This window comes from Centroberyx affinis, unplaced genomic scaffold (assembly GCF_046629955.1).
Source record: "Centroberyx affinis isolate AG114_WGS23_722 - 3 ecotype Tasmania unplaced genomic scaffold, CSIRO-AGI_Caff_v1 ptg001735l_1, whole genome shotgun sequence".
In the NCBI taxonomy this organism is placed as follows: Eukaryota; Metazoa; Chordata; class Actinopteri; order Beryciformes; family Berycidae; genus Centroberyx; species Centroberyx affinis.
Genome location: NW_027280140.1, coordinates 227953 through 286094, shown reverse-complemented (window position 1 = coordinate 286094; position 58142 = coordinate 227953). Strand labels below are relative to the sequence as shown.

The window sequence follows — 58142 nt, the reverse complement described above, 5'->3', positions numbered from 1 at the left end:
TACACATTTCACATTTCTGTAGAGCTCAATTGTCCCTCAGTGTACTGTATTAATTCTGAAAAAAAAAAAAAAAAGATGAAAAGTATTTTGTACAATAAAAGACATTACAATAGAACCTGAAAGTGTTGTTGTTTTTTCCTTTGGAGATGCTATATGCTCTTGTACTCTTATTTTACAGTACAGTATTTACAGTATTGGTGAATGATTAACTCATATGTTTGCAAATGAGCTACCTCTATCTAGCCTAAGAGAAGAATTCAAACATACAAAGTTAAGACTTGAGTTTATGCTAATGGAGTCCAGAAGCAGTTCAGCACGATAGACACATGGAGATACATGGAGATACAGTGAGCCTTGGTCTTGGCAAAAGCAAACTTGTGTGGGGCAAAGCAATACCATTACAAAGAAGGACATTAGTAGAGGAGCAACTGTAAATGCCACCAGTATTCTCCTTTAACTCAGAAGAAGTAACATCTCTGTTGCTATCACTGTCCCTAAGTCAACTTCCTTATTCATGTTACTTAGGCTACTCATTTTGTATGGGTATGAGTATAGGTCTTGTAGGACAGAACGGTTCTTAACACAGCTAACTGTTAAAAGATATCTTTGAGCAAGAGACACATACCAGTTACAATGTACTGAAAATGAGTTTAGCTGCAATCTGTGGCAGAAAATGCATGACAGGTTGGCATAACTGTAGGGCGCTACTGTGAAAGTATTAAGAATGAATAACTGTAATACTAACAGCCATATAGAGTGAAATGCTGGTGCATGTAAAACTGAACTTAGTCAATGAATTAATAAGAAAAGACTGTATTAACTGCTACATGAACCAACATGTTGATATAAAATGTTCTGAGTATTCTCAGAGGTATAAATGCCAGATAGACCTGAGAAATAGTGAAACCCTCATCACAGAATCACCCAACGTGTTGACGACAGGCTTCTGTAAAGCCTGTTACACCTTTCAAAGAAACTTCCTCTGCTTGCTTATCACACGTCTCTGACAACTGCACACAGTGCAGGCCTGCCTCACATGTTGATGTCACTCTCCCTACCCCACAGTCAACTCCACACAGCATGCAGGAGGTGAAAGGAACAGGGAAGGAGCGTAGCTTGAGGAAGGCTCTGTTTAATGTTATTGTCTCTGTCCCGCTATCCTACGTGAAGAAAATACTGGGCCCCCTGACTCTTCCCTCAGTAAAAAGGAGGTTTTAGGCTCTCAGAGATTACTTGTTCTTCCTCAGACTGGATAATGATAATTATCAAGTGGGTCAAGATCAGAAATACCTTACAATGGTTGTCCATGCTGCACTCAACATTGTCATTAGTATGGAGCAAACTACAACAAGGTTTTCTCACAGCTGCAAAAAGTTAGTAGAACAGGAATGGAGAGTGGCCACAATATGTAGCTGCCCCCACCCCACCCACGGTGGACACAGACCAAAAAAAAAGTACAGTCTGTACATGGGATATGGCTTTGATTATGGAAAAAAAAAAAGCAAACCGGAAGTATTTACACCAAATACTATGCTGTTATTTGTATCAAGCCAGCAGAGAATAGCAGAAAAAATATTTCCTGTTTAGCAATGTTGCCTTCAAAATTAAAGCGCAACATTTTTCACTTGTGGGGGATTAGCAAGGTCTACAGAATGACAAAAAGAACAAATGCCCAGGGTATCATGAGTCTCAACACAGTCGTAAAATAGCGACAGAGATCATATGGTATTTTAGTGAATATTATTTGTTGATGGTTATTATTATCTGGTTATATAGGGTCTTATAAGTAACGCATATTTGACAACACAAAACTCATAACATAGAATTTAGAAAAATGACTACTATTGTTAAAAAATGTCCATTTACACCTGCTGCTGGTACAACTATTTCTACTTGTTATATAATGAGGGCTCAAGTAGCTGGTGTGAAAGCCAGCATAGTACATAATAGAATTGCCAAAACTGCACAAACAATGATTCAAACACAAAGATGTCTACTGACACTTCCTTTGAACAAACGTTTGTACCACAGAAATGTAGGATTAAGATATCTGATTTCCTGCAAAATTGTCTGCTATGTGTTTTGTGTTATGTGTTTTGTGTTGTATTCATTGTTTAGGCATATGTGTGCTTGTAGTTATACAAATAGGCTACCTTTTCATAGCCATGAAAAATAATAATAAAAAAAAAGAATAACAGCGGTCTTTATTTAAAACTGTTCCCTCCGTAGATATATTCTTTATTTTCATTTTGGTACTTTGTAGTTCTCTAAAATCCCAGGTAGGCTATCCCCTTTCATCGCGAATGCTTTTATTTTGAAATACACTGATCGGAAGTTGTATTTTTTTTATGCTAGCTTGTCACTAGTGTATCTGTTTTCAGTCTCCCCTGCGTGGACGAGCACGGCTAGCTAAGAGGTGAGTCGAGATATGTCAACTTCATCTTCCACATTGATTGCCGACAGAATAAAATAATGTACAGTCTTAGTTAACAGACCGATCTCGTTCATTAACTTACATGCGATTATCTATTAAAACCTCCATGCTACGTTATGTACCAAACGCCTTGATTAGCTTAACGTAAATTAAAAACCTGATTTGTGCAAATGTTTGGTGACCCCGTTGTTGTTCAAACCCCCTAGGTATCCGTTTTGGCCTGTAGTTGCTGGGGGTAGTTAATGCCTAATTAACTGAGCAGTTAATGTTACTAAATGTCAACTGCTGCTATCTCATTCGCATCAACCGCTATGCTCTGGTGTTATGAACATTGTGGTTTCCCTGGTCACCCTGGTTCTCAGTATATGTAGGCTACGTTGACTTAACGCCAGGGGGCACTTGATTTACTGTGCTTGTCGCGAGGAAATTAAAGTACTTTGAGAGAGCCTACATAAATGCATAACACAATGAAGGTATTTCCAAACCATTAAACTATACTGGCAAAGTAATAGTTTATAATGCAAAGACTAGGACTCGCTCTCGATTTTTACGGGTTTTCTCTCTGATCAGCAGTAATAGATTTTTCAAACGGTTTCTCTGCGTCGCTTTCACCTCTAATTTCATTAACATAAGTAACGTTTAATTGACATAACAGGGTATTTGAATGGGGCAACATGCCCACTTACATTTGGAAATGAAATCAATTGCAACTACCTTTTTAGTGTCAAAAAGGGACCTTTTGAACAACCTGGTTTCCTTGGTATAAGTCAGTGCACAAGCCTGGATGACGTGTGGCCCTGGCCGCGCCTTACACGGGAGCGCGCACATGAGGGGAAACAAGAGTGCCTAGGGAAACATATTCGTTCAGTACACCAGAGAGAAACCGTTTGTATCTGCCCGTCTGCATCACTGGCTCGTCCTCTACTGTGACACACCAGCACTGTTATCAACTGCATTTATTGTTGTGGGAGGACTCGCGCGACAATGTATTTGAATAAACTGGCAATGCACTGCGCTTCCACTAATTTAATTTTAACTTTTATAGCAGTTTACAGTAACTCCCAACATCCGCATTCGTCAGCTAACCGCTACCTTTTCAATAAGAGCTCATCCGGACACAACCAGGTCGCTTCTCATCTGGGACAGTTAAAGCTTTTACTCTAAAAACGGACACTATGAAGGGATAAACGAGCTTCACGTGGGGTGAAAGGTAGTAGAATTAATCCAACGCGAATAGAAATCATGTCTTGCTCAGTAGCTAACGTTAGCTTGTTAGTCCCCAAAACTATCACACACAGGATGATGGAGATGGTGGGGGTGACAACCAAATTAAGGCAAAGCTATGCAAATAAACAAGTTTTACAGCTAGAAACAACAGCCAGGACTGGCATTGAATAGGACTAAGTAGATATACTATGTAATAGTTTATAATACTATTATTAGTTTTTAAATGTATATTTCTTACTTTGTAGAAACTGTGTCTTCAATTCATCATTAATGGAGCAGCTTCAAGTTTTGTGTCTTGATGATAGAAACGAGTCTTGGTTCCCTGGTTTATACATTTGGAAGTGTTGCTTTTTGCACAAATATTAACTTACACTGCCCAATGTGGTAACAACAATCTGTGTGTGTGTGTGACAGATGTGTGGGTTTAGTTTAGTGGTGGATATTTGAGAAATTAACGATGCAGTAGAAAAGTTAAACAAAGCAGCGTGGCAATATGATACATAAACCTAAGGCACATACAAAGGCAGGTATATACTGTTACAGTGTAACATATCCAGGAACCCTTTGTATAATGTGTAACAGAATAAATAGCTTCGAACTGTGTCAAAACACAAAACTTGAAAAGACATTTGTCTTGTTTCCTTTTCTAAGATGATAGGCCTCTTCAGGTCTTTTTTTCCTGTTGTCTGAAAAGCACTGGATCTATTTCTTTGACACTAGAAACTGCCCTGTCAGGGTGTAGTGTTGCATGAATGCCCTTGTGAGTCGTGGTAGAAGCAGAGTGGTTGTGATGCAAGTACGTAAACTGCCAATGGTAACACCTTTTCTCTCTAAATCCAATTACAGTTGTCAGAGGAACTGGTTTTCGATGGTTCAGCGATGGATTTTCAGCAATAAAGTCTCCCTCACTCCGCAGTGATAATATAGATTTGAAGCTCAACAGTATGCCTCGTCACCATGGGATGACTGCTCAGTGGACCTGTGGCCGTCGGTGTTTTTACTGCAGTGTCCTGCACAGAAGAAATATCATAAACCATAACTAACAGATTCTTTTATTGCCATTTTTGACATCAACACAATCACACAGTCATGGGTTTCTGTCCTTCTGTGTGCAAGTTTTTACGGCGGGGGAAGTATTTTGTGCTGCTCCTTCTCTCTCTCTCAGTGCTGGCATGGATTGCTACTTATACAGGGGAAACAGAGAAATCTGTTCAGGTTTCCTCCACCACCGCACAAACTCTTAGCAAAGGAGAGAATCTGAGGGCTGAACTGAACTCTTGGAGACCAGCAGCAGATCTCTTAAATACTCTGCCACCAAAAGTCGAGTGCCCTCAGGAGTCACCATTGCTCCGTAAGTATACACCACAGTGCAGGTCAGGGAGTTCACAAACTTACCTGTATTTATGTATTTTTTTTATTGTAATTGAGTTTTATGTTTGGGCTAATTAAAAGGAAGATGGAATTATCTTCTCAGCAATAATTTAAATCTAGCTACTTGTGATGCCACCTGGCTGAATCAGAATGCTTTGTTCGTACATCATAAGATAAAATAAGATAGCACTTTATTGTGATCCCCTTGGGGAAATTCAGGTGCCACAGCAGCAATTTGCAGACAATGCCAAGGAAGTCAAGTATGTGTCAAGTACAAGGTAATTAAAGAAAATGGTAATGTATATAAAAATACAACAATAGAGACAGATCATCTGAATATAATGGCTTATACTGTAGGTAGAGCGTCAATACTTTTTTTTATTAATGTGTGCTATCAACTAATCTGCTTTATATTAATATTAAATGTAGTTTTATTATTCATATTACATTTATTTTGTGCTATTACATTTCTTTTTTGATCATTCATACTTTACAGCATAGATCAAAGAATAATAGATTAGACATATTTCATTATGTAAAACCTAAAGCTTTGAATATGCTCTACAGTAAAATAATGTTTTAGTGAACATTCACTACTATCTGAGAAACAGCAGAGAGGATTGCCCCATTCATTAATCTATGATTTCACCTCGCACATTGTTGTACAGCTCCATTATTTATTGATTAATTTGAAAAATTAATCTGGGAGCACCCATGATTATTTTATGGGCATAGGGTCATGTTTTGTAACTGATGGCACCTGTATCACCAAGCTCATTTGGAAGTAAAATTTAGACAACCTTCGTCCCAGTCCAGAAAAGCAGTCTCCCTTATGTTGTGGCTCCAGGTTAAAATTATATCACTAATTAGAGTCATGGTTTGCTGGTTTATAGCTTTAGGAGAGTGTTTATATTCATAAATACTTAATCAAATGTCCTAGACCATAACGGCAACATATTCACATATTCTTAAAATGCATTGTATGTTCATTTGAAGGATCAGTAGTCATTATTTTGTCTTGAAACTCCCCCTGAACACTTTTGCTATACAAAATGCGTGTGCATGCATCACTTTGATATTCTCAATATTCTTGTTACCAGCTTTAAAAAGGTACATTCAGCAATTTATCTGACCATCTTTATTTTGGGTATGTTTGTTTTTGGGCTGAGGAGTTTGACTTTTTTCTTATCTTAACCTAAAATCAGTCTCTTTTTTTTCCCAGTGTTTACAAGCATTACAATCAAACATTTGCAGTCTTGAAATACTTGTAAAACTCATGTTTAGTTGTCACATGCTGTCAGTCTTGTATAATTAGGTCAGTGATAGAGCAGATAAGGCAGCCTTGTTTGAAGTGACACAGTTAAAATATTTTGTTTGTAGTTAGTTATTCACCAAAGCCACATTTAGGCTACATGTGAGATTGTACTCATGGATTGCGTTTCATACCATGTTGCTGAATCACTCGAATAATTACAAGAGACACAGTATTCATGTACGACTCAAATGTGTGGATGACTTTGCTGACTCTGTTTCTACAGAGGGGGCCCTGAAGCTGTCATTCGAGCCCTCGCTGACACTGAAGGATGTGGAGAGCGATAACAGAGCAGTAACTGAAGGCCTCTACCAGCCCACAGACTGCATAGCAAGGCAGAGCGTAGCGATCCTCATCCCCCACCGCAACCGTGAGAAACACCTCCTCTACCTCCTGCATCACCTGCACCCCTTTCTGCAGAGGCAGCAGCTACACTACGCCATTTATGTCATCCAGCAGGTATTGTTCCATCTGTTGTACAGTATTATGCCACACAATGCTTGAAATTAGATGATGTTTGGGGTTCATGCCAGTAGGGCTGAAATCCAGATGTTTTTCTGTTGGTTTATTAAGAATTACTGTTGTTGTTGTTATAATCATTTATTGTGATTATTTACTGTTACTACTGTTATTAGTTGTAGTAGTAGAAGTAGTTCAAGCTCAAAAGGTTTGAAACCCTTGTGCTTTTGTGCTGTTTTTTTTTTTTTTTCTTTCCTTTCAACATGTTTGTTGTGTGCTACACGCTAGAGACATGACACTTAGTAACATGTAGAGTTCACGAGAGTCATTTCGGGGCCACAAGTGATGGTTTCCAGTCCTGTGTCACAAATAAGCTGATATTTGTTAAGCTAGAACAAAAAATAGGATTAAAAATACAGTAGTCTTCTGAATGTATAAGCATACACTGATTAAACAAGAAGAAAATCTGTTTTTCACTTTCTTCACTTTTGAATTATAGCTCATAGGCATCTGGCCTATTACAAGTAGGATCTGCTGCTGGTAAATAATGACAATAATCTTGGCAATGATTTGGCCTTGGAAAAAGGTGAAAAGGTTCAAAAGCATCATAAACACCTAGATATGATGTTTCCTTTTCATGGCCAGGGTGACGTAGTGAGTGGGGAGGCCGTCCTTCAACCGGAGGACCCACGCTCATCCGCCCTGCGGAAGTGTACATAACTGAATCCCTGCCAGCTCCAAGGCAAAGTTTCACAGACAATTTTTTGGCCGGCGCCAAAGTGTAATTGGAGAGCGGCCAAAGCCACTAAAACAGAAAAATTATAATTTGGAGCTGAAAATGTGATTTAGAACAGTTTTCTATGAGATATTCCCACATTCCATTTTTGGTTGCTATGCGGTACTCCACCCAGCAGCTGGCGCTCCTGTGCGCTGTTGTACCGACTGTCGCTATGCAGAAGCAGTCAAGTGAAAGCAACAAGCAGTGTTCAGCGAGATGTGGGAAACTATTGCTTCAAAATCATGAAGAGTCATTTCACAAATAATGGTCAGGACTGAATTATTAGCCCATAATTCATATGCAGTGTTCCAACACAAAATGTGAACAACCAAATATTTATCCAAATGTGGTATTTTTCCATGTTCTTCATTTTGTTAAATGTTTAAAGATATACAGAGCTACCTCAATTTTATATTACCTAATCATGGAAAACAGTTGTGGCAGTCGGTGGCCCCAAATGACAAGGGTCCAAGTTTGTGGTTTAGGGTTGATTGATCGCGTTCACTGGCCCACAAGTGGCACCAAAGCCTTTTTCTGAGCCAGGAAAAACTCTACAGCAGTAGCTGACGCTGTACTCTGACTTTCTACCTATTATAGCAAAGTCTTTTATTCAATATAAAGCACAGTGACACATCAGTTACAACAGGAGAAATATTTAGTACCTGTTTGAAGAAATCGCTGCAGCAAATTATTGTTGCCATCAAGTTGTCTCAAGGTGCCACCAATGTTGGTGGTATCAGTGTAAAAAGCTGTCTAGAGCGGTGTTATGCAGGCGTTTCCACTTAGCTTAGAATAGTAATTGACTAATAATGGAAAATAGAAGATTGTGATTTTATTGTTGTTTGTTTTTAAAGGCTGGTGATGCAACGTTTAACCGTGCCAAGTTACTGAATGTTGGGTATTTGGAGGCACTAAAGGACTACAAATGGGAGTGCTTCATTTTCCACGATGTCGACCTGGTTCCTGAGAACGATTTCAATTTATACGTCTGTGATAAGCAGCCCAAACACTTGGTGGTTGGTCGGAATGCCACAGGATACAAGTAAGTGTGTGACTAAGAGTAAATCTAATCCCTTTGAGTCTTGAGTCAGCAGTGTAGCTGTATGTTACCCTAGTGAAACAACAACACTGCATAAACATATGGCAGGACGGCCCGTTATTACTACCATTAATCTTCATATTTTTCCTCTCTTAGGCTGCGTTACAAAGGCTACTTCGGAGGAGTCACAGCCATGACCAAAGACCAGTTTCATAAAGTTAATGGATTTTCAAACACTTACTGGGGTTGGGGTGGAGAGGACGATGACCTTCGCATCAGGTGAGGCCCAAACAATTGGAAGTATAATTCCATGTATCCATTAGACTTGGTCAGATAGTATTTGCTAATAATTCCTACCTGTGCACCCAGATGTGGTGAACATTCATGCATTCACTGATAAATGTGGTTCTTCTGCTGTCTCTGTATCAGGGTCGAGCTACAGAAAATGAAGATCTTGAGGCCGCCTCCTGATATCGCTCGCTACACCATGGTGTTTCATAAACGTGACAGTGGCAATGAAGTAAACAAAGACAGGTCAGTAAAAGTAGACACAGGGATAATGTGTTTTAGATGCATGCATGCTTGCTTCTACATAGGTAAATTAAATGTATGTATACAGATTCTTGCTGCAAATTTCATTCATTCAATGGGCAAATTTTGATATTTTTACAGGATGCGGTTGTTAGGACGTACACCCCAAGTATGGAGGAAGGATGGCCTCAACAACTGTTTGTATAAGACTTTGTCAGTAGAGAGGCTGTCTCTTTATGTGAATGTTACTGTAGACATTGGCAAGCCACAGGTCAACTGAGATTTCAAACAGGGAGCCCCGCTGTGACCAAAAAATATATCTATATTTTATATATTTAGGCCCTTGAGTGCAGGAAAGCTACTGCATGTGCACAAGACAACATAATGAGCACACAAGATGCGCATTGTTTTGGTTATTTCACATGAATCTCAGCTACCAACTAGAGTCATTGAATAAACTGGTTGGTGTTTCACGCACATCTCCACTTGCATATCAAGCCAGCTTTGTTTACTTTTACCAGGCTTTCCCCATATATTGATTATGTTTGGGCATCCCGCCCATGTAAATTAACAGGCAAAGTATTTATTTATTTATTTTCTAGGAAAGATTGGGTATGCCCAAACAAGGAAGCCAATAAATATTCTTGGTATCTAGAATGAATTCCTAAAACATAGAAACATCCAACTAAGAGTAAATCATCCACATGTTATTAATTGCCTGCTTGTTATATTACATTATCAAACATACATATATTTTGTATATTGTGTACATGCACTTGCAACCCGTGGACAGTGTGTATTTTGTGTGCTTCATTAGTAGATGCAATGGCATTTCATAAGCGAAAGAGAATATGTTTGGGTCTGGTTCTAGGCTGCTTGGACTGTCGAAGCAGTGAGGGATGAGTTTAGTTCGGCAGTTTAGCAGAGATGTTTTGTTGACACTGGAGCGCTAGTCACTAACTGGCCACTATGTGTTAGTTAATTGATGTGAAAAGGACAAAGGATCAGTTCATAAAAGTAATTAGTGCAACAGTAGATGCAGAGCAGTTAAATTCCTGTGTCACCAACATTACAGTCTATATCTCCATGAAGCCAAATATGGCATTTTAATGCTATCTTGGAATATATCAAACAGCCGCTGACACCAATACAATCTGTAGACATTGTTCTTGTTTGCAGAGTATAAGAAAACATTGCCTTAAGGCCGTGAAGAGATTTACAGTGTAGCATGCATCCTTTGTTTGCCGTGACACTTTAATGCTTGACTGTGAAGAAAACTCAAGGACTTTGATAAGCAATAAAAAAAGATATGGAGTCTGGTCAGGTGAAATTCAAATAAAATATATTATTTTGAATATGACAGTTATATAATTGGTTGGGTCATAGAAGGCAAAAAGTGTGTTCTCATTTCTGCAGTTGGGGGTTTGGTGGACACTGCAAGCCTCAGGACTCCCCCTAGAACCGGCCTAGATTATGTCACTGCAAAAAAAAAAGCTTTCCTTGATGAAGGCCACTGCTGGGCTCCTCGCTCAAAAGATGCTGAATGCAAGGAGAGTTTAATTTCAAACTGTTTGAGGCTTGAACCTTAATTTAAAGAAGGGCTTTGACTGCCTGGGGGCAAATAGGTTTACCTAGAGTTTGAGAACATCTTCAAAATGGTCAAGGATGAACAAATTTGCCTTGAAAAGCTATTTTGTGAGGCAGATACTCTGATAAGAAGGTATTTCTTACAGCGCATGTCTTTTTATAATGCCTTAGACACTTGTTTTTCAAATAAGAATAGGTGGTGGATTATGGGATTATTTTATTTTTAAATACTTAAACATTTCTTAACAAATGATAATTATAATAATTTGAGACCAATCATAATGTAACTTTGCTTTACTACAAATGTATGTGAAGAAATTTTTATTTATAGAAAAATCTGCATACTTTTTTTTTTCCTAAATCATTGCATGCTGCTTGGGGAGAGATTGATGTGTAGTGATTTATACACTCATATCATCAAACTTATAAAATGAATGAATTTATTTGAGGTATTTTTTTTTTTTGAAGTGGCATGGCTGCTGGTTATGTTACAACTATGTTCTGTCTTTGTTTATATGACCAGCAAGTCAGATATTACACAGTATACTGACAAACCACTTGGTGGTTACAATTTACTGGAGCTCCTGTTCACGACATATTCATCACTGCTGAGCTAGAGCTTCATATTAGTTACATACGTTGATGAGTACTGATTCATTCCAAACCCCAAGTTTTCCTTTTTTCTTTCTTTTTTGTAAATTATCGTAGGGTTGATGTGAGGGTGAATACTATTCATAAATGTGCCATACAGCCTTTATGAAGCTCTTGAAGGGTAAAGTGTATATATCCGTAACCCTTGTTATGGATAGGGCCTACAGTGCATTTTAAATATCAGAATCCAAGTACTTTATGTTGTTGGTGACTTGAGGGTCTCTTCATTTCAATGTGACATTTCCACCCTTGACTGAATGTATTTTTTGTTTGCCTACTGTGGGGTGAGATTTTTTTTATATGTGAAAATATTAGAACTGCACAAGGTAAACTACAACTCACTAATAAGATTTTGTATGATCATAGCAACAAACATTTCAATTATGATTTATTTTCCATTTGAATTTCAACTTTACCTGTGCCATATTAACTCTTTGAGAATGCCATCTTGTGGGATTCTTTTTGAATGTTTGTACAATGGTCAATATTTTGATTGTGTTGATAGGGGAGACACAAATAATGACAGAAGAGGGGATTATTATGCATTTCACTACTAATAAGATAATTTTCTCTTCAACACATGCATAATAAACATTTCTTTTCTTATGAGTTGTGTTTTTATCTCCATTTTTGGCACTATAACTTTGGTCGATTATCTGAGATATGCACTTGAACATAGTAGCAATGTTGCCTTTGCTTGTGTTTATATTATTTATAGCCTACCACCACAATTACTATTAATACATGCAATTAACCCACACAACTACTCAACTACTTGACTTTAGTATTACATATCCACGCATTTTTATGAAACCTATTTAGAATAATCAGTATAGTGCAATTCACTGTAACGAATGTCATTATCATTACATGTTCTTTACCAACCAACATTAGGCATGATGTTATCCAAGACTGTAAATATCCCAGTTGGCAAGCATGAAACTAAGCTAGTTTTCACTTGTTAGCATTATTATTTGTGTTCAGTCTTACCACTCAAGCTAAAAAAAAAAACATGTATGCACATGCTATGAAGCAATCCTCTCCAATCCAACATGTAGCTAGAACATAACCTACATCAACTGTGGTGTAAAATAATCCAAACTTAGACTGTTTTCCTACTGAAGGCCTCTAATTGTCTTGTGTCTTTTCTAGTCAGTCAGAGTCTCTGGCTGCTGTTTTCAGTTACGTCTGAAGTTTCCTTTATGAGCAGATGTTAGCCTCACATAATAACCTGATTATAGATTTTGTCAGATTCATAGCAACTAATGTACACATACTGTACTATATCCTGTATCTCCAGCTGTGCCACTCTGCCTCAGCTGCTATTTCTGTGTAGCTAAATGTATTTCTTATATATCTTGGTTTCCGCATCTTCCTTTGGCACAGTAAGCTCTACAAAATAGACTTTGCAGACTTTCTTAGATTGATTCTTACATGGACAATGCACAGTAAGTGCATAACAAAGATTAGATATTAAGACAGCCAGGTAATTTTCACTGCTGTCCCTGGGCATGATGCATTAAATACCAACATGGAGCACAATAAGACGTGGGTGATGAGATAAACTACACAGGTAAGTGACACTTAACACTTGAAGGGGACAGAGCAAACAATATGAATCTCATGTCAAACAGAAGGGGGACATTATTGGAGGGGATTTATTAGGAGGGAACTAGGGACGCTTGCAACTTATCACCTCCTCCATAACTCAACCAAGGAGGTTCACTGATTCAGTTCAACCTCATTGTTCCTGAGGGGGTTTTTTTTCAGCCAGGTGTTAAACACATCAAAACTTTTAAACACAGCCACAGCACAAGCATGTGTAAGGACGACTTGTTTGTGATACATATTTACAATTTATTTAATTTATGTTAATTGTTGATGATATCTCAGGGTGGTTGTAGCTTTTGACAAATTTAATATCCTTATCTTTGATGATACAACAGGCAGGAGTGACATCAGTTCTAAAATCAACACCACACTTCACAAATATTGTCGGGAGCCTTATTTGCACTGGATATACACTTATGGTATACAGTATGTGTCTAAGGGAATTCTCTTGGTAAATGAAAAAGTCTTGACAGAAAACAAAGAACAACAAAGGACAGCAACACAAACACCTGCTGCTGGTCTCTACAAGAGCAGCCCTACAATGAAGCCTACAGGGAAAATCACCACTGACCCCACCCATCCTGACCACCACTTGTTCTATAGAAACTTCACTCATGACCAAATCATGGATCACTAACTGGCCGCCTGCCAGAAAACCTGAAGCCCTCCCTATGGGTGAGAACAGGGTACAATGAGCCAGTTTTTACAATTTGTGCTACTATAGCAAACAGCCTATTGATATGTTTACTTATGGTTGTTGGACATTCATGGAAATTAAAGCATAGGTCATATAGTCATGACCTTATATTGTACCTTATAATACACAATTTGTACTCTACTTTAATGTGACATCTGGTCTGTTTGTTAAATAGCTATGAAAACAAGGCCATGTTACTGAATGTTGACATGTTGACATTTTCCTGCTCTCATCAAGTTCAATCAAGGGGGTTAGAGATGATTTATTAGGCATTTTTGACAAAGTACTTTACATAGAACAAATAGATGAAACAAGAAACAGATATTTGCACTCTGACCATATGTAACAGTAATTTACTCCCAGGTAACTTGTAATGTATCTGTTAAAATTCATTGGGCCCTGTTTTTTTTTTTTTTCACACTTTGTCACACTTTGGCATGACTAACAGATTTTTGGTGATTTCATGACCAAACTGACTGGTGGTGCAGTTGTAAAAGGTGTTGAATAAGGAGGAATAAATTATCAGTAGGTGTGGTAGTCAGTGGCATCAATCATGGACAATCAAATCAGCTTCTCTCATTCCTTTTTTGTGCTCCCTGCCATGGTGCATTGACATGCATCGTAATGGACGAGTCCTGACTGGCTTTTCCCAAGAGGAATCCCTTAACCCCAACATTGTTTTATGATAAGTAAGGAATTAATAAGCAAGAATTTTGCCCAAATTAGTTGCCTTCCTTTCCATTCCATCCCCTAGCAGCAGCTAAATGTTGCCGCTGCTCATAAGACCAGGAAGACCAGAAAACCAAACAATGGATTCAAAATTTTCCACGACTGTGCAGCACTGTGAGGACATGGAGCCATCTATCACATAAATAAAACAAAACAGAACAGGGTTACCCCTTATTATTCAGATACAGTGAAATGTCCTCTCACCATAGACCTATTTTCACCAGTGCAAAGAAAGAGCGGGATGTCTGAGGCTTTGTATGGACAGAATGATGTCATCTCCTTTTCCTATGGTGTAGAAAGAAAGCTTTGTTTTGTGGAGGCCAGGATGGCCCGGTCATCATGCTCACTTGTGACATTCAAAAAAACACTTTTAGCACAAAAATATCAGCTCTGCAAGACAGAACACTGTGATCTAGTTGTTCTCTATAAACCAGTCCATTCAGATATTTTTAGTGGAGCATTCAGACTGATCTTTATTGCAAAACAGCTCTTGAAATATGTAGTCTGTATCTCTGCACAGCAGCCTGGGGGATGTTACTACATTTTAACTGTTTAACCCTGCTTGACACTGCAAATATAGTAAACCACGTAAGCAAGGGTGTGTGAAATCACCAGTGGTGTGTTGATGTCTTGTATTTACAACGAAAAGGAGGACAACAGCTTATGGATAGTTTATGCCTTGATACAAACGTTTGGCCTCGTTTAGACCCTGATGTGTTTTTGAATGAGATTAAAGGTACAATCCAGAATTTATTCAAACATCTAAATTCACACATGCTCTCTTTGGCTAATAGATGGAGAATAAGCTTTTTGTGAATTTCTTAACTTATCATAACTGAAAATATAAATTAGTTTTGTTTCAGTGTTCTCAAAACAAACCTGTCAAACATAAGTTAAACTGTCAGATACTGTTAAGGCCTGAATGCGTTGGAAACCATGATTGAAAGCCATTTGAAGCTCTAATTTGACATTTCTATGGTGCGTTGCAGGTATGAAGCATGAGCACCACTGGCACATGCATTTCGCCATGATGGGTAACATAATTACATTCTCATATTTTGAGTAATGTTGCATTATGTTTTCTTTACAATGATATAAAAGATGTTCCATATGTTCTTATATTTGGAGAACAGCTGTGAGGCCAGCGAGAGTGTAGCCTATTGTTTGAACAATTGTAAGCTACTAGCTGAATCACCCACTTAGTTTGCTGTTACCGTGTGACTTTTGTAAGTCATTTTGCCTCAGAATGTCAGTGGTCTCTGCAGTTCCAGAAACTTTATGACAAAAGTAATTTTGGTCTGCTGGTTGCTCCAAAACCAAACCAAGTTCAGAGCCGACAAGTAAAGTTGCTCTGATGTGCCAGTTGATGCTTCCATTGAATTTCTGCCTCTTGTGTGTCAAGAACTGAGAAAATAAATTTAAGATTGAAAAAAAATCTCTTCAATAAATCACTATATAAATAAACAAACCCAGTGGTGGGGTGACAGTGTTTCAACAGGGGGAGCCAAACTGCAATTACAGATTAGGCCTTTAAATGGAAGTTGAGAGTTTCACAATGGCAAAATGTCAACGTAAACTGTGCAGAAACCTCAATTTATGGATCTTGGGTTTTAGGATCTAAACAATATCCATATTCATTTATTAGACAAACCAATTGTGGCCACAAATATGAGGCATATATCATAAAACTATTGCAGTCCATAGAAGTTTTATCATCCATCTCAGTAGGATTACATTTACTCTGATCTCGAGAACTCATGTTTTAAGACAGAAAGCAACAGAAATATAACTTGGAATACTGCAGGAAAACATCAATTACTTCACAAAATATGAATGTAAACATCAGTGACATTCTGTTTAAAAATGAATGGTCCTGGTTTTCAGTGTTAATGCAATCAATAATGGAATGTTTGCTATCAAGTTGCAGTCCGGTTTGAAAGAGAAAAAGATAGATCTGCATAGCAGTTAGTAACGAGAACCATGTGTCGTCCATCTCCTCACCCCAGCCCCCATCTCCCCCCATTTCCCATCTGTGCCCTTCAGGCCCTCACTCCAGTCACCTCCCACTTCCCTCTTCCTTCAGAGCCAGCCTGTTTTTGTTTTCGAGACCGGGCTCTTTGTACAGGAAATTGTGTACTTTGGGAGCATTCAGGAAGGCAGAGAGCAGCCTTCCCGTTAGGACTGAGCTTGGCAAAAAAAAAAAAAAAAAAGGATAAAAGAGGTCAGTGATTCCTACACCAGTAGAGAAACAGAAGTCAGCTGTTCTCCTCCCCTCACTTCTCTTCCCTCCCCTTTACACAGTCTTAACATTTCAAAACTCCTCGCCACACCACTGCCACGACTCCATGGCTGTCTAAACATAGCATATTTGAGAAACTAAAAGGGAAATTGCAACGAAAAAGATGATGTTCCTGCGAGAATGTGCCTCAATTGATGCATGTGTGTTTCCTCAGCTACGGGGAAGCCAGTGAAAAGGGAGACTGTGTGGAATGGAGGAAAAGAGGAGGAGATAAAACGGCGCAGGGAGACTGGCTGGGGGTAAAAAAACAACAGGAAACCAACCAATTCTAATGCTGTTGCTGCAAATCCGTGAGATAAAGCAGCGGACTGCCGTTGCCACTCCACTTCCCAGCTAATAAAACAGTTAGCCCGTGTCTTTTCTTTGACATCACTTGATATATTGTCATTCTAAAAGGACTTAAAGCTTAAAAAGTGACGTCATTTCTGTTCTCAGCCTCCAACAGTGCGGTTAGTCAAGATGTGAGCGGATGCAGTCTTTTGGGAGCTGATTGCTGGGGTTTCTATGTGGCTGCTTTCTGACCCTCAAACTAACCCTTCCTCGGGGTCATATGGATCGATCGCTGTGCTTTCAAGGATTTGTTTGTTTTAATCACCTGGACTACTAACTGGAGCCACATGAAGAACAAAGGGACTAAGCAGAAGACCAAAAAGAAAGGAAGTGAAAATGCGTTTGGCTGTGACCTGATAGAACATCTTCAGAGTTCAGGACAAGATGGTAAAACTTTTTATGTTGCTTTCTTTGTAATCCAACGCTCCTTAGAAAGCCGGTATCATCAAACTACACACTGTCACTGGCTTGGCTCACATACATAACAGTATAACATTTATGGTGAAAATTGAGATTTATTTTTCATTTCCCAGATTATGATATAGTTTCTCATTATTTAACTTATAAGCATATATGGTGAAAATGGGAGAGAAAAAAGAAAAAGTGTTTTTACACAGCAAATAGAAGGCTTTATCCTGGTATTACATCACCTATGAATTGATAGTGTACATCTGTTTTACATTTAGTAAAGCAATTCATTCACTCATTGACTATATAAAATGGGGATTTGTGACTTAGGGTGTGGCTCATAGATTTTTTTGGTCAATTTCCTCCAGTCACTATAGAGCCTGTGACTAGTTTTGTGTCTGACAAAAGACTGGGCGGTGCTGAGAGAAAATAATGAGACGCTCTAATGAGCAAAAAAAGGCTTGATCATCGAGTCGATGGTCAGGTTTTCTGGAACCTTACAAACCAGAGGTGTTTATTCTTTATTTGTGTATATTCTTATTCCTTTTCTTTCTTCTGTTCTTATACCCTTTTCTTTCCTACAATAGTAGCTGCTAAGTAATTGTTTTGGCAGCAAGATGATGTGCCAGAAAAAGAGAGAGTGAACAGAAATGTACCACGTGCGGAGTCAACTTGGGCATCTGAATAGCTGTTGAGGATAACTTTAAGGAAGCCTTGTGGAGCGGCCATGTACACTCTGTGAGGCGGAGCATCCAGGGCAGGAAAAGGAAGAGTTTGGATAGTGGGTACACGCTCATATCCGACTGTCTTGGATGTCCAGCAGACATATTGTGTTTTTAAACCATTAGTGCATCAGTTTGTGTTGGCCGGACTACCAAGAAAGAAAGATTACTTCATTATCTCCTGTCATGACAAATGTGTTCTTGGTACAAAAGTGGATAATATATATTTTTGGTAGCACCTATGAGTCAGATTTTTGTTAAAATTAAATATAAACTTGAGTCATGATGTTTAACCTTGATGTTTACATTTGTAGGGCAGTATACAGATGGGAAGTTTGTTAAATAACTAATTGCTCATATTTTTCAGTTGGTACTCAGAACTGAAAGCCTTTGCTTGTCTTCACATTTAACACACTGACAAACCAACAGGAACACAAACTGGGTGTTAAGTTTTTAGTTGCAGTGATGATCGAAAACCTGATGCCCACATTCTTCCCATGTAGCTCCACCTTGCCATGTGCACAGTTCCAGTGTTTAAGTACCATACTTGCACCAAAGCCTTGCTGACGATCCAGTCAAATATTGTTGCACTGTGGCTCCACACCCAAAGGAATTACATTGAATTTACATTGTTCTTTTTTCACCTGTACTGAGGCACAATAATGCACTGTCACAGTCACTGTTCACCTGAAATTGCACACTTACCCCACAATCTCCTAGCACTCATGAGGGTCTTTATATGCAGCCATAAATTATATACTGCGTCCCACTAATAAGGTGATTAGAAATACTGTCTCATCTCGTATAGGAATATTAGTATCACTGACACTCACTACTATAGCACCTGGTTTGAAAAATGCCTGAAACCACAATGGATTCTTGTGAGAATATCTATATAAACTCATCATATACTAACCTCTTCAAGGATATCCCTAATATTACTAATCAGCTAAGAGGGATCAATAAATTATGCTCTTCTGTGAAATACTTGTCATTACTGCTGTGCCCTGCTACAGTAATTTCAACAAAAAAAAAAAGTCTACTTTGGACATAAAAAAAAATACAAGATGAAGCTTCCAACTTTCTCTCTCACAATGAAAAGCAGAACTAATCACATAACTCTGAAAGTTGCTGAACATTTGTATCTTCGTGTCCTTGTACAACTATGTTAAGCATGGAATATGGATATTTATTTTCATGCACCATTTGGCCTTAAGATGACACAGAAGCTAGTAACTATAAAAGACAGCACATACTCACACAGGCTTGCTGGAACCTTACATACTGGGGGCAGGATTCACAAAATTAAAATAGATCGTAAGAAGTCACCTTAGAACATAGTTGACGTCTTATTTACGATATATTTGGCCTTCCTAGCAACCGATGTAAACAAACGCAAAAGGGGGATTTTCCTCCTTAGCTGCAACCCATAGTAGTTCCATCTACAAATAATTTGGAACATTTTTTAGGGTAGCTATATTTATAGTTTACTTAAGTAACTTAGTGTGGGAAAAGCATAAAAAAAGGCTCAGACATTGGTTACTGGCTTTTGGCTAAAGGCATCATTTCATGAGATATGAGACATACACCTAATAAAAATAGTGAAAAGCCAAGCTTACTAATATAATGTTGAGCTTAAAATGTAAGATACACCAAGTACAGTTATTAATTATTTGCAATACCTACTTAATTGTTTAAAATGTGTGTTTAAATGAATTAATTTAGAAGCTAACCTTTTCACTGCAACCATTTTGAGACAATTGGATGGTTATCTTTAAGTTAGGTGGTATTTGTCATGGCTTTACTCTTAAGAAAAAAAGTTAACAAGAGTTGATGTCAAAATAGTTCTTTATTATTTTCTTAACTTTATTTTTTTTCTTAGGAAAAAAAATGAGATTCTTGGAAGCAAAGTTCTCAAATTTGTTCTTCAATTTTTTCTGAAGATTTGTTTTCCTAAGAAGGTTTTGTGAATCTGGCCCCCGAAGCTTTAAAGGTGCTTCATGCAACATTAAAATTATGTTAGAATAAAATGTTCCTTTAGCTGTAAAATTGGCAAATTTATACAACTCAAGGGTAAGGTGGCTAAAGGGGAAAGACTGAAAACCTTTGTTAAAGGTTTTTGCACAACCAGCCACTGGGCACCGGCCACAGTTTCAGCGTTCAAATGGAAAACTGAACATTTTAAGACTCCAGCAGCAGCCAGAAAATTAACTTTCACCTTCTGTGTCAAGAGACTGAGTAATACTTTGACTTGAAATTCTCTTTACCACACATCAGCCATTGATTTAATTTCATGTCCTAAAATTAGAGTTAAAACCTATGACAATATACCTTTGACAATCAGAAGAAATGTATCAAACTACAGTATATTGTGTTATGAATCTACAAGAAGTTCTATATGAACAAGCAGAAAGCTTCCCTCAGTGCAAATACTGAGAGGTAAATGGTGGCTCCAGTGTTGTTCATCATCCAGCATTTGACCACAGGCATGTCGCTGAAAGTCCAATTAAGCCTCATGCATGGGAATGTAAGCCATTGCAGATTCTTGGTGTCTGTAATAATTACAACCAAATAAACCATTACCAAAAATATTCTTTCATTTTGTGAAGAATGAATTCGACATGCTCAGTTTTGTTTGTAGGCCGATCAGTTTGTATTTAGCAGCATGAGACATGGGAGTAACAGTATGGTTGAAAACTGGAGAAAAATCAAATTAACTACCCTATTTGAAAGTTGATTATGGAGCTTTCAATAGAATAATCAATTGTTGGGACACATCTATAATGAAAACAAACTTTCATTCATACAGCCAAAAGGTTTAGAAATGCAAAGCAGCATTACATGTTTTGAAAGGAAGAATCAAGTTTTGTCCCTGCTTCAAATCGAATGTGTATGACTTTTGCAGACTCTTCTTGTGGTCAAACTGATGAACATGTGATTTAACACATATCGGAAAGCCACGGTTAATTCTCCTTTGACTTTTAAACAGTACGACACGGTAAAAGGTTGTTTACCAGAAGATAATGTAGGCCTACTATAGCTTAGAAAGCTGTAGTGTAGGTCAGTGGTAACATTTCAAAAGCCAGTTTCTATTAGAGGAAATGTCGCAAGTAATACCAGCTACAAGGACTGGGTGTGTCAACCTTCCTCTGAAACAAACAAACCATTTTTAACTTCCTGTCAATGTCCACCTTGTCTACAATCAGCTGCCCCAAGGAATAGAAAGCAGAGGCACAGTAAAACATGCCCTACAGCGTCTATAGCATGTTTAAGCAAACATTATGTGCAACGCTACCATTTCTACATTTAGTATTGCAATACTTTCCTTCTCTTTAATCTACTCTTGAGATTTTAAGGTTGTCTGAATCAGCATCAAGTCCAATTCTGTGTGTACACATTGGATAAAGTCCGACACAGACAGCATTATGGACAAAATTTAAATATACTTGCTTTCACTGATGAAATCTTCCCTTGTTATTTATTCCTGATGTCAAGATGTTTGTACTAGTCTCTAACATGTAGTAGTATCAGAGATGTACAGTATTTGGATGTTAGAGTGTTTGCAGAAAAGACTAACACATTTATTTCTTCAGTTCCTCAGGTTCTGAAGAAGTGTGCAGAGTTTATTGAGAAGCATGGCATCGTGGACGGGATATACAGGCTGTCGGGGGTCACCTCAAATATCCAGCGCCTCAGGTATTTATGTAAATGAGCGCTCTGAGCACCATGTTGACTCTTGCACAGTAATGCTTTGCAAATAATTTGATTTCTCAAAGTTGGCAAGGTTAAAGCCTGGGAATGGTAGCCTTCAATTTTCTTTTGGTTAATCAATTTAGTAATACATAAAATACATCAAAAACCCCAATGTTATTAGATGTATGATTTGGTCAAATCATGATTTGGTGTCAAAACATATGAATTTTTCAAATCTTGGAACAATCAGCATTTATACTCTTTGGCCCCTTGGTGGTTATCACTGCCATACTCAGTCTCCCACATTAACCAATCACTAATCTGAAGTTGCCTCTTTGGTGGTTCAGTATAAATCCTCCTTTATTATTGGAGAAGCTCAAATTATTCTCAGTAAAATCAGATAGGATAAATTGATGCTAGACTACGTCAGGGATTATTGTATCAAACCATGTCTATCAAATTAAATTTGTGTTAGTCCATTTTAGGCTTTATCCATGCCAATGGAACAGACCTGTAATGTTCGATTTACATAATATTTTTTCAGATTGGCAATGAAAATGTTTGGCGTCTTTGGTTTTTGGTATAAAAACATTGGTCAGCTGGATGCATTTCAATCCAACAAGCCACGTACAGCAACAAGCAGCGAGGAGGAGTGTTAAACAATCAAAGCATTCAGCTAACTCTCTCTCTCTGGATGTGTGTGTGTGTGTGTGTGTGCGTGTGTGTGTACCTATGTACAGGCAGGAATTTTGCTCTGAGGCGTGCCCTGACCTTACAAAGGAAGTGTACCTCCAGGACATCCACTGTGTGGGTTCCTTATGTAAGCTGTACTTCAGGGAGCTTCCCAACCCCCTGCTCACATATGAGCTCTATAGCAAATTCATTGTGAGTACATTTACATTACATTTACAAGTTTGCTAAAGAGAGATGTCTTTCCTGTGTGACCTACAGTTGGTCCCACAACTGAATAAGTTCATGTATCTAAATTCATGTATCACAATTTATTAGCATTTTATTTGAATCTGATCTCAGCTCTCTGGCTCCCTAATTGATCAGATGCCTTCATCTCTTCTGTGGAGAATACAGTAATGTTAGACCACCAGGCTTGCTAGTTAACATTAGCAACTGAACTGTAAGCATTTTACATGAGAAGCACTGCTTCTACCACAATGTGATTCATTTCAAAATGCCAGAGTACTGTATGTGCTGCCTTACAATCATAAAAAGATTTAGCTGTATATATCACTCTACATCAACGTATTACAGCAGTACAAATTAATTAATTAAAACCAGAGGCACGTATAGGTTCCCTAATGGAGGAACCTACCAATACTCAGTGTCTATTGGTCTTGAGTCTAGACTGTGGAACAGACAGGAGGGATTTGCCCGAGGACCTCAGGGTGCAGTCTGACTCATAAGGAGTTAAAAGATTGCCGATGTAGCTTGGGGCCAAATCATAATTCTAAAACTAACAGGCAACCTGTGGAGGGAGGCTGAAACTGGAGTGATATGATCTCTACATTTGGCAGCAGACAGATAAACGGCAGATGTGAAAGGGACTTTGGAGTGAGGCAGGAGTAAAGGGAATTCAGGTATAAGTCTAAGACCTGGTTCATGCTTTCTGTGTGGCTTGACATTCATATTTCTCGCCTGAAAACTTCAATACTCCAGTACTCCAGGAAAAATCAGCTCTCCACATCCCCCGACAAGGAAAACAACACCAGGGCTGCGTTGCATTAGTCATTTTAACATGACGTCCTCCACTTCCCCTCGGTTCTTGGTGATACACAGCACCTACGTCACACTAGTGGCCACTTGCAGAGAAAAGGGCAGGGTCCGAGCGGGAAGCAGAGTATTTGAAATGAAATACACTTGCCATTAAGCAGGCCTAATAATTAATAATAATAATTACACAGAGCAATGACTAATAAAATAGCCCAGATGAGTTAATTTCATGAATAAAATTAAATTCTCTCAATATTTTTTGTTTATTTACACTTATATATTGCTTGGTCCGCCATGTTGGTTCATGCACAGGAAATTACAAACGATCACAATGCATTCTGGGCAAGATACAGAGTTGCTGACTCTCGAAGGGTCGATCCCAGAAACTTCAGTTGAGTTATTAGAGTAATGGAACAGCACTGGAGTAGTGGATGGCAGCAGGGATTCCCCCTTGAGGGGAAGTGCCAAGGGGAAGTCGAGGAGGGAAGGTTAAAATGAGTAATGAAATGGGGCCCGGATCCTTTGTTCAGCCGATCCTCAATGGAGGCTTTTATGTAACTGTGGCGCCATCCTTGTTTAAAATTTCTGATGAGGTAATTAGCAAATGCCAAGTCGATACTTCTGTCCTTGTGTAGAACATTCTTCCCGACAAACTTATCAAGAAATTGAGCATGGAGAAGCATCCTTACAATTTGAGATGGGTTGTGTGCTTGATGTCACATGCACAGTTAATTAAGACACACAGCTGTACATTTTCCCAGCTGTTTCATTCGGCTCCGTACTATGAACTGTTGCGCTGTTTGGACATAATGTGTCACTCTTGGAATGAATCTTGGGGCTTCCCATTTGTTCTCGTATGCTAAGTCACCATCCAATGCGTCCTCAGTTGGCAAGTAAACTTCCGGGATCTTTATCCGACACGAGAACGCACAAGAATGCATTTTGAGAAGGACTTATGGTGTGCGACCTCATACACGACTCCCAACACACTCAGTTGGCCCCAATTACGTAATTTTGACCTTCACATTCATTTCATGTTAAGCAAGGTCTAGGCGAGGCTGGCTTGATATCCAACGCAGGCTTGCCGGAAGGGAGGAAATATTCCTCGGGCAATGCAGTGGGTTCATAGCCTTATCCTGCAGTTCATCAATGCATTGATCCCGTTCACTGATAATGGGAATGTGATGTTAGAGTCTCTGGTTATGTATGCAGTAATTACAGACAACTGAAACATCATCATCCGAAAGATCATCATCTCGTACAATTTCAAGCGAGTTACAGAGACCACAAACTTGGGCATTCAGTTCCTGCCCAGTGTTAGGGGTCGGCACTGGAAAGTAGCCGTGGGAAGGAAAGTTCATACAGGCCATTGAGTCATCACAGTTCAGATTCAACAAGTTCTAGAAACAGGAGCCAAGCATTTTTTAAGGTTTTACTGTTGTCTTACTCACCCTAATGCACATCTATCTATTTTACATGCAGGAAGTGGTCTCGGTCCAGGGGAATCATGAGAAACTCTTACATATTCAAAGTGTCATCAAAGAACTGCCCGTCCCCCACTTCAGGTGAACCTCAGCCCTTTACATTCCCAGTAATTAACACAATTTACAAATTGTAGACAATTCCTTTAGTTAAATTTTACTAATAATGTTGTAATAAATGTAATAAGATGTGCTTGTTTATCGTCCTCAGGACTCTGGAGTACCTTACCAAGCATTTGGCCCACCTTGCCACCTTAAGCACCCAGACTAACATGCATACGCGTAACCTGGCCCTGGTGTGGGCTCCAAACCTGTTGAGGTGAGTAAAGTTGGAACACCTAATGCATCATCTGAAAAATCTTTATAACTGTCATTTCTTTAGTAAAAGCGGCCATTCAGCAACACATCTCATGCTTTGGTACATGGCCCACAATGTTGTAAACATTACATAAATGAATATACTCTTAAACACTAGTACCCAGTCTGTCAGATCAAAGGGAAATTCCACCTTAAAATAAATATCCCATTTTATATCTATTACAGTTCAATCAATATTTGTGACAATCAACAATTCACTGTCAAAGCTAGAATCCAGAAAGCCAAAACTGTTAACCTGTCAGGTTATTAAGAAACACTTTCCGGAGCTTGCAAGGCGATGTATGGAGTCTGGTATTGCAAATAGTTCTGAGCAAGAAATTGCATTTTTGTTCACCCTGGCCACTAACACATCAGTCACAAAGTCAGTCTCCTATTAAGGGGCAATGCAGAGACACTATATGACCTGTAAGAGTCGAGTCCTGGCTCTCTTGTTTCAGGCTTTCAGTAGCTGTTTCATGAAATTATTTCAAACAAACAACTTTTTGCAGAGATTTGAAGCATTTCAAGAACTTTGTCTCTTGTGTTTACTTGCAGATCCAAAGATATTGAAGTTTCATCCTGTAATGGAGATATGGCTTTCCAGGAGGTGCGGATACAACAGTCAGTGGTTGAGTTTATTCTGAACCACACCGAGGAGATCTTCAACCATGATTCTGTGCAAATCAAACCCAAAGAAGGTATTATATTCATAAATACGAAGAAATTCTGTAATGAGAGATTTATCCTAAATTGTTTGCTGAAACACTTAAAATTGTATTGATCAAACATGCAAACATTTTTTACTTTTTTACTTCTATGTGCTGTATGTATTATGAAATGGTTCAAAAATGACTAATTATCCATTTCCAGGACCAAATTTGGTGTGTGGGGAGAAGTATGCCACGCTACCTATTGGTGGCCAGTGTGGGCCGATGAAACTGATGAGCCTGGAAGAGGCCCAAGCACGCTCCCTGAGCCCAAACCACCCAGTGCGCAGAGAACGTCAGCGAGAGAACAGTCTGCCTGACACTAGCACTGCCACGCTCTACCACACTGTCATAGACATATCAGACAGCAAGTAAGATGGATTTGGATTCAGTCTATTATTAGTATAATGTATCAGCAACATTCTTGAAATTCATCCAATGTCTGATGTACTCGTGATTGCTGTATTCCAGTGCGTAATAATGAAATCAAGTATATGTAGCCTGCATGAAGAGTTATTCTTTGCAAAGGGGACAATTAGTGCAATACAGTTATGCATTTTATGTGAATATGTGTCTTTTTCTTGGATGCAACATAGTCCAAACATAGTATGACACTGAAGGGCTTAATCTCTCTTTATCTGTTAGGAGAAAATTTTCTGGGAAATCAAAGAAGTGGAAGTCTATCTTCAACCTGGGAAAGTCTGTTACAGACTCTAAGGGGAAGCTGAGCCGGAACGGCAGTGTGTTCATAAGAGGACCGAGTCTAACAGGTAAAGTCTCCAACATAAAAAAAGTTTCACTGCTGTACCATACAAGTTTAAAAGGAAACACCACTAAATGTACATGTTACTCCTGTGGTCTAGGATAGTCCAATCAATATCGTGAACATGAACAACTCTCTCCCAAAGCCAGACAGCAGAGAGCGGAGATCCTCATTAGAGGACAAACAGGGAAAGATGGGAAAGGTGACTGGGAGAGCATCCGAGTGGCTTTTCAGGGGACACAAGGTTTCTAGTTCAGAATTGATCACTTATAGAATAAATCAAACATTCTGGGGTCCACAAAATCGCTGTGCATCACACTGGCTTTGAGAAATAGTTTTTCATCTTCACAGATATTGATTGGACTACCCTCGACCATATAAATATTAAGGCATTCTTAGCTGTGTCCCCTTTAAAGTTTTGAAATTAATTAAAAAATGTTAACAGTAACATAATAAGCGATGGTGGAAACTCTTTTCTCCTTTTAAGTGCTGGAAGTGAGTTTATATTTTTTTTCCTTTCACAGAAAAGGCAGCTCTTCGGCCAGCCAGGAGCATGGAGTCCTTGTGCTCCCTACCAACAGGTGGGGCTACAAGTCAGAGATTTTAAATTGCATGAAAATTAAACACAGATGTTACAAACAATAATGTTATAGTGCCATTCTTACAAACTATCATTGTTTCAACTTGTCTGCCTCTGCATAGTTAGAATATTCTGTTGTAGCAATTGCTTTCAATGCTCTCAGTGAAATGTTGTTTTTTTATCTTATATAATTTGCCACTTATGTTATTTTTACCCCACAGATGATGACAGAACAGGAAACAGCAGTCCGGCCAGTGGAACCAGTAGCATTTTTGTTCCAGACATAAAGTCCAGAACGCTGGGATCTGACTCACTTTACGACCTGAGTGAACAGGACCAAAACTGGGAGTTTAAAGGGAAGAAACCTGGCGGGGCAACAGGTGGTCAGAGCCCTACCATGAATCAAAAGGGCTCCGCAGGTGCCTCAGCGCCTCCTCAAAAAACACTTCCAGAACAGCTGAAGGTGTTCAAAGGTGACGACCTCAGTGGCTACAAGCCAACTTCTCCTAAAAACAGGAGAATGTTATACTCAGGCTCCTCTCACAACAGCTCATCGAGGCCGTCCTTCCCAGGGAGCTTCTTCCCGCTGGAGTCGTCACCTAGGCATCAACGCAAAGCCGTCAACATATCTGAGCCCTTTGCTGTGTCCGTACCGCTGCGGGTCTCAGCAGTTATCAGCTCCAACAGCACTCCCTGCAGGGGCCATGTGAAGGAAAAGCCAGTTGCACCGGCTCTGAAACCCTGCAAAGAGGCGCCACTTTCAGAGCAGAGCAACACCAGCAGGAAGGGCAGCGCTTTTCCCCAACTGGAAATGGAGAACCAGGAAAGAGGGGAGAAGAAGAACGCGGAGGAGAAAACCTGTAGAGTCGTGCCAGAGGGTAGGGCATGTTCTTTGACCATATTTGAAAAAGCATGTTGTTATGTTACATATTCAAGTCAAACATGCCGCCTTGTTATGTGCAATGTACTGTACTGTATGCAAAATCATTACAAATCTAAGTTTCGCCCTTAGATTCGAATGGAGAAGCAGTGCAAGAAGGTCAAGGAGGGACGGACATTTCTGAACTGGAACAGCCTTCCTTTGCAAATGCAAGAGAAGACAAAGATACAGCACCATCTCCTGGGAAACAACTGCATCACCAGCCCATAGCCATGCAACTGGTAAATCATTTACTGTTGAATTTTAGTTAGTAGTGCTGCTATCAGAGCAAAATTACGGAGATTATACTCTGTTATTAGGCCTCCAGTTTTTCTGTTCAATTACGCTATAATTTATGGTGTAAATACTAAATAGAGAAGTGAATATCAAAATCAACAGATTAAAAGGACAGAGTGTTGCTGTTAGAGTATTTGTTAGTACCGGTAGGCTCATCATTACTCCCTGTAACTGTTGAGTCAAACCAATAGCCTTCTGGGAAATAATGCTGGGATTTGGAAAGTCTGTCAATAAGTAAAAGGGAATTACAGAGGGAAAAATATCAGCATTATATTCTAAAGCCCAACATTCCTCCCTTGCAGGAAAAAATATCAGCAGAAGCATTTGGTTGCTCTTTCTGACCCATTTAAAGAGTTATATATATATATTTTTTCAACTCCTCTATTATGTGACTAACTTTTGGCTAGGACCAGATAGCTGTGGGTAGAGCTCAGATCATTTTGGTTTGAACCAACGAACAAAGATGACTATAAATTCGAAACAGATTTAATTTGTTTCTGTTATTCAACTAAATAGTGTGCTGCCACGCTATTCAAATTGCATCGCATTTTCATGTTGTGCGTTGCAAAAGAAAGGTTAAACAGTTGACAAATTTATATTTTTAGTAAAAATATGTTACACCATATTGAGCATACACAGTAGTTGTTATTTCAATTTGGAAATAAATGGTGAAACCATTTTGTCGATTTTTAATCTATTTGTTTTTGTTTATTTTCAGGACAAGGGATCTTCCCCTATTGGGAATGAGCTGTGGTCTGACCTCCACCAAGAACTTAAAATAACTGAACCTGAGATTGACTTACTGGATGAGACATTTAAGCCTGTTTTCTGCTCCAAGAGCACTCCTGAGGATATTAAGCTAAAGACAAATGTTCAGTCAAAAAGAAGTAGCAGCTCTCCAACTCTGTCTTTGTTATGTAGGGATCAGGCTTCAAATACCCCTTTGAGTGATCATGTTGTCGCCACTGGATCAAACTCTGCAAAGAAACAACCCTCAGAGTCAGACATTCAATTTTCTCTTCATAAAAACTTTGACTTCATTGCTGGTGGAAACACAGAAAATCCCCACCCTGCTGATGTGATGGATGAAAAAGAGGATAAACTGCATCAAATATCTCCAAAAATTAACCCCCTAAACACAGATAAACCTGTTGATACCAAACACTGGCAAGTTCCTTCCATGGACACCTGTTTAGATCCGGCACAACAAAGCCAAGTTATAAAACCTTTGCAGCCAGGAGATGCTCCACCAGACACAGGCTTGTCAATTGTAGGTAAAAACCACAAGGATTCAGAGAAACAAGGGGACAAAAAGATCTCCTGTGAAGGTGCAAAGAAAAACATGAGTCATGAGCTGGAAGGTATTCAGAGGCTATCGACATGTTTGGAGGACAGACCCAACACCTTGGAGCTACCACACCTTGATGACGAAGATGGATGTGGAGGAATCTCAGAAGAGTTGGACTGGGTGGAGCCTTGGGACGATCTTAGTTCCAGCAAACAGTGGGTTACCAGTCCTCTGCACTCACCTGAACTAAAAGACTTGTTTGACCATCTGCCACCTTCCTGCTCCCAAGGTGAAACTTTGAGCTCAGAGGAGGGAAACCCTTCACCTCCTTCATTTAACAGTGGCAAACAGTCTGATAAATCATCTCTCATTAAGAGTACTGAACCCTTCTCAGGAAACATTTCTCAGACTTCCAGTGGCAAACCAGAAACTAAAGGGACCTACTTGCAGCCGCTACCTACAAGACTTAGCGTGGCCAGCAATAATGCAACGCAACCTCACACAGCAAAATGCAGCACAACAAAACAGAAGACCACATTGTCATCTCAGAGGTTTTACAGACAGATGTCTCACGAGACGTCTCCTTCAGAGCGAAGAGAGGAAAACTGCTTCTCTAAACACAGGCCGTATTCACTTAATTTGGATTTAGGGCATCGGTGCATCAGAGACATTTCTAATCAACAAAACCGTAATTCCTCTGAGTTTTCTTCCTGTCAGAGGGGATTACTGACCCCATCTGGGACTGTAAACAATGGACTGCCCTCGGAGCTGGAGTTGTTTCTGAACGATCGGCAGGCCCCTCTACGGCGAAACTCAGCCCCGGTCAGTGTGTCGTCGGTCCGAACAGCATTCATGATAAAGACATGCCAGGCCAAAGCGGTGCCGGTCATACCTCCGAAGGTGCAGTACAGTCAGATACCTCACTCCAGACATGAGAAAGATTTTGATGTAGTAAAGGAACAAGAAAAGGAATACCCTAAAATGAATGTGGAGAAAACCAACACTGTACCTCCTCAGACAATTACAGACCTAAAGGAGGAGCTAGAGAATAAGGAGCCTGCCCCCAAACACCAAAGACAGCCAAATGCAGAGAAATCTGCTGAGTCCGTGAAGACCACATCCACCCCAGAACTCCCAGTAATAACGAGGAGACACGCTCCTAATCTTGACTGCCCAAGACCTAATAGAGGTAACGTCTTACAAAGACCGTCCTTTAGGAACAGGCAGAGGCCGCAGAGCCTTATTCTGCTTAGCCCCCCTTTTCCCATCATGGACTACCCACCATCAGGGGATGATGGCAAGCTACTCCTTTCTCCCATCAAGAGCTTGACTGACACATCTGCTATTAATGTCTTTTCAAAAGAGATGGCCGAGAACTTCAGGGGCCCAGAGGGGATAACTCTTCAAAACAAAATGACTATTCCAAAAAGTGGACAGAGGCTGGAAACGTCCACCAGCTGCTTCTACCAACCACAGAGAAGATCAATGATATTCGACAGCAGGAGCCACAGGCAGATTGAGTGACTGGGCCTAAGATTGGACATGTGTAAATACATAGACATACATAATAGATGACAACATTTGATGTAATTCTTGCATTTCTTGACAAATGTAGAATCTTAGTTAAAACTCTATTTTATCAAATTAAGTGTTTAAGAAAGCTTTGAGGAAGACATATGACATATTTCAAAGTCCTTAAAGCATGACTGAGATCAAACTTTTCAAAAGGGAGTTAACAGTGATGAACATTTAGTAAAATTTGAGTTTCATGCTCAAGTCATCTGTGAAATCAAAGTATTCCCTGTTGCTTATGTGGTACTACAGGTGTGGAATCCCTATCTGCTTTAAGGGTGTGTTTGTAAAATGGCACTTGGAGCATACAGTAAATTCTTGGTGTGTCAGTGCCATCAGAGTGCACCTTTGGCCAAACACTAGCTGCAGCAGAGCCTTTGAATATTGAAAATGGTGGCAAATAGTATCCATGACAGCAATAAGTCTTTGTCACTTTACAACTTGCCAGACTTTATATTTACATACTTAGGGGAGTGATTGCTTGCTTAAATGTGTAACTGACAATTTACTTTTTTTATCCTCCCTTCCTCATGTTTCCACAACAGCATATATTTTGATTCTGATTCCAGAATGCAGTCCCTTTAAATGGAGTGGCAGATAGCATTTACAAACACTGTGTTATAGATGTTATGACATCATGTTGCATCATTTGAAATTATCCAATCACCTGTCAACAGCCAAAGTACATAGCAAATCAAATTAATCTTATGACTTCTTGGCATAAATATAGAGGACTCAGTGTACAGGAAGTACAAAGATTAACAAAAAAATCTGATATGAAGAAATAACAGTTCTTAAAATTTGTTCTGTTAGTAATACATACTTTTTCTATAAGAATAAAGGTCACCAAAGTCCCATATTAGAAATCTGTGAATTTCATGACATAGTTTGCATATCACAGGAAAGATATTTCTGAAGTTGTGTTTATTTATTCTTTTAATAACTTGCATATTATATGAAGTAAACTTGACTCTTTCCATACAATATACTGTATGTATTGGCTCTGTGATAAGCTGATTGTGATGTGATGGTTTCCACTAATATTTAAAAAGGAAATTCCCCTTTTTGTTTTCATTATATTAGAAACTGAACTAATAGTATTTACCCACCAAAAGACTCTAATTCATGTGTATATTTACTTTCTGTTATTCCTTGTTATTTTACTGTCAGTTGTGTTTGCTTGTTTTTTGTTTTGTTTTTGATAATCACAAGATCTTAAGGAGAAACTAACAATGAGAAAAAAGAGAGCAAAGATTCTCTCTGTGATGTCATAAAAAGACAAGTCCTGGAGCTGCTCCACTGGCAGTAATTGGGAGACCGACTTTGTGAACATTGACTATATCCAAGGGGTTTTGGCCTCGGTGGTGTTTTGGCCATATTTTCTTGTCTGGGTCTATAAAGTCAGTCAGTGAGGCAGGAAACTCCAGGTGTTGTCTCTTTACTTTGCATTTACCGATACACAGGATCTGATGTAATTATCCATTGTGCTATTTTTGCTTGAGCACCTATGCAGAAACCTAGTTTGGATGTTAGATGGAGATTTCAGTGCTTTTTCTTTGTTTTGTTGGAAAGTTGTTCATATTGAAAATTATTGATTGAATTGAAAATTACTGAACTGTCTAAAACCATAGGAATAACATCTGAATTCAGATTTTTAGGATGGATTTTTGCTGTAAATGGTGCATTGATGGTGAAGTCTGAAATGATGTACATAAGACAGTTGATGAGTTTTGTTACTTACAACCAAGAAGTTATAAGAAAATAAAAGATATGAGAAACGTATCACTCAACAGTTACTGTTAATACTGCATTCATATTAGATATGCATTGAAGTCAAGCAATACAATTCTAAAGAAGAAAAAAGAAGAAGAAAAAAAAAGAAGAAATATATATTTAGGATAAATATAGACTTTATTTTGTCAGATGTTTCTCAAGTTTTCCACCACCAAATTCTACTAAGAAGAGTTTCCCCCGTTACTTTATTAGGGATTTACTTTTTCATTAAGGCATATCAAGTATGTGGCAATATTTTGATGAACAGATGAATAGATGTTTTGACCTACATGGCTGTATAATTTACACAATGTATTTGTTGTAGGGTAACCGAATAGGACTTCAATATACATCACTGAGAGGGTAAGGACTGGGCAACGACACAGAGTCATTATAGTAACATGAAGGTAATGTGGAGGTTTTATCTGGTAATATGTGGAGGTGTTATCATGGTTATTCACAGGGATATTCAGATTTATACAGCTACACTGCCATCTTTGTTATTTAGAATAATTAAACAGTTAAATTGTGTAATACTGTATACTGATGTAATACTGTATGATTAATATATTCTGAACAATTACTTTGTTTTTTATTGTTTATTATTGTATGTAGTAGCCTACACAAGACATAACTCACACAAGCAATGATTCTCCCTGTGATGTTATCAACAATTCATTTCAATTGGCAGTATATGGTACATTCAATACCAGAGCGGACTGCAACGTTTTTTGAGTAGCCTAATTCAAAGTACCAAACTGAAAATAAAAAAAATAAATTTAAGGAGGAATCTGTAGTAAATGAGTGAATGAATTGGGAACATCATGAAGAAACAGTGTTTGCACCATAGCTTACACCTGATTCTGTAAAATGGCCTCAAATTCCTTAACTCACTTCTCCTCTATTTCTCTCTGCTCCTTCCTTCTCTCTCCTCTTAAAGTATTTCAGCAAACTGTGTGGAGTCATAGTCACAGAAGTTACAGTAAATCTGAATAGTGGTTTTTGTTACTTGCATTCTAAGCAAGCTAGCTGGCTAATTTTAGCTAGCTAAATTAGTGGTGTGTGTTGCTAACAGTATGTTAGGAACCTTAATTAGCACTGTCTGACAAATGAAGCAACAATATCCTGTATCTCATGTAATCATGTTGGATGGAGGTACTCATCTCTAACCACTTTCTTGGGAGGCACTTTCAGAAAGTGCTGTGTGCACAGAAAGCAACGCACTGAAAAGAGTAAGATAAAAGAGGTGGGGCTGGGTGAAGGGGGAGCCGGCTACTTTCATGGGGCCCCAAACTGGAGGGGGGCCCCATGAGGAGGGGAGCGGTGATACTGTACTCTGTTACATGTGTTGGGGTGGGGACCCCTGTGTGACAGCTTGTCCTGGGTGGCGGGGGGCAGAATTTCTAGCAGCACCCCTGCCTGCTCCCCTGCCTTTTTGTTGTCTGGGATCTTGTACAGTACAAAAATAATACTACAATGAAATGTTGAGTACAACAGTAAATGCTTTGAATAAAACAAGTATTCATTGTAGCCTACAGTCTGTCTGCCTGACAAATCTGTATCAATCAGTGTTTACATTAACAGCCTTTGCCATATGCACAGACAGGGTCTAGAATAGGACTGCCACTCCCACAATGCACTGCCCTTTTGTATGGCGTTTGCTTTTTATTTAGCTAAATACGGTTATTTTTGAATAATTGAGGCACTACCGCCCCCCACATCGCAACATGGTTGTGCACAATTCCATGTTAAACAAAAATCAAATTATCTTCCATTGCCAGCAGGTGACGCTCCTGCACCACACTGTGTGACTGTGCGACTCACTCTTGATATGAGCAAGCCAGTGAACTGTGGGATAAACAGACCGGCTGGAAACAGTCTGCCAGCGAGTTTTTCTGCTTCAGACACAGAAGCTGCTCCAACTTCTCTTATTGTAGCGCACACAGCCAGGAGAGGAGATGGTTGTTCCGTTTTTAACTGGAAACGAAACGACCAGCCCCGTGTGAGTTATAGGTTTCAAAAAGTTTGGCGTCCATTTAGTATGTGTGCGCGTGCGTGCGTGCGTGCGTGTATGAGAGAGAGAGAGAGAGAGACAGAGAGAGAGAGAGAGAGCGAGAGAGCGAGCGAGCGTGCGTGCGTTTCTGCCTTCACCAAAGAACTTGCCCTTGCCTCTCTGCACTCTGTTACACATGAGTTTCTTCTTAGCTTTGGCTATTCGCTGCTTCCAGGTTGGCAAAAATGTAATAGAGTCCAATTACAATCACACTACATGATAAAACGACTACTTTCTACTGTAACTAATGGCATAATTCAAAACATATGACTCACAAGTCAAGGTGCACAGAAAGATGTTGAGGTTTTAATTTTAGTCGCACAATGTATACATGTACAGCATGCAGCTACTTATCCTTATTTTCAAATTACTTGCTGTTATTGTAAGAAAATAGTTTTCACCTGTACAGTGAAATATAACTGATAAACGCATGTTGCTAACTTGGTTATAGAACAATATACAGTATTTTGTCATTTCTGTCTATGGCTAAGCCTAATTTTCATATTAACATGTAGACTGACAAAACGTGGTGGCAGTCAAGCGCATTGTGCCAGGGTAGAAAAAACCCAGTGTAATTTAATCCAAATGGCACACCTAATATTTTAACAAAAACCCAATCAGAGGCATTCTTTTAGGACCAAAGGTGGCGCTTACAGAGGTCACTTCCATGTCTGCGCAGTTCATTATTTGTCGACCCTTGACACTGCTGGTGTATGGGCCCAGAATTAAACAGCCGGATTCTCACCGCCCTGAAAAAAGCGAGGCTCGGCACGCATGTTGAATATTCAATTAGAGGGAGAACTGTGAAAAGTGAAACTAGGTGCCACTCGTTCAGCGTATATTATTGATTATTAGACAGCTTATACATCTGCTTGGGATTCAAATGTTGTTACACGGGAGAGCAAAAAAGACTTGGAGTTTCCAACGCCATGAACAGTGATTTCCTTATGCCATGTACGACAGCAGCCGGTTGCTTACACTTTATCACCACTAACAGCTCCATAATAAGACAATTTAGGAAAAAAAATAATTTTTCTCTCCAGGTCTAGACATTTCAAACAACAAAGACAACAGTTTTCAGTCCATCGCAGCTCGAGTTGTCAGGTGGAAGCTGCTGTCACATCAGCTGTGCAAAATACAGAAAGAATACGTTTCTTTCTTTCTAATACAGATATATGGATAAAATGATTAAACTGCCGCTCCGATATGCATGCAGAGCTAAACCTTGCCCATTTTAAATCACGTAAATATAGGCATGTATATAAATTGATATCAGCAAAATGTTTCCATCTGATATTTTTGGGCGAAAAAACAGCTGCACGCAATATAAACAAGCCACTAACAAGAAGTAATCCACCCAGGAAAAGTTGTGAGGATAAAATCACAATAAACTATTCCATTACTAACTTTTAAAAAAGAATCCTGTGGAAAATAGTGTCCCCGCTTCCAACAATAACTCACTGGTTTACAATCACAAGCAAGATTGCAAGGCTGGAACAGAAGGCACTTGCCCTGAAAGACTGAGCAAACAAACACATTATAAATGTATAAAAGTATTTATACGTTTATAAACTATTTTGTTTCATTTTGTAGGATAATATGTTACACAGACTATGTATATTTATTGAGCCGGATAAGTTTAAAGTGGATGAATGTGCAGTGCCACAGCAAGCCACGCGGGTCCAAAAGAGCTCTCATTGAGAAGCCACGTGTCCGTTTCCAAAGCCTCTCCAACTTAACCACCTCCTTTGTACGACTAACCCACATCGGCAGCGTCCCTCCACATAAAGGGATTTGCAATTTCAAGATATTTCAGCTTAAATGTTTTTGACAGTTCCCTCGCTTTTACCTCGGCTTGGTTATTTTAACTGTGCCAAATGGGTCACCTTGGGTTGCTGTCTGCGCGCAAAGGGCTTTTGCGCGCATTCAGTCTGAATTTTTTCCAACTTTCCTTGACGGGGAAACCAGCTGCTGGTCGTGAAAAGACGGCTTATTAATTGTCCTTTGTCATGCAGAATTGCTTGATTTCTAAAGAAACGTACAAAGGCTCTTTTTCAGGATTCAAGTATTTTGTTTCGTGCGTATTTTCAAACCATCGAATCAGCTGCAGCGCCGCGCCGTCTACCAGACTCTCAGGTACTGACGGCCTGCTCCCTTTGTCCCCTTTTAATGCTGTTGTAAATCGTGCAGACTGATTTGTTACAAGCTGTTCTTTTAATCTGATAGATAAGAGACATGTCAAAGAAAAGCCGTAAATAAAAAATTAGCCAGAATAAAGACAAGGGCGAGTCTGCTAGATGGGCGCCTGTTGACTCAAGCGGCTCTCCAGCGTCAGGGGAGCCCTCTCCTCAGCTCCGTCAAGGTTACGTCAACAATTCGCTTTTCTTCTTTTTAAAAAGACACCGTAGTCCTTTTTGCTTCAATGAATTGATCGGCACAAAATTAAGAATAAATAAATTGAGCATTTGGAGCACCGAGCGTATAAGCTCCCCCAGGGCGCATACCCCCGGGCTATTGAATGGATAAAGGGCGCTTTGCAGAGGACGTAGTGAGCAAAATGGGGCTCTATGGTGCAATTAACAAAATAGTCTAATCCCATTTCTTAACAAATGCAAATATTAGAGTTTTGTTAAAATGGTTAAGTGAACAATTAAATGAAAGTTTACAAGTGAAACTTCACATCCCAAAAAGTACAATGATGCAGATGATGTGCAGCACCCTATTTAATAACAGTTTCTGTTCTCAAAAAAGTCTGGACATACGTTTCTTAGGAAGCAAATATCATTTAAACCCTATTCATCATAATAAATATAATTTAGAAAACCCACGGTTGAATCAGCGAGCAGCAGTAGCGGTGCGTAAAATAGGCGACCAAAACTGGACACATAGGCTAAATCCCCAAAAGCATGGTGTTTTTGGGGATGTTTTAGTGATAAGAGATTATACTTCTTTAACTGCAGCGAACATCCTACAGACAAACTTTGCAGTTTTTTGCAGTCTTAACCAGATATGATCAGAACCAATATAGGCCAAGTCCATTGCTTAAAACAAATCCATATATGCTTAAGAACGCTGCATATTATTTCATGTGGCATATTATCTCAAACAGTGGATTTAATGAGTCGCCATAAAAATGCCCATCTCAAATTATATGTTAATTAATAATTAGGGTTTCATAATACAAAATTAAACTGTTTGAGATGAACAGGCTTGCAGAATGGCTAAAACACACCTGGAGGTCATAAAACAGACAACAAACTTGACCGCATGCAGCGTTGCGTTAACAATAGAACAATATGGGTCATGGACACCAAACAGCCTCTCTCTCTTTTCCCCATTTATTTTCATGTTCGTAGATAAATATATTATGATGTGCGCACTCTTGGTACACTATTATACACCCATAGTGATCATTATCTCAGTCACACGAGACGGATCATTTCAGTTGGGATGAAGCTTGACAAGAGCTCCGAAGGGCCACGCAGCCTCCTGGATTTGGAGTGTCCCCCAGGGAAAGACTAAGAGGACTCACAACAATGTCTTTATCACTGCTGCATGATAAAGATCACCAAGCATTTGATTTACTCCTTTAGAGCCATTGATTTACTTCAACTTCATATAGCCTAATGTCCCCATCTAGATACACGAACACATTTTGTCCGCAATGTTCAGGGCAAGTTAGGAAAAGATAGTAGCCTACTCTCAGAAGTATTACATTTGTGTTTCGATGAAACCCCAATATTATTTTTGGCCCTTAGGACAAAGAATATGGACCTAGTTATTCACTTTTTCAATCTTCTCCTCATAGCCTTCGCATCCAACAACCTGTGCGCACGGCAACTGCGTGTAAACAAGATGAACATTGAAAGCTAGATCATGCATAAATCCTAAATGTTTTCATGCAACTTAATTAAGTCTTATGTCTGAAAATGGCTAATAAATGCATTGCACATCTACATCTGTTGCCACATGAAGCGCAGCATGCTACAGTTTAAATGTGGGGAGATTAATATTTGCAAAATGCTTAACTATTTTGACTAAAGATTATTAGACACCCATTATTACTCACAAATGTCTTGTCTTGTGATAACATGATTGTATTCTTATTTCATTTCTTAGCAGTCTAAATTCAAATCTACCAGTGTTAACGGCTTGAGTTTAAGTGCCAGCGCCAGTGTGCGCTCCCAGTGGTGCGCAAGAGTATCATGTTTGACTCAGACGACAACGTAGCTACCGCTCAGAAATATTTTTATTTAAGTATCAACATTTTTAAATAAATAAATATTTTTCAATTACACTGAAGATATAATTTCAGAGTGATCTAAACCATGTGACAGTGAGGAAATGTCTCTCCAGCTTTCCATATTTTAGTCATAGTTCCATCCACACAGAATGAATCTAACCAGTATTCACCATGTATACAAAATACTGCTGTCTTCCCCAAAATACTAATAAACAAATGTTGCTATTAATTTTGTCATTTGGGTTTGTCGTTACAAATATGCCTACCATACGTATCGGATTGGCAACAACAAATGGACCGTTTTCAGAAAAAAACTACATACAAAACGTACAACATGTATACAACTATACAATAATTCAGGGCAACTCCCTGATTATATAATCTCTTCCTATGTACAGACGACTGAACACAAGTGAAACAGTCTTTTTTTTGGCTGCATTCAAAATTTCACATCACGAGGACCAAAATCTTTCAGGAGTCGGGGTGAACTCAGGGAGAGACGGACAGGTCCACATCCTCCTTTTCGGATGAGGAGGGAGATATCGGCATGTCATCCTCCTCTTCCTCTGAGCATCTCGCGGACGACAGAGACGAGCACTTGCAGTTATGTGAGCCCGTCCTGTGGCCGCTGTTCTTCCCCTCCTTTTTGTGCTTCACCCTGCGATTCTGGAACCAGATTTTCACCTGTTTCTCGGACAAGTTCAGATATGTGGCGATCTCGATGCGCCTCAGTCTGGAGAGGTACATGTTGGAGGTGAACTCTCTTTCCAGCTCCAAAAGTTGTGTGCTGGTGAAGGCTGTGCGCATGCGCTTGCTGCTCTGAAGTTTGCCGTTGTTGTTTTCTGTGAAAATAAGAAAGAATGTCAGCTATAAAGGCATACAGATATCATGAAACGCACGAGAAAACGTTGGCTTTGCTCACTAGTTTAGACCCGCAACTCATCCTCTACTCACCGATGGAGATGCAGTGGAACTGCCGCGGATCTGGGACTGAGTACGCAGCTTGGTATATCCCCGGGCCGTGGTTGAGGTTGACGCTGTTAGAGGAAGAGTGTTGCCTCGACAAAGCGGAGTGGCAGTACTGTGAGCCGAAAGGAGGAAAGGACGCCTTGAGGAGCGGCAGCGCCGGTGGAGACGGGTGGAGCTGGGACGCGGTCATGCACAGCGGACAGAAGCACAGCAGTCCCGCTTTCCTGGAGTGGCAGGAGCCCGGCAGCCCGTGCGGGTGGTGAGCCGAGTGCACGGCGTAGGGGAATAAAGGTGGGTTGTTCTCGTTCCCTTTGTCATTCGCCTCCCTTAAAATCAAGGAATCCACGAGAAAAGACCTCGGCATGGTTGCAAACTTGTTGCTCAGTCTCGGTAAAGTTGAAGCCAGCGCGTCGTGTTGAGCCTGCTCGCCTGGACGGTGGACAGCGAAGTGGTGCTGAAGCCGCAGCGCGCCTCTTTAAATAGCGGCTGTGGACTCGGTTCGGCCATGTGACGGTTACGCTGTAAGCGCCTAAGAGCTCTCAATAGGGTTTTGTGCCTTTCTCTCGGCATTCCCACTGCACGCTTCCCCATTATTTCACTTGTTAACTAAATGAACTGCATAATGTAGTCTATTCTTGTCAGCCCCACCCACGCCGCAAGAGGCGGCACTGCCCATTCTCCCTTTTATCATCACTCTCATTTTATCATAGCTATAGCTTAAATTCGCGAAAGAAAACATTTCTGTCACATTCGGAAAGCCAGCATATGTACTCAAGTAGGTTTGTCTTAGAAATTATGCAGCCTAGGAATATATAAAGTAGGCTTCTGGGTCTGTAGCATGTGGGCTATAACGAGAAATTCTCATGAGAACTTTAAGAAAGTTTCACAACTCTGCAGGTACATTTATTGCATTTTATGAATTTAACATCCAGGTAAATTGTAGAATCGGGGAATTTTCTGCCTTTTAAAATGTTATATTAAATAGGCTAATAGATTTGTTATAGCCTATCCTATGTCTATAGTGTGATTATGAGCGGGCAAAAAAAAAAGATAGGAATACTTTGACTATAAGCTGTCCAAAAGCATTAATGATAAGTTATGTCTTTACAATTTTTGCAGTGTTTTCTGAAACATCCTCGTTGAAGTTATTTCTCTCTGAATAAACACCCACACTGGCCAACGGAGAATATTCTGTCTATTATGTATGTATGCATGTAAATATGTATGTATGTATAGGCTATGTATGCAGGCTATGTATGTAGGCTATATATGCAAGGCCTATGTATTTGTTTATTTAGTTGACAGGGTTGAGAGCAAATAAATGCAACAGTTAAATGCAAAAGTATCGAGTAGGCATGTATTCTATATATCCATTTTAAGGTTAATGTGTCATTTCTGGGCACAAAAAAGTCATTGCCTGAAGGCAATGCTGTTAAAGAGCAGTGATTAATTCCTTTGCTCGGGCCCCTGCCGAGTCGGGGGAAAGAATATGTAAAAATAACCAGGTTTTCACTTGCCGGCCCTTATTGAATGTCATTGTGGAGAGTTTTCAATGAGAGAGAAAGAGAGTCGAATTAAAGTGTGTGACAGCGGCGGATAGACGCAACAAAGGCGACTCTGTCATAGAGGAGCCGAATGCGCGGCGCGTGAAGCCCCCGCCTCGCTCTGATTGAATTAAGTAATAGGAAAACATTTTCTTTCACTTTAGGCTCTCTAAACAAGACCTTCAAAGGGACGGGATCCATAATGTGTGAGTAAATAGTGGAATGCGATTTCTTTTCCTCTTATAGGTTTGCTTTTTCTTTTATACACTTAAGTTCTGCTAACCCAGAGGAATAGTTATGTTGACATGTTGAAACGACGAGGAATCTCTAGACGATTAAAATGAGGAATTGTATAAAATAAACAAACCTAACGCCCCAGTACGTTATGTCTGTTGCAATGATTTTCGCAGTGACTCTTATTTGAGGTGTCTTACCGTGATCATACCTTTAACTAGCTTTTTTTTCTAATGGAGCAATATAATGTTGAGCTGGTCGAATAAATTTAAAGGACATGCTGTTTATCCTGTACAGAGTTCAACTGGGAAATGTATTACTCGTTTACTTTGAAATGTATAGCATTTTGTTTCATTCAGGGAAGCTGCAAGCAGGCGAAAGGCTTATTTCAGTCGATTGTTCCCCATTAGTCTATTTATGTTTATTTTAGTCTACTGTCTACTTAGTCTACTCCCTTACATGTCATCTGCTCAAGGCAGTATTTTTCAGAAATTGCGAAGTCCAGCGAAGTGGCTCTTGAGCTCAAAAACATGCCCACATGATGGTGTGATGCTATCTCTTTTATCCTCATAAAATAGGCCTAATGGGCTCAGCTTCACACCACTAATCTTGCATAAAGGCTAGACCTGTAATTAGGGCGCGCCATTAAAGTAGGTACAAATTAGGAGCAGTTAAACCCTTTAACAAGATGTAGGTATGGAGTCATGCAGACAAAAAACCTGTTATGTGCGAGAGCCATTTTCATATTCATTTTAGTCGTCCTTTCATTTTATGCCATTAACTAATTTGCCAATCCCGTTGCAATTCCTGGGACCTGTAAATAGGCTACAATTCTATAGCTTTTATTCTGATCCTTAATTTGGCAATATAATGAGTTAATGATGTGTTTATAAAACAAACCATCGAAAATAGATGTCTTATTTTCATCATACGTCAAAAGCACTATTAAGCTCCTGAATAGTTTGCTATATGTGTGCGCTAAAGGCTGAATAAAATAGATCGGGATTTTGTGCTGGCCTAAACACTCCACAATCGGAATGAATTATTCCGTAAATTCAGCTTTAACAATGGCAGATAGCCCGGCTGACTGTGGCATCTTGATGTATTGCTTAACATAAAGATATTATCAAAGGCCCTAATTTTCACATTATGTACAGCAGTCACCCCGTGGATAGGAATAGAGGTTTCATGGGTCGTCACGCAGGGAGGCTCATCCTAATTTGCAATCCCAACTGGAGACTGACAAATAGTTTTGACCTCCCTCTGGAGGCGCGGGCCAGAAGTGCAAAGAATCTCATTCTCCATAATGACTTGTTACTGAGATAAATAATCGAGGGAAATAGCCCACTCACACCACAACGATTCTATTATACTTTGTGCTAGTTCCAAACTAAAAAAAACCAAAACATTTTCACATTCTTATGACAGGCTCATGCATCACCTCATCCATATGATTTTTTTCTATCACAAACCAATGAGCTGAACAAATTCAGCATAGCTTCATGTGTTCATTGTATAAATAATCAATACATTTCAGCTGTCGGTTGGTAAAACTTCTTAGTAATGGTGATAGGGGGGGGAAAAAATAGTAAATTATTTATAAGATATTAAGTACGAACAATTGCCATCACTCAAATTCAGCCATGATGATAACACTGACCAGTCCCTGCTGTGCCGTTTGAGAAGCACATTTTCATGGGCTTTTATGTAATTATACCCAAAGATCTCGTGCCTGATGACATAAAGAGAGCAGTCTGTTTATGGAGATGTAGTCAATATCTCCTTTTCTTTTAGTATGAATAATTCATAGTTTAAGACACTATCCCCCCACACTTAATATGTACACACACTTAAACACCCACACATCTCTAATACAAATGATGGTTTTAGCTGACAGTGTAACAGGATTTAAGGTCCCAGTGGGGTTTGGCCGAGCCGCGGATGGGCGCTGTGACTGTCGACGTGACACAGAGGGCCGGCTGCCCCTCCTAATCTCCCCCTAAGGCAACTTCACAGACTGCAGATCCTGCTGCACCTCTATGGACACACAAAGGCCTGATTATCATTCATATGCTCACCAGAAACACCAGTCCAAAAGATAACAGATGACACGTAAGTACCAGCTGAATAGTGCAATATGTTTAGGCTGCAGCAGTCTATAGGGACTAATGAATCCTTAAGAGAGAGAGAGAGTGAGAGTGAGAGAGAGACAGAGACCTAGAGAGTCATTTGAGGAACCGGGATTTGACAGATATTAGGGTGCTACAGGTGAACATGGACATGAACCTGAGGGAGCTATATGCAGAATGTGTTTAGTTGCACTTGTAAATATGGGGAATTAAAGAACCAGGCATCTCAGCCTCCTTGTGTGTGGTGGTTCTCTCGTTCTGAAGAGTGATCATGGAGATGTAGATAGAGGATTCATGATGATTTTGGGGTGATATATGTAGAAGTACTGCTTAACTCAAAATACACAGCCATGGTCCTACACCATAAATAGATAAAATTGTATTTTACTTTACAAGAACAAAATTCTGACATCAAGAAAACCAAGAATAAACTGACATCTATCAACACACAAGGAATACTTATTAGATGCATTGTGTTAAAAAAAAGTAGTATTTTATGTGTTGCGGGTGAAAAAGTGTTATATAGGCCTATAGTAGATTTAATGTGGTATGATTTGGTTGAACAAATCCCTATGTTAATGCAAACCTGTATGATTGTCGGTTTTCCAACTGTCTTGATAAAAACACTAGGGGGACTGGATTGTCCTCTCCTTAAAAAGGAAGATAAATTGTTAGTATGGATGAACAAAATGATACAATATTATTTTACTCATTCAAATGGCCTTAGAGAGTTAAAGGATAAGGCCGATGTTTTTAAATGCATTGCTTACCGTCAACAAATCCTGTGAAAATAACAAAATCAACAATGCGTTTGCTCTACTCCCGTTACTTTCTGACTTCCCACGTACCGTTTTTAGCCATCAACCCGGAAATCATTCGCTCCAATTGTAAGCTAAAAACCTTGAAATACAGCTCACAAAGACATAGTTTCAATTTTAAAAATCGCTAACTGTTACCACAAAAAGTCAGGCTGTTGTAGTTATTACCAAATCAAATTCAAATGGGAACAAATTCTTCATTACGCCGGGGGACTATTTTTGGTGCTACCGAACTACTTTTCTGAGATTGCAAACATGTTTACAGCCGGCTTATTAAGTTGTTTGAGGAAAAAGTCGGCCGGCCCGGTGCATCACAATGATGAAATATGCTGCCCAGAGCAGCGGCATGGCTCTTTGACGTGTTTTTAATCGTTTCTTTAATACAATGAAGTTCTATGGCTGCTGGGACATGGCTTCATTGGGCTACATGGATGAGACTTCTTGGCAAAACAAAATCATTGCTGATTTTGTTATTTTCATAGGATTTGTTGACGGTAAGCAATGCATTAAAAAACACCAGCCTTATCCTATAAGTCTTGATTTATGACTGAACATGAGTATGACTGAACTTTCTCCCAAAGCTATAAATCACAGGATGAAGACTTCTGTCTGTGATATCTTCAATAGTTAACTGACAAAATGGGAGACTGAGCTTTTGAGCTTAAAGAATGTTTGTTTGAGTTTTTACACCCAAACGTTAGTGTTATGCCCATTCAAACTTCAGACTTGATATAGCTGACTTTAGCTGAAATATATTTTTATTTGTCAATTGGAAAATCGACTAGGATTTTCTCAGGAATCTCAGGGATGAATGTATCCTACTGAGGTGATGGTTGTTACATTTGCTCACAATTGATAAATGATAGCTGTGGATGTCTTTTATGGCAGTGCAGCTGAGCTTCACCAATATCACAGGTTACAGCTATCAAAACACTGAATGCCATTTGATATCTCCAGGTCATGATAAAATGATAAAAGATAAAAAGATAAAAAATATATTGTATTTTTGTAGTTTTGTATTTCTTTTCACAATGGTTATCCACGTAGATAGAATTGTTTTTTTTTCTCCTGTATATGTTCATTTCAGGCCAATCCAGGAATGGTGATGATGATGATGATGATGATGATGATGATGATGATGATGATGATGATGAGAGTAGAAAGATCAATGTGCAATGATGATGATTGCATTAATATAATAATGAAAATGGTGAAAGTACAGTGTAAGAGGTTGTCAAATCTGTGGTGGACAAGGTGAAGTCATTATGGGTGATGCTGGTCATAAAATGCTCTGGCATTACGTGAGGAATTTCATTTTTTTTTTTTTTTTCAAACTAGAACATAGTCAAGTCACTGAGGATCCCATGTCCCTCCACAGGTGTCAACCAAAGTCAAAGCAAAGATATAGGAGGTAGGCATGTCAAGCAACTGATTAGAAATTGAGGAATAAATCTGTTTGACATCACAAATTAATATTTTAAAATATCATAGGCATAGGACATAGGCATAGCATTCAATTACAAGCACTAAGCCAGTGAGGTTGAATTGCTCTTTTTTGCTTCAGTTTTTTATATTTCATTTATATTTCAGATGAAAATATGAACATGGGGCAGAGATAGATTGTCATCTTACAGTTAAGGGCTTTTTTCTGCTTTGATGATAAACCATGTCACTTGTTGCAGTCAAGTTTAGGTTAGCATATTGGGACATACTAATCAAATTTATATAAAAGTCATGTTAAGTTAATACTGGGTCACAAAACAAAACCATCAAACAAGAAAATCCTGCTACAACTTGACAAGCCATCAGCATCACAGGAAGGAAGTTATCCCCCTTTGAGACACTCTGCCATATTGTATGAGCAGCCGTTTGCATCTTAATGCATACCAGTGTGATTTCAGAACAGATTCACATTTGACACACACTCAACACACATATTACAACTTAATAACACTTCCCCCTGCAAAGCAAGAGGCCAAGCTGCACGCTGAAACTTTGCTGTCATGTGAATATGACAAATGATGCGTCGTACGTCAAACTGACACATGCTGAGTTTAAGCTGTGATTCCTGAAGCTAAGAACAGAGTAGAATAGAGGCTTTGCAGTTACGTCACAAATCTCCTAGCAACCATGGCTGGCACCGTCATGGAGGTCCAGTGGAGAAGGTAGTTTCTAGATGCCACGACTTGGAGGGACTGTGTAGCCAACTGGGCAGAGGCCATAAACGTCACCTGTACTTTGCAATGCGTGTGCACAACATCGATTACAATGAATTTAAAAATATTTATAATAATTTTTCTTTAAAAATAAATGTAATTGTAGTTTTCTTGGATTTTTAGCAGTACAGGCAAATAGGCACACTAGGCAATATCCTGAGCTGGCAAAAATGATACAAGACCATATCAAGGGAAAATCCCACTGTTCCATGTAGAAAAGCCATATATATCATCCCTTAAATTCACTGTTTGCAAGGTAGATATTGAGGAAAATAAGTTAAATAATAAGATAAACTTTAACTTTTTCTTAATCAAATTTTGCACTGAACAGGAGCAGAAGAAAGTACATATGCACATACAGGCAGCCATGCATGCATACTGTACATATAGAAACACATGCATACATACTCCAAATGACTGGTGTAGAGACACTTGTAATCAGTGTAGCCTATCAGTGACAACTGCTCTAAAATATGGATGATTAACAGGAGAAATGAGAAAAGCAGAGAACCGCAGGAAAAATGAGTGTCAGCAGTTATGTGACAGACATGCTTAAAATTTGGTTCACTAAGATGTTTTCTTTTCCAATCAGTATTTTGCTTTGTATTTCAGCCCTGATATTCAATCCAGTTTGTGAATTTCTATGTGCCATGTGGTCGAGTCCAGGTCAAGTGCTGGTTGCTAGGAGCATGGTGACAGCTATGCCGGCCTCAACCCAGTTGGCCACGCCCACTCTACAAGTGGAGGATCAGCTGTGCGCAAATAATGACTAAATAACAACCAGGCTAGAAGTTGAGAGACATCTGAAAAAGATGGTGGTGTTGTGGGCGTAGGTCAGTTCAGTAATGTTAAAAGTAAAAGAGCATGACCTGACCAGGTAGATTTGTTTCCAAATTTAGGTTACTGTGACACATTAAACTGTCAGCCCTTTGGTGCTACAGTTCCTACTCCAAAGCACTTTGAGTTGTAGCTTGAGTAGAGTTTTTGGTTTTGTTTGCCAGCTGACAAACCCAGCAAGCCAATATAGCAAAGCAGCAAGCGTAGCATGCGACTTGGCTACTAGCCACTTACTGTTAGCTACTGTGCAAATCAGTTGACAAGACAGTTCAACGATTACTTTGCCTGGTGCTGAGATTTCTGGCTTTCAAAACTCACTTTCTGGCCCGTACTCTCTGTTTTGGAACAAAAACTCATCGGCAATTGGCATGGCCTACAAGACGCTTCCAATCTCAATTTCAACTGCTCAACAATTGAAGACGGTGCTACAGTAGTGACCAGCGTCACCATGCATTTCAGTTATGAAGGATAAAAAGCCTCGTTCTCAAGCCAGTTATATTACCTCTTCACTATATGCTTCTGATGGATCTCTGCTCTAATCAGCTAGCTTACTCATCTCTGCTGCTAAAATGTGACTTTATTGTTTATGTCAATTACAGCCATCGTTGTTCAAGGAGGTGAGGGGGTGGGGGGGCGGTGTGTGTGTGTGTGTGTGTGTGTGTGTGTGTGTTTGATGGGGCGGGAGGGCAGAGACTTATGTAGGAAGAGAGAATTTTTATCACTGTTGCTCTGGTACCAGGATACTGCCCAACCTTATGAGCCAGTAGCTTATTGTATAACTCTAAATGTAGCCTCACAGACAGTCAGAGCCTGCCATATTTGATTTTCTTGCATTTTAATTTAAAAAATGTCTTTGACCTATAAACAACAAATGGGTACATAGATGAAGTGGACTGAAATACATCAGTGCTGTATAAACTGTGCCCAACTGGATACAAAACATAGCAGCTATTAACCAATGAACTTATACTTATCACATATCTAATCTTTTGCTAATAAGCCTGATTGTCACCAACATTAATTACAGTCTTTATATGCTCTTACTGTATGTTTGTTAAAATAGTAGTAGCTTGCTAGTTAGCTACTTCATTGCCCCCAAACTCATGTCAACATTATTGTCATAAAGGTATTGTAGTTTATATTGTTTGCCAGACATAGTCATGAGCATCATTGCATGTTGGGAAGGGTTTTGGGAGAAACAAGCAAAAGAGGATGTGTCACAGAAGTCACAAAACTACCCTGCCACTACATTATCAGTTTGCATATTTCATTGTCGCTACCAAGCGAGATTGCAAGGGAATTATGACTGGTTTCATTTCAAATAAAAAAAAATGGAAAAGTTTGCTACTTCAAATTAAATACAGTCAAATACACAAAATAGACAAAATAGTCAAAATTGCCAAAAACACTGATGACTGTATCCTCAAAAACATAACTTTTTTGTATATTTACTACCTGACCATGACTCAAAACTTGACACAAAAGTTGTCAAAAATTAGTTGGAGATCTTAAGATTCCAAAGAGTACTTGAAAAACATTTTTGCATGTTTTGTCGCTATGAATGTATGATTGTCATCCATTTTGGCAATGAGTTAGAGAACACTTCTTTCTACAAAAAGCCTCTTTACCTTGAAGCTACCTTAAAACCCATGCACTTTCTGAATTACCCACTTGCCTGGTTGTGGTTGTAAATTTTAATGAGGCTGAGATAATTCTAGAAATCACTGAAGATGAGTCAATATTAGTAATCCAATATTAGTATGTGTGATTCCTTTCGCCTCATCACACATAGATGCAGCTGGGCTCACTGGATGAGAGAGAGATTAGAGAGTCACATTCTAACTATTCAGTTATTCAGCTATTCAGTTTTATAACAACAGGTTCTCAAATTCAAATGTTGTGGGCCCTAGCCTGTTTTTGACAAGTATAAATGGGAAATAGATGTGAACTTGAGACTCTGACCTTTCCAATGACATTTACATCTAAATGATACGATGTTATGGGAACTCTTATAGATTGATCCAGTATTTTTTTTCCCCTGAACTTTTTCACTTCAGACATAGGATAACCGCCATATTATCAATCAATATTCTTTAGATTAAAACAAAGTACAATCACTTGTCAACAATTAAATTATCCAACCATGTCTTTTGATGAGCAATTTTCATCAACCCTCACACTTTTCCCACAAATAAATCCAAAAAGACATTTAAAATTTGTTTGTGGTCACAATATTTACAGAAAAACTCCACAAAATCCTTGAAGGACTAAATATCATTGGATGATTTTAAATTCCCTTTTGATGTAAATCCATTGGTTATGGTATAGATATGTCTCAAACTTCCCCTTTGGCCCTATTCATATAAAAGCCTTGAAATGCTCTTCAAAGGGGTTTGTTACCCTACGGAGGTCAGTAGGCTATTACGTATGGCTGACTCACATTTTTTCCAAATCAGCAGACTTTTGGCCTAGAAATAACAGGTCAAACCAATGAATTTAATGAACTCTCCCAGACACAATGAATGCCTCTTGCCGTTTGAACCCCAATAAAGGGATATGGGCAGGTCAGCAAGCCCTTTCAAGGGGTTTGTACACAAATGTGACAGAATGCAGTTGCTTCAGTGTCTGCGTTGACAAGTTGTTCAAAGTGTTGGGGATGTCAGTGATAGCTCCTTCATCCACAGTGGCCCCTTTGTTCCCTATTCTGTTTCTGTTCTTCTTTCACGAACCATTCCCAAGTACAAAAGCAAAAGAATGCAAGCTTCTTTTCGCAATATTCTGTATGCCTCATTTCTCCCAACCAAATGTTATGCTGTAGGCCCGACATGTAAGAGACTTTATTGTATAGAAAACAATGCAGAATTATGGCGTAGAACAACTTCTGATGGTAACTTTCTACTCCTCCCTCCTTTTCACTGCTTTACTTTTCTGATCCTCCCCTCTTTCCCTCCCTTCATTCAGTTCTTCCCCTCGTTCATTGTCACTGTTTCTCTCAGTCTCCACCGTTGGTGCTCTGATGTTTCACTGGGCTTTCTTCGGGCGCTAATGTGGAGAAAGACGAAGCGGTAAGGACACGGCTAGAAAAAGAAAGGCTAAGGGGACAGAGGAGGGAATCTAAAAATCACAGAACTTTGTATGAATTTAAGTTTCAGTATTATTTAGAAAACAGTTCAAGAATTTGTGTTTTGTGCAGCTGCCAAGTTGTTCTGTGCTTGGTTGAGAAAAAAGCATCTTTTAGCATATGGTATTTGTGTATTCACTTAATTGAATCAATTGGAGGCCCATGGGAAACCACCGAGGGGGGTCAGGGGAAGGGAGGAGGGAGGTCAGAGAGTAAAAGCAGGAGGGGGAAGTGTCCCACAAACAACTCATGTAACCATTACTCACTGATTTTAAACTCAGCAGTTCATGATTACTTCATTCTCAGAGTCTTACTCTTAACAACAGGACCTGTAAGAGCTTGAGTGATAACACTTAGATGTCTTAGGAAGAGACACCAACACCACTGTGATTCCTTAACCTTTATGGCTTTCTCATTAATGACCTCCTGCTGTTTGCTCCATTTGCTCTCCATTCATCTCACATTTGCCTCTTTTTAGGAGTCAATAATGTTTTGGAGTTGTTTTAAATAATCAAGGATATGATAATTAAACTTTTCAAACATGTTTATCTATGACATTTCACAATAAAGCAATGTTGTGCCATGTAGTGTTGCATTCTGTGAACTTTTCTGTTGCATAATTTTGAGAATCTGAATAGACAAGATCAAAATTTAATGATCCGCTGGGGAAATTGGGAAGCAGGTCTTGGGCTATATTTCTAAAGTTCTGAAGTTCCTGTTTTGAATGTTAAGGTACCCTACATTTTCCTAATATTAAACTGTACCGACTCTCCAAAGCGTTGAGGCCGTTTCCTAGGTGCGAGCAACACATTCATGGCAATGAGTGGGAAATTTGGAGACATTTGCATCAGTAAGAATAGCCCCCTGTATGATTTTCATAACCCAATATCCCCTTTTCTTCTCAAATTTCTATTGCAGGCATTGTGTTTTGGAGTCAGCTTTTGTTTGATTTTTTCCCCCACTTTTTTTGTTGTTGCATTTTACTTCTCCCCCCCATCCCCATGACCTGGGTGACGGCTCCTTACTCTATCTCACATCTATCTGGCCTTGGTTCAGCTTCTTCTCAAGAGTAATGACGTCAAGAAGCATTGAGGTTTAGGCTAATACATATAAAATGACTATATACCCATATATGCCCATATACGTCTATATGTATAGTCGGTGTGATGACGGGTCACTGCCCATTTCACAGGGTCCCCCAGTTTTCTGCAGATGCGCTCTATTGAGGAGGCGACACGCGGCGGGACGCTGCTGGGAGGTGGTTACTATTTCTCCATTACCATAGAAACAAACACACTGGCTTTCAGCTGGTCTGAGCCAGGGGTCCGCTGACACCAACTTTCACACTACTCTAAGTCCTGACAAAACCCAAATGGACTTCGGCGCTCTGAATAATACCCATTTGTACCCAGTTCACTGGCAAAATGAGCTGCCAGAAACGCTATGACAGCCTTTCTGCACAGATGAGTTAAAAAAAAATTAGGCCTCCTTTTTGGGACACTTCCATAACGAACACGAGATGGGAGAAATCGTAAAATAGAACAACTCAGACAAAGGTATGGGGTGGAACAGTCGAGCACAGACATTTTTTAAAAATACAGCAGTATATCTATTATGATAGCAACAGCAGCAACAGGTCCTACTTCAGTCCAGTCAAGTATCTGTAAACCTGTAAAGTATCTGTATCTGTAAAGGTTCACTGTGTACATGTTAGCTTACAATCAGTAAGACCACAAACTCTCTCTCTCTGTATTTTGTGTGTGTGTGTGTCTTTGTTTCAGTTTACATTCTACTTGCACTGCACTTTGGCCACTTGTGCAATGTGTTTGTGCAACTTTGCAACTAACTATTTGATTTAAATGTCAGTAAATGTGGGTTTTTTTGTGCATCCTGAATGTATGGTGTATACATTACATGGTATGGGTAATAAATGAGCATTGTGGAAGGTACAAGGTCATAGTTCACAATTGATCCTCTCACCCCTGGCAGGTGCAGCTCATAGGAGTGAGAGGAGGCGGCCCCTCATCTCTCCCACCTCTTCACGCTGCTCAGCGAGAGAAAGGGAGGGGTGTAAATGAGTGCTCTCCAGAAAGCCATCACCTGCTCCCTCCACCCTGAAATCCCCACTAACTCTGCCAGACAGAGATATCCTACAACCCCAGCTCGAATTTTCCAACTCTGATTAATGAAAGAGACAGAGACAGAAAGAGGGAGCGAGAGTGAGACAGAAAGAAAGAAAGAGAGAGGGAGGACAAGGGAGGGAGAAAGAGAGAGGGGGGGTTAAAATATTTTAACTATTAGCATCCATGCAGTGATGTGGAGTTTTGTTTTTGGTTTTTGTTTTGTTGTTTTCGGGTATGAATGCATTCATTGGCAGCAAAATGTACATTTGTCATGCCTATAGAGGGCAGTGAATTGGACTGGAAGAGGCATTGAGTTTGTGCGGACAGAGAGCCCAAGGGTGAGGTTGTGTATTGATGGGTGCCCCTCCCAGCTTCTCCCAGATTCCCCCTCTATTGTGACTTTGAGTGAATGTATCCTCTTGCTAAGGGCACTGGAATGTGTCTTCTCAACTTGTGTGATGGATGGGGCCTTGTTTTGCACTCCTCCGCCCCTCCCTCTGAATCCCTCTTTCTCTCCTTCAGGCTTTGACTCTTTCATTGCATCCTTTTATTCGACACCAATAAAAGTCAGTGATTCTTCATCAGCTGTTGTGCAGATCTGAGAGCCTCTGTTATTTTTCATCAGGAGTGTGTCACACATCACCATTCAGCCCCACACTCACACAAAACAGACACTTGCATATAGGCAGAAGCAGGTGGAGATACACCATCCCAGAATTATTTAAAATATACACCAGGCCTTTATATTTAAGTACTTAGTTATTGTTGTTGTAGGTTGTCTATCCTTATTTGGTGTGTTATGCTTTTAACATGTTTTGTGTTTTTTTCAATAGAGTGCTATCTTATCTTATTTTATCTTATCTTAAATGCCACCTTCACAAATTTGCCTGAAGATGATGTACTATTTTCCCTAGAACGATAATGTCACTCACAAGTTTTTGCTTGGTCTAAAACAACAAAAAAAACATACTTCCAATTCATGGTTTTGCATGGTCTAAAAATTATAATTAAATCACCTGTCTTGTTTACTAAAAAACATACTTTCAATACATATAACATCAAAAACAAATATTTTTATGTGTTCTATAATCACTTTTTTTTTTGCCTATTTAAGAGAAGTCAGAAAAAACTCCTATGGTGAATGCACACTCCAGGGAGCATGCAGGTAACATCAACTGCTGGAAAAATGTCAATTGTTGCTTAAAGCTCTTTTTACCTGTCAAACAACTGCATTATAATATTATTTTTTGAAAGTCATAAAACACTAACAAGCTAGCAAACTACTGTGCGCGTTAGCATTTTGACAGTTCAAGAAAAAATACATTTTAAAGATGCTTGCTGTTGTTTGACAACCGTGAAAAGGTAACAACAAATTATTTACACCATATACATTTCACATAAATTATTAGAACATAGAAAATTTCAGTTTATTGTTTTGTTCATACAAATTGAATAGGGTTTTGCACTTTATAGGTCTTCTTGCCGCATCGTCACCATTCTTATCTATTGGACGGATGCAACACAATTCTTCCTCAGTGGATTCCATCATTTGGTGTTTTGTTGATTGTGACAGAATGCTCTTTGTCACATGCTGTTCCGGAATCTTCCATAGGTGTTCCACTGGTTTGATTCCTTGTGACTGACAGCCAAGGCATATGATTTACTTTGTTTTTAGCCATTTATGCTCACTGTCATCCCCGTCATCAGGAAGGAAATGCTTCATCATAGCGTATTTTGTATTTACAAGCAATTACATTGCCCTCGAAGGGGTCGAGTGGACCTAAACTTTGCAAGAAAATTGCACCCAATCTGCTCTCAACGTACTTTGTATCCCTCATTTCCACTATTTTGACAGTTTGTTGTGTATCATTCTAAGGTGCCACCCACTCAGACATCATTTCCCATGGGTGGCCTCATGAAAAGCTAGAAGGGCTCTATTTAAAAAGTATTATTCAATAGGGTGTTACATAAGGAGCTCCAAACAGCAGTAAGGCCTGACAAATGAGTCATCAACCCAGTCATCATGCCCTATGACTATCCTCTACCACTCATCACACTTCATTACATTTTACACAATCTAAAAAGGCTCACACGTACCTACATACAGGCAGAAGCATCACTTAGATACAAATTAATACATGCAAATTTCAGCTGTATGTATGGACACATGGGAATGTAATTAACAAGTAGCGGCAATTATTGGGAATCCATTACAGTTATTGTAAAAGCAAATTAATCAGGTTCCGGTTACTGCATGTTGAACATGATTATTCATTGAATTACTCAAAAACATGAAGGTCTGAAGGGAAAAGGGAATTGAGACCATTATAGGCATTATATAGACACTATGTTATGACACAAACATTATTTTACCCAACTTGAAATAATCGTTAGTCATTATTGTAGATAATTATAATAATGCTTTTGGAATTACAAATTGTAAATTGGAATAACCAAGAAAATAATATATAATATATAATAATATAATGCATCAGCAAATCTTTAATATTTTACTTAAGCAACCCCCTTAAAAAAACAGAGAAAACAGGAACTAGATCTTCCAGCAGATTGTGGAAAAGGTTTAGATCCAGTAAGCCAACATCAGACAGATTGTAACTGTAAAAGAAAGGCAAGTCTTGAAATATTTTTTCAATGACATGTTTCACTACAGCGTGAGTGTCTCAGTGTTAAAATGCCTTTGAATATGTTGCATTGCATTGGAGAGCAGTGCAACCAACCAACTCATTCGCTTTGAGAGGTAAGTCACTAAAGTATTGCAATCTACTTTTCATCTAACCAGGCTGGGGAGATATGCCAGCGCCACTCAAGCAGCTGCAGTGAAAAGCATTGCTATTTGCCAGTATGTAAGTATGGTTTAAGTAAATAAACCAATATTGACAAAGTCTTAACTCAGGCTATATACTGGGGGACAAAAAATATACACAATTTTTATCCAAACTAATAATTCGAGAAAAAAACCCCATTATGATTATGATTAAATGGTTAAATTAAATGGTCCAACTTTAAAAGCAACATTTTGTGTCAAATACTGTCAATTTCTTACTGCTCAATTGTACTTTGATATGCAAGTCTATATAAATATGTAAGTCTACAGAGGAATACACAAAGCAATTATTTTGCAGGGGTAGGATTGTCAGTGTGATGAGAAATAGAGGATTCAGCCGACCTGATCCTGAAGTTACTTTTCTACTTAAAATTGAGCAAATTAATCTGTTTTGAAGCTGGAAATTGACAGAGAACATTAATTATATTCTCACTCACTAATCAGTGTCATTGGTCAGCTAGTGACGTATTCAAGTCTTTCAAACTCAACTTGCCAACATCAACCCCCATAAAGTTCCTTTCTGCTTAAAGCTTCTGAATGGTTAGTGAAAATACTGCAACACTACCTGTTTGTTCACAAATTGCCTTCCATTTGGATAAGTAAGTTAATTCTCCTTAACTCTTTAACCATTTACCTTCATGTGACTAAGCAATGTGCCATAATGAAGATCATCTGCAGCTTGTGAAAAAAGGGGAGGGCTGCTGAGCAAAGGACTGTAACTATGCAAGGATGAGGGGTGACCAAGGCTGGCTGGCATGTTTTTATTTTTTTCTCTCTTGTGGATTTCCCTGGATCAGTGTGTCTCATAAGATCACTTCAAGGTCAATCGAAAGCTTAAAGTCTTGGGTAAGAATGGGTATCTCTGATAGTCTCAGATTATTTCAACAAATGTTTATTAAAGCTACAATCCATGACTGATGAAATTGTGCCCCTGTCAACATTGCATCGCCCCAATTCTGTGCTTGTTTTGAAAACACTGGGCTGGTGTTGATTAGAGTTCGGGTTAGGGTTAGTGCAACAGCCACGCCTCCAGGTGAAATCATACTATAAAGCAAGGAATCTCTGTCTGTATGTGTGTCCTTCGCATATCTCGAGAACCGTTCGTCAGATCTACTTCACACTTAGCGGGTGTACTGCTGGGGACCCAAGGACGTGCAGTGTCAGATTGGACACACGACACGTTCAAAATTAATAAACTTTGAATAAACAAGTGAACAGCACTCTGTGCAGCAGCGGGGCTCAAGATATGTGACTGATAGCCTACGTCTACTTTGAACGGGCACTGCACTAGTATAAGTTAGAGTGGGGGCAGGACGCCTGTGGTGGCAGAGGCTGGTGAACATGGCAACTGACCATCTAACAAGGTACAGATGCTGTACAGTTCCCCTCGTTCACACTGGCCAAACTTAATCAATTCCACAACTGTTACGCAAAACTGCTTTGTTTGCTCAGTGTAGTTGTAACAAAAATATCCATCTGCAAAAAAAAAATAAAACATTGTCAGCATAGATTTGCCACAGCACACACATTAGTAAGACTAAAACCGGGAGAGCAAACATCACTCAATACGAGATGAGAGAGCAGCGTTTGGTGTTAGGAGCTAAGTGTCTAATGACTGACTGACTGATTGATTTGGCGGCTCTTGTGCCATGGGATATTTACATATATAG

At 39.3% G+C, this 58142-nt stretch overlaps 3 protein-coding genes across 5 annotated transcripts; 2 read left to right on the top strand and 1 right to left on the bottom strand.

The window, feature by feature from the left end:
- Positions 1-2367: 2367 nt before the first annotated feature.
- Positions 2368-11968, top strand: b4galt4 (UDP-Gal:betaGlcNAc beta 1,4- galactosyltransferase, polypeptide 4). Its single transcript, XM_071528854.1, has 7 exons — positions 2368-2416; positions 4508-5012; positions 6571-6803; positions 8436-8623; positions 8777-8899; positions 9050-9154; positions 9293-11968. Exons 2-7 carry the CDS (start codon positions 4751-4753, stop codon positions 9429-9431), a joined length of 1050 nt encoding a protein of 349 aa, XP_071384955.1. The 5' UTR covers positions 2368-2416; positions 4508-4750; the 3' UTR covers positions 9432-11968.
- Positions 11969-16940: 4972 nt separating this feature from the next.
- arhgap31 (Rho GTPase activating protein 31) lies at positions 16941-34113 on the top strand. Of its 3 annotated transcripts, none has more exons than XM_071528870.1 (12): positions 16941-17442; positions 21779-21881; positions 22619-22763; positions 25086-25168; positions 25296-25403; positions 25997-26139; positions 26312-26519; positions 26794-26918; positions 27436-27492; positions 27713-28369; positions 28504-28652; positions 29426-34113. In XM_071528870.1, exons 1-12 carry the CDS (start codon positions 17343-17345, stop codon positions 31517-31519), a joined length of 3972 nt encoding a protein of 1323 aa, XP_071384971.1. In that variant the 5' UTR covers positions 16941-17342; the 3' UTR covers positions 31520-34113. The 3 variants fall into 3 exon arrangements, with proteins under 3 accessions (XP_071384971.1, XP_071384970.1, XP_071384972.1); XM_071528869.1 differs by having other exon boundaries at positions 27436-27504; XM_071528871.1 differs by having other exon boundaries at positions 17388-17442; positions 21787-21881; positions 27436-27504.
- A 6012-nt stretch (positions 34114-40125) lies between these two features.
- Positions 40126-40969, bottom strand: gsx1 (GS homeobox 1). Its single transcript, XM_071528874.1, has 2 exons — positions 40591-40969; positions 40126-40478 (listed from the first exon to the last, which is right to left on the bottom strand). Exons 1-2 carry the CDS (start codon positions 40967-40969, stop codon positions 40126-40128), a joined length of 732 nt encoding a protein of 243 aa, XP_071384975.1.
- Between the last annotated feature and the right edge of the window lie 17173 nt (positions 40970-58142).

Coding starts and splice junctions, on each gene's coding strand:
- b4galt4 (XM_071528854.1), top strand. CDS start 4,751: ATGGGTTTCTGTCCTTCTGTGTGCAAGTTTTTACGGCGGGGGAAGTAT. Junction 5,013..6,570: donor TCAGGAGTCACCATTGCTCC/GTAAGTATACAC, acceptor CTGTTTCTACAG/AGGGGGCCCTGAAGCTGTCA. Junction 8,624..8,776: donor CGGAATGCCACAGGATACAA/GTAAGTGTGTGA, acceptor TTCCTCTCTTAG/GCTGCGTTACAAAGGCTACT.
- arhgap31 (XM_071528869.1), top strand. CDS start 17,343: ATGAAGAACAAAGGGACTAAGCAGAAGACCAAAAAGAAAGGAAGTGAA. Junction 26,140..26,311: donor GCAAATCAAACCCAAAGAAG/GTATTATATTCA, acceptor ATCCATTTCCAG/GACCAAATTTGGTGTGTGGG. Junction 26,520..26,793: donor ATAGACATATCAGACAGCAA/GTAAGATGGATT, acceptor TTTATCTGTTAG/GAGAAAATTTTCTGGGAAAT.
- gsx1 (XM_071528874.1), bottom strand. CDS start 40,969: ATGCCGAGGTCTTTTCTCGTGGATTCCTTGATTTTAAGGGAGGCGAAT. Junction 40,479..40,590: donor GTTCCACTGCATCTCCATCG/GTGAGTAGAGGA, acceptor TTATTTTCACAG/AAAACAACAACGGCAAACTT.